The sequence below is a fragment of the Erigeron canadensis genome, chromosome 7 (assembly GCF_010389155.1).
Source record: "Erigeron canadensis isolate Cc75 chromosome 7, C_canadensis_v1, whole genome shotgun sequence".
NCBI lineage: Eukaryota > Viridiplantae > Streptophyta > Magnoliopsida > Asterales > Asteraceae > Erigeron > Erigeron canadensis.
In genome coordinates, this window is record NC_057767.1 from 3,170,978 (window position 1) to 3,241,892 (window position 70,915).

The 70,915-nt window shown below is 33.1% G+C and overlaps 10 protein-coding genes across 10 annotated transcripts; 5 read left to right on the forward strand and 5 right to left on the reverse strand.

Moving 5' to 3' along the window:
* The first annotated feature begins 1,879 nt into the window (after window positions 1-1,879).
* LOC122607628 (factor of DNA methylation 1-like) lies at window positions 1,880-7,438 on the forward strand. The gene is made up of 8 exons (XM_043780645.1): window positions 1,880-2,026; window positions 3,257-4,162; window positions 4,486-4,667; window positions 4,779-4,868; window positions 5,279-5,560; window positions 5,813-6,025; window positions 6,447-6,678; window positions 7,139-7,438. Exons 2-7 carry the CDS (start codon window positions 3,262-3,264, stop codon window positions 6,672-6,674), a joined length of 1,896 nt encoding a protein of 631 aa, XP_043636580.1. The 5' UTR covers window positions 1,880-2,026; window positions 3,257-3,261; the 3' UTR covers window positions 6,675-6,678; window positions 7,139-7,438.
* Window positions 7,439-11,115: 3,677 nt separating this feature from the next.
* Window positions 11,116-12,078, reverse strand: LOC122608597 (probable CCR4-associated factor 1 homolog 7). The gene has a single exon (XM_043781694.1). The coding sequence runs from the start codon at window positions 12,013-12,015 to the stop codon at window positions 11,203-11,205; it is 813 nt and encodes a 270-aa protein (XP_043637629.1). The 5' UTR covers window positions 12,016-12,078; the 3' UTR covers window positions 11,116-11,202.
* Window positions 12,079-17,736: 5,658 nt separating this feature from the next.
* Window positions 17,737-19,651, forward strand: LOC122607509 (40S ribosomal protein S12-like). Its single transcript, XM_043780497.1, has 5 exons — window positions 17,737-17,781; window positions 18,304-18,342; window positions 18,486-18,780; window positions 19,243-19,308; window positions 19,392-19,651. The coding sequence occupies exons 2-5, from the start codon at window positions 18,335-18,337 to the stop codon at window positions 19,449-19,451; spliced, it is 429 nt and encodes a 142-aa protein (XP_043636432.1). The 5' UTR covers window positions 17,737-17,781; window positions 18,304-18,334; the 3' UTR covers window positions 19,452-19,651.
* Window positions 19,652-20,108: 457 nt separating this feature from the next.
* On the reverse strand, window positions 20,109-23,451 carry LOC122607318 (stromal cell-derived factor 2-like protein). Its single transcript, XM_043780269.1, has 6 exons — window positions 22,967-23,451; window positions 22,183-22,323; window positions 21,926-22,066; window positions 21,232-21,281; window positions 20,975-21,104; window positions 20,109-20,438 (listed from the first exon to the last, which is right to left on the reverse strand). Exons 1-6 carry the CDS (start codon window positions 23,075-23,077, stop codon window positions 20,355-20,357), a joined length of 657 nt encoding a protein of 218 aa, XP_043636204.1. The 5' UTR covers window positions 23,078-23,451; the 3' UTR covers window positions 20,109-20,354.
* A 7,297-nt stretch (window positions 23,452-30,748) lies between these two features.
* On the forward strand, window positions 30,749-37,030 carry LOC122607242 (sister chromatid cohesion protein PDS5 homolog B-B-like). Its single transcript, XM_043780178.1, has 6 exons — window positions 30,749-31,032; window positions 33,209-33,412; window positions 33,518-33,705; window positions 34,972-35,095; window positions 35,180-35,347; window positions 36,791-37,030. Exons 1-6 carry the CDS (start codon window positions 30,922-30,924, stop codon window positions 37,028-37,030), a joined length of 1,035 nt encoding a protein of 344 aa, XP_043636113.1. The 5' UTR covers window positions 30,749-30,921.
* Window positions 37,031-38,122: 1,092 nt separating this feature from the next.
* LOC122608035 lies at window positions 38,123-40,206 on the forward strand. Its single transcript, XM_043781118.1, has 4 exons — window positions 38,123-38,189; window positions 38,262-38,313; window positions 38,396-38,485; window positions 39,513-40,206. Coding segments are annotated over exons 1-4 (627 nt in total). The 5' UTR covers window positions 38,123-38,187; the 3' UTR covers window positions 39,996-40,206.
* Window positions 40,207-40,691: 485 nt separating this feature from the next.
* Window positions 40,692-41,569, reverse strand: LOC122607243 (protein PHLOEM PROTEIN 2-LIKE A1-like). Its single transcript, XM_043780179.1, has 3 exons — window positions 41,402-41,569; window positions 41,167-41,285; window positions 40,692-41,058 (listed from the first exon to the last, which is right to left on the reverse strand). Exons 1-3 carry the CDS (start codon window positions 41,567-41,569, stop codon window positions 40,692-40,694), a joined length of 654 nt encoding a protein of 217 aa, XP_043636114.1.
* A 2,924-nt stretch (window positions 41,570-44,493) lies between these two features.
* Window positions 44,494-46,706, reverse strand: LOC122608461 (protein PHLOEM PROTEIN 2-LIKE A1-like). Its single transcript, XM_043781568.1, has 3 exons — window positions 46,561-46,706; window positions 46,344-46,450; window positions 44,494-44,973 (listed from the first exon to the last, which is right to left on the reverse strand). The coding sequence occupies exons 2-3, from the start codon at window positions 46,421-46,423 to the stop codon at window positions 44,598-44,600; spliced, it is 456 nt and encodes a 151-aa protein (XP_043637503.1). The 5' UTR covers window positions 46,424-46,450; window positions 46,561-46,706; the 3' UTR covers window positions 44,494-44,597.
* A 5,801-nt stretch (window positions 46,707-52,507) lies between these two features.
* LOC122607244 (protein PHLOEM PROTEIN 2-LIKE A1-like) lies at window positions 52,508-52,870 on the reverse strand. Its single transcript, XM_043780180.1, has one exon. The coding sequence runs from the start codon at window positions 52,868-52,870 to the stop codon at window positions 52,508-52,510; it is 363 nt and encodes a 120-aa protein (XP_043636115.1).
* Window positions 52,871-61,478: 8,608 nt separating this feature from the next.
* Window positions 61,479-67,248, forward strand: LOC122608333. Its single transcript, XM_043781428.1, has 10 exons — window positions 61,479-61,763; window positions 63,168-63,371; window positions 63,490-63,674; window positions 63,940-64,063; window positions 64,151-64,309; window positions 64,442-64,750; window positions 65,156-65,226; window positions 65,301-65,352; window positions 65,444-65,533; window positions 65,962-67,248. Exons 1-10 carry the CDS (start codon window positions 61,641-61,643, stop codon window positions 67,057-67,059), a joined length of 2,415 nt encoding a protein of 804 aa, XP_043637363.1. The 5' UTR covers window positions 61,479-61,640; the 3' UTR covers window positions 67,060-67,248.
* Window positions 67,249-70,915: the final 3,667 nt, after the last annotated feature.

Below are 70,915 nucleotides of genomic sequence, written 5' to 3' on the forward strand. Positions count from 1 at the left end.
ATCAGATTTAAAAATTCGTCGAAAGTATATCAAATAGATAGAAAACATTCGTGTATGCCTTGTTTCTAATACTATCTTTTACAAACATTACACACTGCCTTATTTTAGGTAAATATAGAATAGATAAGAGAGACATTTTAGAAAAATAAATGTTGAAACTTAAAATCAATATTCAAATTTAAGTTCAATGTTGAAAATTTAGAATAAATGTGTTTTTACCTTTTCAATTGTTTTCAAAGGCCTACATATGGATTGAATTAGAGAAATCTATTTAAAGCTTTATGAACTCATAGAAACTCTTTGATATGTGTGACTTGTTTGATTCCGTTCATGCTTCCATTTATATATCGTTAATTATACATCACAATGGTAATTTGACTAGTGAACATCCATTTGATTCGATACATCACTGATTAATATGCATGGATGCATTAAATGGATTAATATTGGATTTAAAGTGGATCTGAAGAAGATTTTTCATCCAAAATATTCAATGTTGTTGGACATGCCCTTCTTATATATTACGGGGTTTGCTAAATACGGTCCTTAGGGCTGTGTTTAAGGTACATAAATTGTTTGTATATTAAGGGGCAAACTTTTAATATAAAATGTATAAGTTTTTTTATGCACGTTAAATACAGCTTTTAAGTATTTCCCATATATTATACATCACTGATTAATATGCATGGATGCTTCTTTTTTATCTCATCAATGAATATCCAGTTTCTACAATTGTGTTTTTAATTAGTTTAACGTTAATCCTTCACTTTATAATATTTACTTATGTATAAAGTTCGAAATAATTGCACTAATAATTATACAAACTAGTGACTCATGATTATATAATCTACTAAGCACCACGAATTTTGATTGTCGAAAAGTTAGAAACAACGTATGTAAGGCCGGGAACTTATTATTCATTTCAAATGGGGCATTTTCTTTGATGAAATGATATGTAAGATATCCGATGGACATCCATCTACCTTTCTAATTTTAGTGGATATAGATAATGATTAAAATAAGTAATACAGATATGGATATGACAATACGAGATCAATATTAAATTACCATTCCATTTTCATCCCTATTAACGATTCGATATTTCGATATATACAACTTGATACACATAAAAACGAGCGAGCTTTTAAATTTAATTTAATTTTACTAACGTTACACATTTAAAAAATGTTACGTACTTTAGAAAAACTTATGGGTTTTGCTAAACAAAGCCTTAAGGGCTTTCTTTAAGGTACATTAAGGGTCTGTTTGGCAAGGAGTTTTTAGGGGCTTTTAAGGGCTTAAAAGCCCTTAGCTTTTAAAAATAAGCTCCTTTAAAAATTATAGCCCTGTTTGGTAAAACATAAGAAATCAAAATCCCCAGCTTCGAAAAACTCCTAAAAGCCCCAAAAGGTCTTTAAAATAAAAGCTCGTAGGAAGAGAGTTGAAAAAAAAGCTTCAGCCCCTAGCCCCAACCTCAAGCTCTAGTCCCAAGCCCTTAACTACAGCCCCAACTCTAAGTTTTTCTGCCAAACATACCCTAAATAGTTGTACACTTATCATAAAAATCAAGGGTAAACTTTTTGTATGGAAACGTAAGTAAAGCCCTAAGGGTTTTTTTTAGCATTTTTCAAAACTTATTTACTTGGTCAAATATTTAGAGAATTTTTTATTTTATTTTTTTCATAAGGAATTCATTAACTTCAATTATTATCAACATTTTAATTTTTTCCCAAAATCATTCCACATTTTAGCCCATCTTTCTATGGGCCTCATTTTAGCCCAAACTTTATAACAGACACATACACAGCAGGCAGCAGCAACTTTCCATTTTTTATTTCTCACTCCTACTCATTCACTCCACCAACAAACACACACACACACACACATATTATTTACCTGAATAAAAAAAAAGTACACATACACACATTCTTCTTTTCCGATCATTCTCCGGTGATTCTTCCTGTCCACGCGCCGCCTTTTCTCCGCCGTAATCAGCTATTTACTCTCACAGTAATTTTGATTCTAGGTACACTCTTTTACAACTGAATTTCATCTATTTTTGAAGTACTTTATGATACTTATATACATATATAGATAGATATAGATATATGTGTATATTTATATTGTATATACTGCAATCTGTTGATTCCAGGTCAAATTGTTGCTTATATTTTCTGCATTTTGCTGGCGCCTTGTAATTTAGGGTTTGTTATTTTTATGTTTATTTTACAACTGAATTTTCACCTATTTTTCAAATATTTTATGATACATTATAATACATTTATATATATATATATATATTAGACACACACATATGTATGTATATATGTTTATATATTTAGCAATTTGTTTATTTCAGGTCAATGTTCTATATATATATATGTATATATATATATCGTGCATTGTCATATAGGGATTTTATTTATTTACTTAGTTATTTTTGTGCACTTTGTGATAATTTGTGTGTACTAAAAAAATATGAAATCTGAACTTTTAAAAAATTTTGATTAGATTTATTTTTTGTATTCATAATGCATTTATTATAATTGTTACTGTTAATTAAATGTGTCTTGTTTTTTTTTGTGCATTTTAATATTTTATTATGAGGTTTAACTGGATGTTAATGTAGTGGGAAATGATAAAACATAATAATGGTAGGTGATATATACAATGCAACATTTAGTAATACATGGTAATTGTATATCTTAGGTACTGCGCGTTGTACATGTACGTGATTTGTATAGCTAAATATTTTGTGTGTGTGTGTATAAACAGCAGACGATAAAGTCCGAGAAAATATTTTTACGATTGTAAACTAATGTGCTATATCCATAGTTAGTCCCAGGAATGCATTGTCCTCTTGTAACTAAAGGAATACGCTGAATATACATTTTTTTATAGGGATTACTTTAGTTTGCAGAAAAAGTTAGTTAAGTGTGAATACATTGTAACAAACACAGGAGTTATATAGTATGCGTAAGGGTGGTAGTTAAGGTTAGACCGGGAAAAAAAATTGACTTAAAAATATGCAGCATTTAAACATGGTAGATATAGGAGTATAGGACAGTGAATTTGTATGCTAGTTTTGGTTTTATATGTTTATTGATTGAGAAATTCCTGATAAAAAATTTCGGGAAAGTGAAGATATCTGAATGCCATTAGATACAATGGTATATTTATAGGCATTAAGGTTGTGTTTAGGATTCACTATGTGGCAGTTCGTACATTAAAGTCTGAATTTTGTGTTTCTTTTCAGCGTGGATGGATATCAGCTCTAGTTCAGATTCTGACATCAGTGATTCGGACATTCTTGAGTACAAAAATAAGCCATATGAGCAGCTGAGGAGTGGGAAGCTCAAAGTTAAATATCCAAATGGCATTCTTCGGTGTCCGTTTTGCGCAGGGAAGAAGAAACAGAATTTCAAGTACAAAGATCTGCATCAACACGCGACTGGAGCGAGCAAAGGTTCTTCAAACCGAAAAGCTATACAAAAGGCGAATCATCTTGCTTTAAAGATGTATTTGGAAAATGAACTTGCAGATGAGGCTGAAAAGCCGTTGATAGTGGCTGCTCCAGTACCTGCAGCTCCAGTATCTGAAGATAATGATTTATATTGCTGGCCTTGGACTGGACTTGTGGTCAACATAGTCAAAGATGCCAATAATGGGCAAGATATTGAGAATAAAGAATATTGGGTGAAATTTTTTGCGAAGTATAAGCCCGAAACTATTGAGATCTTATGGGACAACCATAAACAGACGGCACAAGCTTTGGTGGGATTTAATAATGATTGGACTGGTTTTAGGAATGCAATGGAGTTTGAGAAATCATTTGAAGCTGCCCATCACAGTAAGAAAGAATGGAAGTTTTCTGAAAATCCTAATGATTCTAGAATTTATGCATGGATAGCTCGTGCGAGTGACTTTGAATCGCAAGGGCCGATAGGAGAATATCTCCGTGCTAATAAAGTTCTGAAAACGATAGCTGATCTTGTTCAAGAAGCTGTTGACAACAGAAACAAAGCCGTCGTGGAGTTAGCAACTGAAATTGACATGAGAAATGAAAATCTTGATGATTTGCAAGTCAAATACAATCAGAAAACCATGTCTTTGAGTAGGATGCTCGAGGAAAAAGACAACCTTCATCAAGCTTTTTATGAAGGTTTGTTACTCCCCCATTGCTTTCGTCTTGATTCCTCTATCTAACTTTTCGAATACAGTGATGTAACTTTTAATCTGTAAAACTATTTTGGAGGTTTTTATGTATTTGAAAATACACTTCAGCTGACTTTCAACCCATTTGAACTGCTAACGTTCCAGCCAGATGCTTTGGCTTAACGCGTTTGACTTATTAGATATAAAATCTCAGATCAGTTTTCCATTTATGGTTATTGGCTCAAAATTTCCACCTCAGGTTCTCGCACTTGCATGCCTTTTATAAAGCATGTGAGGTCATTCTAACTTTTATTTATTGTTCCTGTCCAGAGACAAGGAAAATGCAGCGGCTTGCCAGGGAGCATGTGAAAAGGGTGTTAGATGAACAGGAAATGCTAAATGCAGATTTGGAAGAGCGTAGGAAAAAGCTTGATGACTGGAGCAGGAAACTCAAAATGAGTGAGGCCAAAACGGAACGTGATAAACAGAAGCTAGAAGAAGATAAAAGAAAGGTAAGTGTATTCACTAGTTGATGTTCTTAGGTGGCAGAGTTTCTATACAAGCTAATCCTACTTATATTTACAATCAAGTTATATGATTCATTTCTATATGTTTCAATCCAGAATGATCTGCAAAACACTTCTCTGCAAATGGCTTCCGTGGAACAGAAAAAAGCTGACGAGAGTGTCTTGAGGCTGGTTGAAGAGCAGAAGGTAAACATGCTGAATGTACTCAGAGGTGGCAGTTTCAAACCATTTACTTATATATGGTCGATTTGGGTAATGCTGTCATCTAATGGGTTAAATGGGTAAATTAAAAATTAAAAAATAGCATAGAAGCAAACTGCTCCGGTGGGTTGAACGTTGCCTATGGTATGTTTTTTGTATAAAAGCAAACTGCTCCTAGACCATCTTAATTATAAAATAAAGTAACATTTGGTAAGCATAATTCCAAACACTATTCAAATTTCTTTTGTGGGATAGTGTTCAAGTTGACCAGAGCCGTCATGCAAAATCTTTCCCTGTTTATGTGACACAACTCCCTGTTTTGCTACTTCCGTGTATCGTTATTCATCTTTGTACATGATGGTTGGAATTTGCACTGTCTGGATTGTAAATCACAGAGAGAGAAGGAGGAGGCTTTGAAGAAAGTACTTGAGTTGGAGAGACAACTAGATGCTAAACAGAAATTGGAGATGGAAATCGAAGAACTGAAAGGGAAACTGCAGGTGATGAAGCATCTGGGAGATGATTCAGCAGTTCAGGAGCAAATTAAAAAGATGGACGATGAACTGAAATCGAAAATGGAGGAAATGGATGGGGTCGAGGAACTGAATCAAACTCTCATGGTTAAGGAGCGTCAAAGTAATGATGAGCTACAAGAAGCTCGCAAAGAGTTGATTAAGGTATTGCCTTCTACCACTTACTAAGTTTCTTGAATATTTACGGTGATAATATGGTTTTTCTAATATGGTTTTTCTAATCATAATCATAAATATTGATTATTAAAGTTTATTAAATATATATTGAAAAGAACTGCATTTTCCTTAACTTGTTTTGATCCATTACCAACCACCAGTCCACCCATGTTGTCGCCTCCATCTTGTATTGTCCTTTATGAAGAGGCGTCTAATTTATAAGTTTTTCTATTGTTCCAGGGTCTACAGGATATGTTGAGTGGACGTACGAATATCGGGGTGAAGAGGATGGGAGACCTTGATGCGAAATCCTTCGAAGAAGCCTGCAAGGAGAAGTTCGGCTACGAGGAAGCTGAGATTAAGGCCATGGAGTTGTGTTCCCTATGGCAGGACAAACTCAAAAACCCTGAGTGGCATCCAATGAAAGTCGTACTAGTAAATGGCGCGCACGAGGTATGATTCTTGAAATATTTATCATAGAGATGGCAATTTGAACCCTTTTACTTGGGAACGGGCAAGTTCTGGTTATGTTCTATCCATTCTGAGTTAAACGGGATTTTGATAGAGGTGGCAGTTGCAACTCACTTTAATTAGTTAATAATGGATAGGTTGATTCAGGTTATGTTTTATCCCAACCGGCTAAATGGGTAAATCTAAAAATGAAATGCGTTGACTAAAGTTCCCAAATCCCAAAGTGTATTTTTGATGCATATAATATGGTAAATCTTGCTATTCAGAGGATCATATTATTTTGTAATATATTTATTTTTGAATTGGTGCTTTAAAATGTGCCCAACCTGTGTGACCCTTGCATCTTGCTGCCATTACTTTGTTGTTAAACCTGCTATAAGAATTAACCTTGTGCATGATGCAGGAAGTGGTTAATGAAGATGATGAACTGCTGAGAGATCTCAAGGCCGAGTGGGGACCCCGTATCTTTGATGCAGTGGTTACTGCTTACAAAGAGATGAATGAATACAATGCTAGTGGAAGATATGTGGTCTCCGAGCTGTGGAACTTCAAAGATAATAGAAAAGCTACACTGAAGGAAGTTATCAGCTACATCTTGAAAAATTTGAAGAACCTTAAGCGAAAAAGATAAAAAGGTTTGTATTATGCCCTTTGCCATCGTACTATGTGCATTTCTTTTCTTTTATATGTAACAATTGTTCCGGTTGGAGCTACTACTAAGAAATGACTCAGTTCAATCCAAACTGGTCTTGACCCAACCCGCCTGATGTGCCATCCTGTCAACTCTAGTTAATTATATATTTATATAGAGTAATACTTAACTAAACATCATTTTTTCCGATGGGATGTAAAAGATCCAGGTTATATTTTACCTCAAAGGCTCAAACTTGTCAAGTGGGTAACTCAAAAAATTGGTTGAAAGTGACCTGGAGTGTATTTAAGTTTTTGCAATTTAGAATAATATATTCAGAATAAGGCAATTTTCTGTCTATATACCAGGCAAATTAATGTCAGCAAATTCTCTATTACAGAAGTATAACTTCTTACACAATGTGGTTGTGATAAATCTTATGTGATATAATGTTTAATTTTTAGATCTCTGCTCTTGGATACGCGCCACAACTAGCTCCTGGATACACTTAACTTTCAGATTTCTGCTCGTGTTTGGACCTGTCTTGGGATGGCATTTAGCAATGCTCTATCCCAGCTACTTATCTAATTTGTCTGATGTTGTAGCTCCTTCTGGTACTAGAGCCTACTGCTTGGATTTGCTTAAGTAATATTATGAACATATTAAGAATGCATTAAAAATTAGTCATCGAATACAGTAATGTTTTAAGCAGTTCCGAAGTGATGCTAGCAAAAAATAAAACAAGAAACAGGCTCTTTGCTTAATAACCTGTCAAATGGCTACAGATGAGACATTGTCATTTTCTGGTCAGAAATTTGACGTTTGCTCAAGTGTCTTTGCAACAACACATGTTTGATGTTTTGAATTTTATTATCTGGTCATGTTTCACTTATGGTATATTTTGATATCGAGATATCTGAATATGATTGTAGTATGCCTTGGGGATCGGGTTGGGTTTTTGTTAGGCTTTGATACATCATTTTGAGTAATGGGTATGCATTTTTTTTGGATGAATTTTGACATCAAGCACAATTCACAATGGATGCGAAGTCTTGAAAAAGGCCTCAATTCTGGTCTTTCATACCAACGTTGTGTATATCCTTTGGCAAGAATACCTATATATATTCAACTGCTTTTGTGAACTTTGTTTCCAGTGATCAAGCGATACTCATGTTTTTAGATTTACATATTCTTCCCCGTAGAAAAATGTAAAAAGAAAGGTGACGGAGTCCTAAGATAGTCAACTCAAATTAGGTTACAAAATCACGTGGTGGCTTACTCACCTTTGAAAATTAGGAGTTTCAAGCAATATTGTTATGACATACTATGGAACGGTAGATGTGATATTTGATTCTCCGATCTATCAATTGGGCAGAGCAAAGAAAACATTCATGTATGCCTTGTTCTATATCCTTTGAGTGAGTTGAGAAAAAACTAAGGCGGTTAATAGAATTCATCTACAATTTTAATCAAAAACTGTCACCATAGAATTAGTTTGTATTTGTATTGTCAAACATATTTTTAAGATATCGGTAGGACGCATGATTGATAAACGTTCGACCCGCATAGTAGCCGGACCCAACAGACAGGTATTTCTTCTTTTCAGATTCTCGGCAGACAGGTATGATTTTCTAAACATTTCTCATTTTCTGTCTTGCACTCCTTTGTGGCCGGAGGTCCCTATGGAAGCAGTCTCTCTACCTTTGTGTAGAGGTAAGACTGTCTACAGCTTACCTCCCTCATACCCCGCGCAGGGATTGGGTCCTGTTGTTGTTGTTGTTGTTGTTGTTGTGTCATTATAGAATTAGAATTGGAATATCCATTGTAGTCGTAAGTATATCTCAGAGGAGCATAAGAAATAATAAGAATTTATATGTTTATTTTCTAGAGGCACGTTCTGGCTTTTATGAAGGTCCACCTGTTATCATGCCCTCATAATCTGAGAAAATAGGCAAGAGTGATTCTTTCAAGTTTAATCCATGTCACTCAAAAACCAATTATAGAGATTACTATTTGATCAAACAAAATATTAGGTCCATGTGAATATCATGAAATCATACCTGGTGATGTGAAATGATGATAAGTAATGAATACTATCAGCTGCATATTTTCGGTGCAACTTGTCAAATGGCTTGCAGATCATATATTTCATATTTGCCACATTAGAAATTTGAAGCTTGACAATTGACACCTTCTGACCACGACTTTAGATTGTTTTGACTGGTGCATGTTTATTTAGTGGGATCATGACTTGTATACATGTCGTTATAATGGCTCATAGATTTGGCATTATGTCGGGTTCCTTTCAAGTCATGGACTGTAAATATTTAAGGGTGAACATTAACACCCATCACGGATTCGTGATGGATATGTAGCTTCATACAGTACCTCATATTCGTTCATTATACATCTATGCTATGTTTATATCCTTTTCACCGTTTCAGTGAGTTTTGTTTTCAAGGTTTAAGTAATACACATGGTTTATAATTTACATTTTATGCTAGAAATGACATATAAAGCGAATGATCTCTATGTGCCAATTAAATGAGATTATCTAGTTCTTTTTTTTTATATGATATTTCTTAGCAACATAAATAGAACCAAGAAAATGAAATTGAATTGTTTACTCAAAGTTGGTTACAAGACACTAGGTCACATAATCACCATGTAGAACGAGAGACCACTGGGGCTGGTGTTGTGACAGCTTATGAAACAGAAGATCGACTTTGTGTTTTGATTACACTCTGTATTATCGACAGTGTAGGCTTCCTTGATCTCTTACCCATCATGTTATGAATGATTCAGTGTGTTTTGTCCAATCCCAAAGTATTTTGCAATGGTCACTCACTCACTCACTTGTTACAACTTCTTGACATACGTATACATATATATATTATATAAGATATATACACATATAAGACTAAACCTACCAATAAATGACACTCAAAACGTTCGATTAAACAATTTCTCCCAATATCCCCGTAGTGCGGACACCAAAAATTCCCACAATTACTCCTTACAAAATGCATCCCATATGGATTTGGTGTGGCACGCTATGGTCACAGTGCCCTCATTATAGACTCATCGTCTGCTTATTATTGTCTTGATAATGAGTCAATATCATTGGGGCTGACTCATTATCAACTCATTATTGGGCCACTCATTAAAGAGTAAAAAAGCAAATGATTTTTTTGGTTGATTTTTTTTTTATTGGGTTAAATGGTGAATCTCGGACTAGTAATGTGTTAGTTATGTATTGGGAATGTTATAAGAGATTTTTATTGATTAGTGTTAGGGGATTTTCTAGATGTGAAGTTGATATGACACAGATTAATCATAGGCAATAATAAGTGGGGTATTGTAACCCCTAATTGCCTTTTGAAACCTTAAGTGCACTGCACACCTCCACTTGAGTCTTGAACCTATTCGACTATCATAGTAGTAAGAAGGAACATATTAAAGGTAAATACACAGTACCAAAGGTCCTCAAGTATTAGTATTTCATTTGACCTTTTAGACATGGATTTAAAACCTCTTATCTAACCATAATTTTATTAGGATGCTAACTATCATTCAACTAATGTTGTAACTCTTAACTTATTGATAAAAATGGACTCTGAGCTTACAGGTATCGATGCACAGAATGTCGATAAAATATGCAGCAATGTTACAACTAACAATGATCAAACATGAAACGAAACCATTTGTATGGGTTTATGTGCCTTTATATCATGGATACCATTCATTTCCCCATATTTCTCCAACATTTCATCCCTTTGTTTCACTTCATTTACCCAAATTTCTCTTTACCAAACACACCGTAATAGAATTGTGCAATTACAAAGAGCAGTAAAAAGACTGATCCAAGAAGGCCAATAGATTTTCATCAACTTGACAAGCAAACGGAAAGAAGTTGTCCAGATATACTATATGTAGATGCAACGTGTTGATGTAATAGAACACATGGAAACAGTAGCCAGACTATGATGCTAGTCCAATATTTTCTTAATGGGTGCACACAATTACAAGTTTCTCTACTTAAAAGAGGATGCACACTTTGGCTTCCATGTGCAGGTCAACTCAATTTCATCTCCTCAAAATCTCAGTAGAGACACAAATGAGATACTTGCAAGTTAAATCCATGCCAGGCAAAAGCATGTACAGTCAAGTAAGGAGATTTTAACTAAAGATTTTGAATCAACATTTAACTAAACGAAAATGTAGGTCCATATGAATATCATGAAAGCATACCTTGATATGGATAATAGCACACATTGAATATGACCCGCTTCATATTTTTCTTGCAGATTCATCAAGCATGCTACTTCAAGGGATCAAAATGATAACAAAAGCGGAAATGTTTATCTGATAGAAACCACAAAACTCAACATTAAGCTAGTAAACAAAAAAGCAACCTTTTTTTTACTCAAAATGTGTACAAAATATGGTGTCTGACATTTTGTTTTCTATTTTATTTCAGAAATCATTTATTACTTCCTATACTATATTCAACGACGAACTAACGTTGTCAGTTCTCAACACCTAAACCATACAAAACACCAGCATACTTCTCAAGTGAACCACTAAAGAAATTTTCCTTCAACTTCCTGAAGGTACACGCAGTAAGCAAACTATCGGAACCAGCTTGATGACAGACACCAATTCTTTCAACTTCCAACAATTCAGCTAACTTATTTAACCCACCATGAAGACTATTACAAAACTTCATCAAATGCTTAATATCAAAAACAGTGGGAAAATACATATTAATCAAAGTAAAGAACCCCGCCTGCGTATCAGGCATGTTCTTACATATCAAGACCTTTAACAAGTACCCAAAATCATATCCACTATGAAACGTAACCCAAAACACATCATCGTTCAAAACAACCCCAGAAGACATTAACAACTCTCCAAAACGCATTGCATCAATACCCTTTTCGTTATTCTTATGAAAATCAATTCCACTTTGTCTCAAAAGCTCAACTGAATCATTTGCAAAAACATCATTATTAACATCAAATTCGCGAAAATTAAACTGCCAAACACAATATCTTCCATCTTTTCCACATGTGGGTATATTCCCTTTTTCGTCAGAAAACGTTAGGCCTAATTGTATCAATTTAAGCATATCTACATTGTCTTTTAACGTTTGATAATGATATTCATTACTGTTTTTAAAATTACCAACGGGCCGAAGCACAATGCCCGGAAACTCTGTGTCCATAGCAATGTAAGGAAACTCATCAACAAGATTTCGGATTAATGCAAATTCTTGTTCAAGATTGTGATCCCACACGTCTCTTATTTGTATCGAATCCCCTTTCGATAACATTGACATTATACATAACGAAAAAAGATTGAATCTTTTAAAGAAACATTAATTAAGATCTGCAAAATGTGCCAAGAAATGAAGATTGTTAGCATTAATTGATACCAAAAAGGGAAAAAAAAATGTGAAATTTAAAGTGGGTATGATGAGTATTGAAAATGGTAATTAATGGAAATTTAAAAAACTTTTGGGATGTAAGATCTGAGAAACAACGGAGTTTAAAAATTACGGTTTGGAATTTCGAAAAGAAATTGAGGAAAGGGGGGAATTTGGGTTTGTCTTTCCATGTAAAAAAACAAAAATTTAATGTTAAAAACAGTGCTAATCATCCCTGCAATGGCAGAGATATTATCAGGGAGGATTTTGTATAATTTATAAACTAAAAGGTTTAAAATGTAAATTACTTTTAATTTTTCTTTTTTTTGGGTGTTGTTTCCCCACAGTCAACTGCAGGGATCATATGCCCTAAAAAAAATTATCACACAAATCATCTACAACTTTTTTTGCTCTTTTTTATAAAACGAATATCATAACAGTTAGTCTACATTATGTTGTTTTAACCGGATCATGGGTATTCTTAAATTCAAACTTTCATAAAGAGACTTCCTTACTATTAAGCTATTAACCAATGATAATAACTAAAAAGAATTTAAAGACCGAAGAATTTGAAAATTAACACCATATCCCAAAAATCGTCTCTTTCTAGAAATAATCGTCCTTCCGTAAACACATTGTTAGAGGCATTTATGAGATTTAATTTGTATAACTAAAAGTTTATTATTTAAAATGTCCCTAACAAAAAAATTTTTTATAAAGGCCATGATATTGACACTAAAGAATTTGACTATTAACATCTATCTCAGAATTCATCTCTTAAAACTAGAAAAAATCATCCTTTCCATAGACAGATCCTTAACGGCATTAATGAGATTTGATTGTTTGATTTTGGGGGCGAATTTCACCCATATTGGATTTTGACCCTTCTAATTTTAAATGTAGTCATTGAGTCCTTCATTATGGTCATGTGTTTCTTTGTTCCTTCTATATATTGGCTTTTTCTCTCCCGCCAAGATTCTTCATATTTTTTTCTATATCATTATCATCATTATATTGTGGCTGAGTGACAAGACCAGCCTTGCATATGTGTATGGAGAGTTGAATCGTAGGTGAAACACTATTGTTATTTGTTGGTACACACATGGTTACTTTATTAACGCACTCTACCAATATATAAAGGGTTGTACTATTCATACACCAACCAAAACAAAATAGGTGACATCCCTTATTACATCCAAATTAGTTTACACACATAAAACTAAAAGTTAGATGATATTCATTGTTTCTCTCTATTTAAATCATTTATGTCACTTGACTGGAAATAAAAAAAATTTACAAAACACAAAACCAATTACCAATTAAGCCTTCATTTTGAAGAAAAAAAGTTGTTCATGTTCTTATCAAGATTCAAGTGTTTAAAATCAAAGTTAAAACTTAAATAACTAATAAAACCACAAAGGATGACTAAAACTTGTTTGATGATAATGGAGTTTTTGTTGATGGGATTTATATAAGTGTTGGGTTTTAAGTTTAGATGATGAAGGTGGTGTTGTTGGTGAAAAGTGGTGCTTCGTTGGTGTCCTGGTGGTGGAGCGGCGGCTCCTGGTGGGACTGGGGTGGTGGTGGTGTGGTTGTGAAGTGGTAGTGGGATGGTGTCGAGTGGTTTTCGTGGTGAAAGAAGATGTTGGGTGGTTGTAGATGACTTTAAAGATGTGTAGTGATTTTCCGGTGACCGGACGACGGCGACAGTATGTGGCTGACCTGAATTTTAAAAGGGTGGGAGAGAGAGTGTTTTGTTTGTTTGTTAAGTTATTATGTTTAATATTTTTTTTTAAATAAAACCAAAATAAAGAAACTAAAAATTTGACAATGAAAGAGACCATTACAAATATTTACAAAGTTTTGTTTGCATTGGGGTGAGAATGGACTGACACTATATAAATTGTTTAAAATATATAAAACTAGTGTTCAGACCCGTCCATTGGACGAGTAATCTCAAGATATATAAATCTTCTTATAATAATTGTGAAACAAAAAGTGTATTACCAATATCACAACTTAATGAATACGAAAGTTAAAGAAGAAACATATGAAAATTAACTCCATATAAATATTGATTCCAGTTTACCTTTTTTGTTCAACTTTAGTTAAATAAAATGAGAAACAAAAAGCGTATGACCAATATTACAACTTAATTAATATGAAAGCTAAAAAAGAAACATATGAAAATTAACCATTCCAGATTACCCTTTTTTTTCAACTTTAGTTAAATAAAAAGAGAAACAAAAATTGTAAAGTATATAATTTGAAAAATACAAAACAATTCATCAACAAAGACAATCTCGAACGTTTTGATTTTCTTCGAGTTGTTCACAACACGGAGTCGTAGATGATGGTTATCATGTGTTGGCTTATAAAATTTTTATTATTAAAGGTCGGTCATTTTTATTAAATAAATAATATTAAAAAAATAAAAGATTAATAAAGAGGGAATCTTAATCTTAATCTTAATATATACTATAAGACAGTTGAACTAACGACTTATTAACCAATCACATTGCTCGATTTTATCAATTTGACTTTTGATGATGTTATCATCTAATTTACTTATAAATTAAAAATCATAATAGTCATTATTCAGATATATTATTATATTAATATATGTAGAAAAAATCTCATTAATTTACACTTTTTGGTTTTCCATCAATAATTTACACCTTTTAGCCCTGAAAACTTAATTTATATTTATTTTTAATCCGCGTAATCACATCTCTCGATTTTTTCAAATTTTCAGTTTTGACTTTTCTTGACTTTTGTTTATATATATATATATATATATATATATATATTTACGCATATAAATATGAATGTCGACTACATGATTAAAAATAAATATTAACGTATAAGAAAATATTATAAATTATTGTCTATAAAGTATAAATGTCATACATTGGTATCCCAATACAATATTGATAATGTTGTCTAATACAATAATATATTAAATTAGATTTTTTTTTAATTATAAATTTTAATATTTAGTTTAATATTTAATATAAACACAGTATGAACTCTAGATACCTATTCCAAACACAATAACAGATAATGATATACAACATCCTTGTCCTAATAGGATTCACAAAATATGAGACGATTACAAAACAAATTACGATTAACAAGAGGGTTACTTGAATACTAAATCCACATTAATATGAACTCTATTCAAGATTCATTATATCCTTTAAAAAAAAAAAATTTCTCTCTATATATATTAGTTTTGCGTATTAATATTTAAAGTTACAATTGTCATTCAAGTCAATAGTCCTAATTGTTATCAAAAAATATGACAACAACCTAATTGTTATCTAATTATCATAAGACATGTGATTGAGAATAAACTTGTGCGTGTTATAGGCCCGCATCATGATCAAAGACATATACTTGAATGTCAAGTACACTAGGATCAAAAATATGTTTATATTTTAATTCATAATTTTCTTTATAATCACATTATGAGTACAAACTGGTTTCAAACAAATCCGTAATAAAGAAATTATTGTATTATGTGCCTTGTAAAATGTTTAGGGCACATAATTTCATCAATATGTCTCAGCTCATAATGACAGTGATGACCTGTGATTATTGTATTACAACTTGCAAAATATATTACTTGGAACCGTATATCTTCAAAATTATAAGCTTTTATGACTTAAATGTATGAAAATCTAATATTGATAATATCATAAGTCCTGTGTCCAGTGTTGGACACGGGTCTAAAATCTATTATTATGCTAAAGGATGAGGATCGAGGATACCAAATGTATACCAACCTATTCTTTTAGTTATATTATTGATTGCATCTTAAATTCCACCAATGACAACATGATTAGCATGCGAGGGATAACAAGGTCAATCAACGAAGACTTCAATTGACAAAGTCATCAAAAGTCTACAAACAATCGCATGGCTAAAGAGTCAAGATCAGTAGATGTTGCATGGTTTGAAGTCATCATTTGGAACAACATCTGATATACATTTGGTTAACTATCCCAAATTATATTTCTAGGCACATGTTTTTTTTTTCCATACATAAAGCTTAAAATTTTAAGATTAACCTAAATTTTAAGATCGTAACATCTAATAATGTTACATTGTAAAATATTTAGTTCTATTAATTAATTTTTTTCAACACAATAAAGATATTAATAACCTTAAAATATCTCTCTCTTTATTCATTATTTTTACAGATCTCTACTTAAACTATTTATAATGTATAATCGAAACACCTATAATACTCTTAATGAACTTAATTTTACAGTATTTACCTGTAATCCTCAAATAACTACATTATCCATTTTTACATCAATTACATTTACATTAATAACCACACCGCTATTATTGTCGTTAATACACAGTCTGTAAAGATGTTAAATTATGAATTAAGGTTAAGTGTGTGAGAGAGAAAGTGAGGAAATATGAAAAATATATTATGAAGGCTACAAAGGTTTCAAAGGTTACATAATCCATGGAATGGGGGGTATTTATACCCAAAGTTAATTACACAAAGTTTCTCCCTTAATTAAATAATAACCCCTCCATACTTAATTACATTATAGTTGAACACCCATCTATACTTAACTAAATTACAATTTAACACCACAATTTTATATCTAACACTGTCGCATCACGTGAGTATATGACCAGCAGACTAGTATACATAAAATACATGCAAGCTTACAAAAGAATGGATTCGAAAGTATATCTTCAAAATTAGTCAGAGTAATAATTTTCCATTTAAGGTAAAGACTAAGCAAAATGGAACCGGCAATTCAAAAACTGCTCGGAACTAAAGAATTTAAAAATGAACCAAATCAATTAGTTTGGGTTTGGATTTTTGAAGTTCGAACTTTTAAGTTGAATACTTTAGTTTATAGGAATTCTAAATCGTACAGTCGAAGCATTGAATTAAATCTTTGAATTTTCTTTTAAGTATCTTTAAAATGGTTAGAAAAGAACAAGACTGCTAGACTAGCCATGAAAATGTCGTTTTTGCTATGAACTTCAATTTTTGAGAGTAGAAAAGATAGAAACCTAGAATATCTTCCAATATATAGGAGATATGAAATGTAAATATAACAACGTAATTATAAGAGTCTAATCATAGGGGTTATACCCAGGTCATGGGTTCGACTCTCTAGAGTGACATGTCCTGGGGGTTTTCCTTTGAATTATCTGTAACGGCTTATGGTCTACATCTCGTATTCTATAGTACGTGTAGGACTTCACCATTATACGGTTAGGTGTTCCCTGATGTCGAATATCGACTGACTGTTAAAAATAATAATAATAATAATGATAATAAAATAATAATAATAATAATAATAATAATAATAATAATAATAATAATAATAATAATAATAATAATATAATAATAATAATAATAATAATTGGCATATAACAGTCTTTTTTTGTTTTGAAAATGCCGATTTGAATCAAAACAATACCTATCTAAAACATTCTCGTTTTTGGATCAAAAACATTACTCCCTTTTGTAAAGTAAAAAAGTTCAAGGACTAAAAACGGAAAACTTATCGCTTTAACAAAGAAATAAAAATCACTAGGGTTTTAGGTTTCACAGCCTTTATAATCTCCTCAGCCGACCTGTTTCTTCCCCCCTCCCTCCTCCTCCTCCTCCTCCTCAGTATTCTGCTTTCTTTCAGGGTATCCATCTCTCTCTCTCTCTATATATATATATATATATGTATATATCTGTATCTATAGGTTGTATCTATAGGCTACTCAGATTGAGAAATCCATAGTATTGTAATTACAGTAATATCAATGGTAGTGATTTTTAGTTTAATTTAGAAATGAGAAATACAGTAATTATATTTGATTTTTGGCCTTTGAATTTATGATGAATTCTGTTTTTTTGAAGCTTTTAAATTTATATCTGATTTTGAACCCATATCAATTTATATACAAAAAAGGAATCTCAAATGTATTTTGAGCTCATCTTCGCGTGTTACGTCATTCTGGCGTCGACACGTGTTTGATGCCCCTATTTTTGGTGTAAATATAGGTGTTTAGACATAACCCGCCCAGGGATTGGGTCTTGTTGTTGTCTGGATTATAACCTAATCTTATGTTTGAGAATCAATTGAAGCGTTTTGTTATCGATCATGACTTAGCTTTTATCGTAATGTTTCTATACCTGACTTTGATTCTCTCATACTTGGACAGTTTTACTCGGCGATCATATCAACATAAAAGCATGGCAGCGTAAGTCTCTTTTCTACGCCGTTGTAATATTTGTGATAAGAGTCATAATCCGTCATTTAATTTTAGATGTCTATTCTCAATCGGGTCTGCTATGATTTATGCTGAACACGATCGTAAGTATAATCAACATTTTTGTATTGCAGTGAAGAGGGTGTTGTTCCGGTTGAAGTAGCTGCTCCAGCTCCGGCTCTCGGTGAGCCAATGGACATCATGACTGCATTGCAGCTTGTGCTTAGAAAATCACTTGCTCATGGTGGTCTTGTCCGTGGACTTCACGAGGCTGCAAAGGTTATTGAAAAGCATGCTGCTCAGCTTTGTGTATTGGCTGAAGATTGTAACCAGCCTGATTATCTTAAATTGGTCAAAGCACTTTGTGCTGACCATAACGTGAGCCTTGTAACTGTTCCTAGTGCCAAGACTCTTGGCGAGTGGGCTGGTGTAAGTCTCTTTTGCAAATCTTTTAACTTTGAACTAGAATTATAATCATTGTAATATATATTTTATCCGGTTATGTTCTAAGAGGTAATATGGAGCCATTAATTTCTGAATGGGTTTTTTTTGGCCGTGGTGTTAACTCAAACGGTTAAAATAAATATAGCTAAAAGAAACCTACTCAAATGGTTTGGAGGTTGCCCAAAGTTTATATAATGCGTTCTGTTTTGAATATTCAGATCGTTTTTTGTAACAGCATTGTTTTTCTAACACATTGCTTTATAGCATTCTTTTGGTAAAGGAACTAAGAATTGTTTGTGTCCAAGTTGACCTGTTTTGACTTGTTATCTGACCTGGCTATCCAGTTACCTTTCTGTACATGTCAGGAGACAATTTTCTTGATCATTAATTCATTATGTTTGATGCTAGTTCTATTGTTGACTGTTTAATTCGATTGTAACTTTACAGTTGTGCAAGATCGATTCCGAAGGCAAAGCAAGGAAGGTTGTTGGATGCTCATGCCTCGTTGTGAAGGTATACTTGAAACACATGTGAAACTCAATATACGATTATATATACTTTATCTTCATTCATTCTTATTTTTTAAAATATTGCAGGATTATGGAGAGGAGAGTGAAGGACTCCACATCGTCCAGGAGTATGTTAAATCTCACTAAATATGCTGCATTGGATCAAAATACTTTGACGTCATTGTCTGTTTTAAGTTTTGGTATGGGTGTGTTTCTTAGTAATCATTAGATTGTATGAGTAAAAACTTATGTCGAAGTCCTTTAGTTTCTAATGATTATGTTTTCTTGATTACTATCTTAAATTGAAACCTGGCTGAAGGTCAATACTAATACAGTTTCAGCATGAATATCTTTGTTGGTTTTAAATTTGCTAATTGAAATTCCCTAAAATGGTTGTAGCCTCTTGCAAATTGGTATTTGGTAGACAACAAGTGTATATCTTGTAATATGTGACAATGCTTCTGTTTGGAGCACAGTTTTAAGCTAATGTCAAGGTTTCAGGCACATATTTAAATCTAACTAGTGCTAGAAGAGCTGGCTTGGCTGGTTTTGAAGGTAGCAAATTATAATTGTGGCTTTTACAGCTATGTTTAATAGCTCAATAAATGCATTAAATTATTAAATAGTAGTTCAACACTCTAGTAAAATTTTATAATCAGTTCAATTTAGAGAGAGAGTAATATAGATAGTGGATATTGTAAAAATTAGTTATATAGATTGGTGATTCTAATTAATTACTCGTATTTATGAAGTACAGAAAACCAATGTAAGCGGTATTGGCTAGTCAACCCAGCGCGACCCATCTTGATCAAGATAGAAACAATACTTGTTATTCGAGCAACAATATCTATCTCAAACTCTCAAAGGCCTGAACAGTTGGTACAGTTTGTATATATGTATGGCCTAATAATACATAGCTTGTTCTAAGTGTTTCCTTTCACTTACAATTACATAACCTACACATGGGCTGTGGCATATGTCAACGTAAACCAAATACAGAGCAACATCTAGAACTCTAGAAGCTAAGGACTACATTTAATCACAATCCATTTATTTGGTTTCCGAGACTGGTAAATAGACGCCCTCGACTGCCAACCAAACATTGTCTGCACGTTTCTCAGTGACACCACAAACCTGCCATAACATAACATAAAGTGGTTGAATTGTGATCAACAAATTATCCATCCAAAACTGTTATAATCCATACAGTAATATAGTGGGTTTAAAAGTTTTCTTGAACTAGACACTGCTCGTTAGAGGTGCCAAAATGGGTGGGTCAAGAATGTTGGGTAAACATATTAAAACAAGTAAACTTCCCGTATTTGTTGAAACAGGGCCAGGTTGGATTGACCAAAATCCGTTTTGTCGAATTTATCCTTTTTAATGTATAATTACTGTCTTATATACGGACGGATACAAAGATAATTACAGCAATAATCAAATATTATTTAATGAGCAATTTATAAGTAGTATGGATTAAAAAAGAACATATTGGCTGTGTTTCAACTTGTTTAATCCATTTTGACCCGTCCCCTGCTTTACTACTTTATAAAATTAAGTCAATGACATCACATAACCCTGAAACTCTCCAAATGGGCCAAAATTGCCATCTTACTGCCATGTGACTAACAATCTAAACTTACAACTAGTAATATGAAGACGGTTCTTACCTCTTGCTGACCACCAGCAATGCGGCTGTATTTCTTATCATGGCTGTGTAGATATCCACTTGTGTCAACATGGCGAAGCCTTATTCTCTGATCTTGTCTCCAAGTTTTTCCTTTTCCCTCAATTTCAAGTCTAAGTGGGTAATAGTATAACCAGCCAACAATCAGAATATGGTTAATGTGGGGCTTTTTTTAATGTACAAAACAAAAGGTTAAGAGAAAACAATAGTAAATGTAAATTAAAGCATAGTAGTTCTCACCTCCAATAATCACCAGTATCTGAATTACCATCATCTCCAAAGCAACTGACCTAAAATAATCTCACTTGTTTACATATCGAACCATTCATAAACAGCTAACTTTGTTACATTAAAAAAAATGATCATTGTTGATAATGAATTTGACAAAATCATTTCAACAATTTTATTGGCGTTAAACATATGTAGGTATTCGGGAATAATAAACTTCACACATGGGACTTGGAAGTGCACAAGAGTGGTCTGAGTCATGGTAAGTACTTTTAGAAATGGAAAAATGGGTGGGTAGGGTAATTTTTTGTACTTGTCAGCACAGATCCGGTTGAGTTGACCCTAATTTTCCAAAATTTTTATTATTAGTATTCAGAATTCTTGTGCCAAGTGGCAGGTGCCGACTAAGATTTAAAAAAATAAGTTGCAATGTTATAGGTTTAAATAACACTTTCAACTACTTTCAAACGAAGGGACTCGTTTGACCCAATTCTTCTTTACTTTTTTAATTTTACTCTTCAAGTCTTCAACGCATTAGTGATAGAACATAACTCTATTTACTACTCTAATTCATAAGTAAATGGGTCGAAATCAACACCGCTAGGTAATTTAGCAGTGATGGTTTGTGTTACGAGTACTTACTTGATTAATGTAAAGTTGATACTTCTTCAATTTAAGGTAAAATAGTAAAAGAACATCCACAAACCTCTAAATTGCCTGATATTGGTGAAGCATGCAAGTGGCTATGAAGCCATCTCCTGGTTCTCATGTGTTGCAATCGGATAATACTTCCACTTTTTATACTGTCTCCTTGTTTTGCTGATGTCTCTGGCATAGGCCTCACAATCTGTTTTGTAAGAGTTCAATTTGAAGCATAAATCAGAATCACCACAATCCAATATGTTATGAAACTTATATTTGTCACTCAAACACACAAAACAAAGATAACTATCATGAGCATACCCAGTAGCTATTGGCATCATCTACATTAGGAAATCCTGTAACGGATTGCTGCCCACTGCCTGACCCATATGGAACATCGTGTGAGTGCAGTCGGAATCTTGTCTTTTCATGCATAAGCTTAAGTAACGACCCATAGGTAATCTAGCATATAAGAAGTTGCAATAAATTAGCATAAACAGAAATATATCACCTCCTGATAATTAAACTTAAAAGTAAACTTCTTACTCCCCAAATTATTATTTTACATGTTCTAAAACTAACATGCCTAAAGGGTCTTATGCATACATTTTCAATTACTCGTGCAAAAACTTTGTATACAAAGTTTTAAACCATAACTATAGCGAATAGTAAGAGAAAGACAAATTTAAGCTACCAAGGGTTTACTACATTTCGCTTGAAAAATACTACCTAACTTTGCGAATAACTTGAAAAGGCATTTTTTAATAAACCTAATTCTAGTTTCGCAACAAATCTACATTTCGAATAAAGGGGCAATTAATTTATTTTTTTTCTCAATAAAGGGGTGATCTAAATTCAACATTGCCCTAATTATTTTTAGCAAAGTTGCCCTACTCAATTTAACAACAATCCAAAGCAACAAACAACATCATGGGTAGTCTATTTGCCAAAATTCAATCATAAAGTCCAAAAAAAGTTAAACAAGTCAATCAATTCAAATTAAATCGATAAATAACTAGAACAGTACCCGGGCAAACGACATATACTTATAAAACACAAATAATTTAAACGACATATATAGTACATAGTATAATATAATATATACCTCAACACCTTCTTTAGAAGGAGCAGCATAAACCGGAGGCGGAGACGTCGAAAAATCGGAATCAAGGCTCAAAAACAAAAACAAAGCAAGTCCAAAAAACGAAAAAGCCATAACTAACAACAAAAATATAAACCAAGTTTGTTGCCAAAATGGTAACTCCTCTTCTTGTTGGTCTAACAAACCAAATGATGAATTGATGTTTTGTCGGTATATAATTCTTGTAGTGGGTGTTGATGGAGGTGCACGTGAGGGGTCACGTGACTGTGATGAATTTGAAGATGGTGGTGTTGATGATGTAGTTCGTCTTCTAGTGGTTGGTGGTTGTTGGTGGTGGGTTGATGATGACGGTGGAGCCACGGTTGGGTTTGGTTGTTTAGGGCGGGAGATCCGACCTCTTTAATTGTGGTTTTTTTTTTATTTGGTTTTTGATTGATGGATATAGATACAGGGAGTGTGTGTATGTATATATGTTTCTGTGTTTTTTGAGTTTTGGTTTTGTGAGAGTGTTTCTTGAGTTTGGGTTTTGAATGGAGGATGACACGTCGGTTTAAAGTTTTGAGCGAATGATTGTGTGACATGTGGATTGGTACTTAGCGTGGGAGTGATGATTAGGATTTGATTGTTTCAACTTTCTCAAAGTGGTGTTTTTGTTTTTTACCAACAACAAAACTTTAGTACACGTTTGATTCATGGAATATGTTTTTTTTTTAAATGAATGAAATCTATTAAATGAATTGGAATTTAGAGGAATGGAATTTGACAGAATATTTGATTTTTTGCAAATTTAAGTGTGTGAAGGAATGAGATTCCTTCCTCCATCCCTAAGGAATGGAGATTCCATCAAATGATGGAATGTTTACATTCTTACAGAATGTGATTTCTCATTCTTTAAACAATCAAACGCACTAAGGAATGAAATTCAATTCCAATTCCTTCAAATTCCATCAAATTCTGTGAACCAAACACGCTCTTATAGTATGAGTGAATTATTTGGAGTAGAAATATAATACTAAATAAAAATAAATAGAAAAAGAATCAATATTTGGAAAAAAAGTGAATTTTATTATTTGGTATCAACAAACAATGAACATAAAAAATACAAAATTTTAATTAACAATCAATATTAACACATACTAGACTTATGCCCGTGCAATGCGGCGACGGTGGTAGTAGTGATAGCGGACGAGGTGGTATTGTAGTTATTTTAAGTGTTGGGATCTATACCTTAAATTATTTCATTAAGAGTATTATAGGTATATTAGATGGAGATGTTTAAATTAGTGAATATAGAAGAAGAATATTTTTTGTTTTTAAATGGCAGAAAGTTTAAGGAAAAAAATGTCGTTTATTTTATTAGATAGTATAGATAACTAGGTTTAAGTAAAATAAAACAAGTATTAAAATAAAACAATAAGTTTTTATTCACTTAAAACTATCGTGCAACATTACAGTTGTCGTGCAACATTACAATTATCGTGCAACATTAAAATCATCGTGAATCAATGTTTAGTGAATTTTCGTGCATCAATCTTATCATGATCTAAGGGTCAAGATCTTATTTTATTTGTTTTACATTAATAATTGTTTTATAATAACCAACCCCTAAATAACTATATCAATACATGGTTGTTGAGCAGGTTAGAAAATGAATGCATACTTAAAAGCATGCAAAACATTTTTTAAACTAAACAAAAGTGCAACTATCCAACTTCTATTTATAAAGCATAGCATGAAACATTGTAAGCTCAACCATAAGATAGTTGAAAGATACAATAAAAAGATAAACTAATAAACCAACATGAGGCAAGTGGCAAAAAGTAGACTAATCTTCTGCTATATAATGTATTTGTTTTAAACCAACACTTTCTAAACAATATATCAAAATGAGTGCATGGTCTCCAAATACAAAGTACAAAGAACTTTAAAAAAAAAACATTAGTTATTTGACTAATGTTTATCCCAAAGGATGCAATATTCTTGTAAAACTCATCATTTAAAAACATGAATTTTCAAAAATTTTCACCTAGCGGTGTCAAAAAAAGCGGAATAAACATTTAAAAGTCCAAACCAATAATTTCAGTTTGGTTTATTCATCAAAATGGTGTTACTTGTCTTATCATTGAAACGAGTCTAAATGGAAATCCATCAGTTGTCCAACATAAAACAACTGATCACAAGTCATTACAATTCATCAACTTAACATAATTCAAAGTCTAAAGAAGCAACCACTATGGGTAAACTAAGATCATCCTCAAGCAATCTACCTATGCCTCGCTCTTTATTCATCAACATTCAAAGCTTGCTAAACCTGAGGGGACAACACATTTCAAGAAACAAGTGTTAGCTAACGAATTAGCTAAGTAAAATAACACAAGATTATGAAAACATTTGTACAATTAAATCATAATAAAAGTTGTATTTCATCATTAAGGCACACATCAATAAAAAGCATCACATATAGCCATAAACATCATTCATATAGAATCATTCGTCTTAGTTGTGCCTAATCATCTTTTCACCATTACATATAACATCATTCCAGGTGTGACATAAGTCACGCATATCATATAAGGTGTAAGTTTGTGTGTATTCGGTCATAAGACCTAACGGGAACCTCACACCCGACTGGATGGATAAGCCTTTCAGCGGTTCATCAGTGTCCTTAAGAAATGGCAAGCCAATCCAAGAGTAGTTCGTATGTTCAAAGACATTGGTGGGTAATCACTCCACCCGGAGATACTCAAACCACGTAATTATGTTGCAAGGAGCCACCCAAGCAACTACATATACGCACTCACCGGGCAAGGGCAAGCACGGGTTAAGCTTAACACTTTCATATCATATACGAGATCGATTTACATCACATATAGTTCAGGTATCCACATTACCTAAACATAACACATTCATCTTTTATGTTTGGGCCCTTAAACATGCACGTGACATGACAACTTAAAGAGTTAGTGAACTAGATGAACAAGCCATACATTCATGCACATTTCAATAATCATCAACATGTGTCATATTTCATTACATCACAAGAAATTACATATCATTATATCACATATCATTGGGACTGCATTTCAGGTCTTAATGGTCAATTACATAACCCATATAACCTCCCGTGTAACCCCGAAAACCAATAAACAACAAGATATCGTTAGGGAAGTTTATATATAAAAACCATGCTTTTGTTGAACCCTCAGCGTGTCAAAATAGTGTATCTTACCTTGATACAGCTTATCAACAAGTTAAAGTGTCTTACGGTGCTTGATACGTACTCCCGACAACCTATAATGAAGCACAAATGATCTAAGCATCGAATGACAAAACTCAACAAAAAATACGCTAGGTGCGCCGCACCTAGATGATGGGTGCGCCGCACCCCCCAATGACTACTACTAGGTGTGCCGCACCAGAACACAGCACCTCTCCTCGGAACAAGTCAGTGTGCCGCACCTCCCACATGGGTGCGTCGCACCTGCTGCTGGACGGGAAAAACCCATTGCTTATCAATTCTAAACGAATTCCAATCCAATCCACACCTCATGAACGACCAATAAACATAAAAATGGCCTATTTCAAGCCTATTTGTTGCTATGAAAACATCAATTGATTCAAGGCTTGATTTCAAACATTATGGTGATATTTAATCACCCGAAAAACACGTTTAATCATTAACAAAACACCATTAATCCAACCCAAACCCTAAAACTCAAAAGGAATTGGTATGAATGAATCCATGAGTCATAAATCAAAGGAAAAATACTCACTATACCTGAAGATGATAAAAGGGGATGCAAATCTTAATCAAAACACTCTCGAATCAACCAAACGACAATGAAATCGATCAAGGAATTGATTATGGTAAAGGGCGGCGGTTAGGGCTCAAAGAGAAAAGGATATTATGAATGATTAGAAGCTAAAGACCTGCTCTTTGACCCTAATCCCGTTTTTGACTTTCACCCTATGTCAAAACTTGTCCCTAAGCTTCCAAACGTCACATTATTAGCCCAAAATACCTATAGGAACTATATACAACTCAATAAACACTTTGAACACCTCTAAATGCATATAAGTACATCTTATACACATAACCACGTCAATCAATAAGACATTCAAGTCTCACACGCATAACACATTAACTACATATAAGCATTAAATCTAACATAGACTTAACGGACACATTACGTTGACTTAATAATTCAAGTCAACCGTTAAATAAAAAGTTTGGGATGTTACAATTCTTCATCTACGCGTATAGGTTATACCCAACCGCTAATAGCACAATAACAATTTCAGCAACAGTAGTGGCATAGTAATACATGTAGTTATTTGACTTCTGATATAAATCAAACTCAATTAACTAATCTTTTTTTGATGTAAAACGTTAATGAAACTCTTGTATTCCTACCATGAATAAATGATAATGATCATCTGCAACATCTCCATCTTTTTCGGCACAACCTGATACATAGTTAGCAATGTATCTTAATTAATTATTAGAATCAAACTCCAAGTCGCGATAAAAACAAAGATACATTATGAAAGTAATTGATACATTAATTTTTTTTTATAAAAAATTCTCTTAGAATAGTATTCTACGTCTACTCCTAAATATACTAACCATTTCTTACATATAATTCTCGTGGTACTTTTCATTTTTCACTCAGATACATGGCTTGTATTCCATGTCATTGTCATCTTGATATGGATTTTGATACATCAATATGGACAATGTTAGTCAGTATTAGAAAATACAGAAACTTATATGTAAAGCACATGAATTAGTAATGCAGCTAGTAAATTAATCAATATGGACAATGTGAGTTAATACAACTAGTAGTGCAACTACTAAGGCCTCTCGTAGTAATCCCTCGATGAGCTCGTCGAGGGGTAGTTCGTGGGTGTTCGCAAAATGATGTTAATGTTAGGAGGTTGTTCTTGCTTGTCGTTTTTCCCTATATTCTTAAATCAGAACAAGGTGGATGAGCTGTAGTGGGTCCGGAGGAGAGAGATTGGGAGAGGTGAGAAAGAGATTTAGGAAGAGGCCTTAGTGTGAGGGGTAGTTCTTGGAGAGGGAAAAGCTAACGTGACAATGAGGAAGAGGTGAGAAAGAGATTTAGGAAGAAGGCCTTATTAAGAGAGGCCTAATATACCTTTTTTTCTATGCTTGTGTGACCTAACTTGTCTCAACCTCATTTATCATGACCAAGATGTAACTAAGATATGTAAAACTGGTTTCAAAAGTAGCAGAAACTGAAAATTGTAAAACCATTAGAAATTGGTTCAAGTTAGCATGGAGAAAACTTAACTAACAAATAAAAAATGTATTACATGAGTCATATATGATCAACACAATGTGAAATCAATCAAGAACAAAGCTGAAATATAAGTGGCATAACAGGTTGATGAATCAAAGAGCAACAAAGAAAGATAGAAAATAAACCGATCATAAGCGAAAAGTGATTCTTGACCGAAACAAAAACACAAGTCAAAGAACCCACGCTAAGAATTTTGTTTCTATCCCACCAAAGGAGTGTTTTAATTAAGTAATATTGTCAAACATTATGATCATTATAGTTATGTACTATGACAGTCATTACAACTTATTTGTACGATTTAATCGATTTCAACCAAGGAGATTTAAAAATATTGGCATGTAAATAGTCTTTTAGAAAAGTAATTTAAAAATATATAATATTGTGTCAACGAAATATTTGAACTATATTTGGGTTAAAAATTTTAGCCAAACGAATCATTTTTTCGGAGAAACTGGAACTAGCCACGAGAGAATAAGGAGGGGATAAAAGTCTCCCACCACTCCTATCCTTCTCTTTTCTCTGTCTACTCTATCTTTTCTTTTTCTTATCCTTATGTCTAAGAATGGAGGAACACCATCCATCTATTTTATTCTTCAAATTTTTGAAAATCCCCAAGGGATTTAGGCGAGAAATAAACTAAAACTTTGTATTATAATAATCTTATGCTTCATCAAAGGCTTCCAATCATCTCAAATTAGGTCATAGTTAGTTACACTCTGGTGTTATTATCTCAAAATGTTTTTAGTCAACCCAACCCATACCATATCTTGACTTTTGTTTTTTGACATGAAACTGAACTCACACAACACATCTATTTTCCTAACTCTAACGGATTGGAACAATTGTGAATAGGAGGATTAACTGTGTCAACAGTATTCAACTTCTTGGAATTCAAAAAGCAGATATAAGCAATGAGCTATAGTATCTTGACCATTAACATGCATAGAATAAATGATCCGCACTTGATTCATAATTTCAGGAAGTATGTAGACCCATTCATGCAAAAATCTACTAATGTTGATGAAGTGAAGATGGTGAAAATAATATTGCTAGTCAAATGTGTCTTGTTTCATATTATAAGACTACATCATCATAGACATCGTGGATTCTGGTCATGATTGCAAGGTCTTGTTCACATAAAACCATTTTTAAGTTTTAGACTTTTCTTTTATCTTCGTGTGACCAACTTAATCGTAAAAAAAGGATATCACTGATACATACAATAAGTAACTAAAATACATTAATTTACATTCAAATGAGTTATAATTATACTTTAAATTGCATAATAACACTTAGTTATATATATATATATATATAATTTGAGCGTTATCAGCCGCTACCACCACTAAACATTGGGAGTTGGGACATGCTTCTCATTTTTGTCGATCAATTTTTCTGGTAAGTTAGACGGTGAGCATGTAACAAATAGATCAAAATCCAGATTATGTATGACGGTATGTAGAGAATATTATATACTATGTCCTTGATGTTAATCCTGTTTGTTAGCATCTTATATATAATAGCTTGCATAATTGAACATTATAACGAACTAGATACTTAAATTGGTTCTTTTACAAAAAGATTTTGGAAAGAAAAAGAAAAGTCATTGTATATTTGTACAAGTATAAAGTATAATATGTGGTGCTCATTAGTATAAACTTGTCATGTTTCAATTAGTTACTTTTAAGTTTTACTAACGCCCCGTTATTATTATTTTTTACTTAATAGACTTAATAATTAAGAAATTAATGTATTTAGTCAAATTTCATGTTATTTATTTGACTTAATAAACAAAAATAACAGTCAATTACCTATTTCTTACTTAATACAAACATACATTTTTTTATATATATTCAGACACTAAATATATTCAACATTTAATGACCAAAAAAGAACGGATGCTAAAAATGTTAGGTGGTAAGAAACTTTTGACCAAATGAGTAATATTTATTTATAGGTGTCTAGAATTGGACATAAACCCTTAAATATGTCTATCTAGGTAATTTACCCATAAAAGAAGGAGAAAATGTGTGTATTTGATAGTTTATTTGAAATATAATTAATCATACTCTTAAAAATCATCTTAAAACTTTCAAATCATAACAAGTTGATTCCATTAATTATTTTTTTTAATTTCAACTTCTGATTTTGTCACATATCATGATTCTATAATTAAAAAGACTTTTAAAAGTTTAATTGTTAAGATTTATCATTTCACATTTATTTTGAGTTAGATATATTTGATGTGGTTTAAGTTTTTATAAAGGGGAACAAATAAAAAAAGTACAAATAAGAAACGATACGATTGAATTTGACAGCCCCCAAGGCCCAAACAACACACTATTTCATTTCCTTTCCTTCCCTCTAAAAAATTTCTATAAAAGGCTACTATACACACTATTCCCCTTTCCATTCTTTTATTTCCCGACCAAACTGGGAAAAAAAAACCCACACCACTTTCTCATTAAATCACCAATAATTGCTCTCTCATAGTCTCACTTATCATTTTACAATTATATACATACATATATACATTATATATACATTTATTACAAGCTACATAACCGCTCAAAATCGTACAATTTTTTTACTAAAGTTTTCATAACAGCCAATTTTTGTAGTAAATTTACTGAAATGGCTGCTTCAGGGTCTCAATTAAGTAAATCCCAGATCCAGATTATGAAAACTTCAATTATGTTACTAAACCTACCTTCTTCAAATGCTCAAATTGTTGATGTTTTGGAGGTAACTCTTTTATTTTTTCAATTAAAATTTTATTTATTTTTATTAATACTTTGGTGTTTGAATTTTATGGTTTTGTATGGATTTCATGCACATTTGTTTATATATTTATTTTTTGTAGATTATTATATAGTGGTTTTTCGTGTTCGCGTTACCCGATGAGGGCGAGTCTTTGATGTATGCAAACCTAGGGTATCCATGTGACCGTTTCCGAAAAAACCTTTTTATTGGCTATCCCAAAATTTGTACGTGGGGAAGTTCGAACTTGCGACCTCTTGTGAGGTTGTCTTCTTACCACTAGGCCATATCGGAGATATCTATAGTGGGTTATAGTGTTGTGGTATTTTATGGCTACACTTTTGAAGGGTTTATGACTTACAATAGATTAGTTTTTCGTATTTTACTCATTAGAGAAACTACACGAGTAGGCGTACGGAAGTAGCATGAAATTTAGGTTCATCTTGTTTAGTAATAATTGCGCCAGAGCTTAAATGACTTTTATAATCGTGTCGTAGCTTGACATTGAATATTTCAAGCTTGAACTTTATGCTTGTCTTGGTTAAAAAAAAGCGTACCTAAGGTTAGTAAAGCCGAGGCTATCCCAAGAAGTGCAAGTTAGCATGTGCCTTAGCAAGCGCTAGTGGGGTGGCCTTTGGAGCCTTTTTTGCTATCGTACGAACTAAAGATACATAGAAGGTCTAAGGTGTTAACAAGCTAATCATGGCCGGGATGGTAGCAGGATATCTGGGGTCAATTTCTTTATTAGTTACTTTGGCCAGAGCTTGAAGAACTTTTGGTAATTATGTTAAATTTTGAACTCGAATAGTTCGTTATCATTCGAACTTGAACTCGAATATTTTTTTATCGTCCGAGCTTGACCTTGACCTTGACGCTTGTCTTGTTAAACAACATGTGCCAAAGGCCTACGTATTATGAGGCGATTAGTAAAATGTTTTTTCCCTTTCCTTAGTCAAGCTATATCCCAAGTAGCATAAGTATCCGTGAGCCTGCCCCTTTTGAGCCTATTATGCTCCCTAAGATAGGACAATAAGCGCACCTTTATGGTAGAATCTTCTCCCATAAGTATATTATATGGGGTTTTAATGGCTTTTTTAGATGGTATATTTACGCTTATTAGCTATTAGCTATTGATGTTGTGGTATTTATTATCTTTTTTAAGATAACAGCCTTTCAAGCTTAACTTTGTCATTTACGAACCGAGCCAGGGCTCAGTAAGTTCTCATCGCTGGAGCTCAGCCTTAACTTAAGTCTTAATAACTCTATTATAACCATAAATGAACTTGTTTAACAACTCAAAAGTTCATGAAAGTCACTTTAACTAGGCTCATCCAGATTGTTTTACTCATTTAGCTTGTTCAACTCAATAAAGTTGGAATCATTGTTTGAGCCCGAATTGGGCTCGTGAAACTTATCAACCAATAGCTTATTATTGTTAGAATAATTGTTTGAGCAACACAAATAATTGGTTTAGCCTTATGGGTGAACACGTTGACCTGTCAAGCTGACCTACCAACCTGAATTCTATATAGAATTCTTTAAACATAAAATAGTTTAATTTTGGGAAAAGAGTTTAGACTTACAGGGTTGACCTGAATCAACTATATGACCCAAAACAGCTGCAAACGTGTCTGTTCTGGCATTGTATGCTTGTTAACATGTCAAATGGGCCTCAACCTGTTTCAAGTTAGGGTTGAAAATCCCAATCCGATTATCAAATCTGGTCAGGTTCGGATTACGGTTTAAAAATCTCAATCCAATTATCTAATTGTCACCTTTACTCTTTTTTATTTTTGCTACACCCGAACCCAACCCAATTGGGACCCTTTCCCTTATAATTTTGCTACACCACAACAAGAAAAGCCATCCCCCTGGTGTGCTGGGTATGAGGGAGTTCTGATATAGACAATCATACCCCTACCCAAGGGTGGGGAGGATTCTCTAGAAAGACCTTTGGTATGTAGAATATCAAGTAAAGGTTGTTCATAAAGGTACGAGTTCTAAAAAGTGTCTTTAAGGTGCTAAAATATTACAATAATGTAGCATTTTTTGGTCACTACAGTTTATGGCATAGGTGATGCTTTTAATGAACAAGGTTTTCATTTGCTCAATTTTTAGCTACATATTCCCAAAATTTAACTCTGGTGTAATTTTGTAATAGCAAATGGAGCAAATTCTATCTGGGGTGAAGCAATCGCCTTCCAAATCCATGCTTCAAGTACTGGATCCAATATCCAAGGCACTGATTGCTCAAGAACTGGTGATACATCCTGACATGAATGTGAATATCTCAGTTGCATGTTGCATCTGTGAGATCATGAGGATTATGGCACCAGAATACCCATATAGCAATAAACAAATGAAGGTATGAAACATTTGAATGCGCCTTTAATTTAACTAGTGGGAAATCTTTAGAATATATTGTGCTAAGTTTCCAAACAACTTCTCTATTCTTGTTGTTTGTGCACAGCATTTCTTTGAAATGGTCGTAAGCACGTTCGAGAAACTATCTTCTGCATCTGGTGGATGCTATAAGAAGATGGCTAAAGTTCTCAAAATATTTCGCAAGTACAGATTGTGTGTGCTGATACTGGACATAGACTTGGATGGATGTGAACTAATAGTTCGACTATTCAAACATTTTTTAACCTTTGCCGAGTAAGAACTCTATTATAGCAGCGAGAATGGTTTATTTTCACTTCTATTTTTGCAAATTGTCATTAGTTTTGACACTAATTCTACCTGCAATTCACGTTTCTTATTATTTCTTTATCTGTTTGTTGTTATGGAAATTTATTTTTTAATTGAAATGGAAGAATAATAAGATAATGAATGTTTGTTAGACGAACTTAGAGCTTATTAAAGCTCGAGCTTATATTTTCTAAAATCTTAAACTAAAAGTTTTGTTTGGTCGACACAAGTTTTAAAAAACTTGTTGAAAAATAAGCTAACTTAAACTAGCTTTTAAATTTAGCTTGAGCTTAATACGTTGCATAGATACCCTTTATTTTAAGTTCTTTTGGTATGTCCTTTTATGTCATTTTGACATTCTTAAGCTCCAACTTTAGCTACTTTTTCAAACACCATTTTACAAATAAAATCTTAAGCTCCCATCTCTAGTTATAAGCTCCTGCTACCAACTAACTTTGAGGGTTTTCAACAAGCCTGCTGAGCTCGTACTAAACAGGATTCGCGCTCAAATCAAAGAGCTTATGCCTAGATTGAGCTTCACTTGATGCTTTGATAGCTCGACGAGATTTATGATGCAAGCTTGAGGTCGACTTAAGGAAGAGTAAAGTAGGCTTGAGGCCGACTCAAATAAAATTTTTAAAAAATAAAAAAATATGGTGAATTGTTGATCACGTTATATAATTCAAGATATTTAATTGTGAATAATTTGAAGCTGAACGAGGGAAATCAAGGAGAGAATAAAATGGAGGGAAAAGAGAAGTGATGGGGAGTTATCCACAGAGAATTCTGGAACAAGTAGTGGAGGAGTTGGCTTTAGTAACTGTCAGATAACTGCTTATTAGGATTAGTATTAGGTTTATTTTCTGTTTTGAGTCGGTGTGTGTTTTTATCTTAAATTAGGGTTTAATTACGTTGTAATTGGAGATCTTCCCTTCTCGAATTGGGACTTTATTTCCAGTAATTGAATCTTTTGTTTGAGTCTAATATTCAGATTCTATCACTGAGCCCTTATAAGCTTGAGCCTGCCTTGCTAAATATTTCACGTTTGGTTTCTGGGAATGAATTCGAACTCGAGCATGATAAAGTTCCACTTGAATGATTCAAACTTGAGATCTAGCTCGAATAGTTTGATAAAAGCTCGACTCCTTTGCAGCCCTACACATACTGGAACCATATGTCATTTAGTAGAAAGCCTGAAGTTTAACTGGGTTCTTTTTCCATTTGTATTTTCAGCTCGAATTCGTCTGCTATCGTATACGAGATGGAGAAAATTATGACCATGATCATAGAGGAAAGTAAGGAGCTCAAGCATGAGCTTCAATGTAATGTAGTTGCAAGTGTGAAAAGGAATAATCAGGTGATGTTTATGCTAGTGACCTTTACCAACAATGGTTTATTAATTACTAATTACATCCTATACTAAGTGTTGTACCTTATGCAGATTACTTCACATGTTTGTTGGCAACTAGGGGAAAAGGTTCTCATGAACTGTGCTGCTCAGCTAAAACCAGATCTGCCAGAAATGGGACGAGATATGAGCATTGCTCTTTATGATTATTCGAAGATGGTTGTACATATCTGCAAAACTGCATCAGAAAATTACAATACGGTGATTGTTACTCTGCTCATACTTATTAATTACATAGACATTTGAAGAAGAAAAGAGCTTGAGTTATATGTGAAAGGCTTAAGTTTATTATCACGTCTTACACCTCTATATGTACATGATATCTAAGCTAAAAATAAGGAAAAGAATGCCTACTTCCGTCAATTATAGTGATTCTAATTTCCTTTTTATATAGACAATGCACTAAATCTTTATTAAGGAATAAATTAGCCATAATATTCTCTAGGATATATATTGTTATGATCCTATACCAGCCAAGTATGGGATTGATTGGTGGTTAATAAGTCTAGTTTCCTCTCTTAATTTGAGCTATCTTTTTTAGATTGAGTTCTACACCTAGCTTATGGCTTGATACGGGCCTTATGAATTGATTATTGGGTTAGAGCCAGCCTTAACTTTCCAGGTTTTAATAATCAAAGTGGTGGCTTATGGAGGGGTGCTTGGACCCGAAAAAAGAAGGGTGTCAACCGTGACCAACTAACGAACTCGGAGTGGTGGCTTGGACCCAATAAAAAACCGTGACCAGAATAGCCGCGTCCAGCAAGGATGTTGGCTTTTCAAAGGGTGGGGTTTTGTTTTGATCTCTCAACGCCAAGTATGGGATTGGTCGGTGGTTGTCTAGGGGCATGTTTCGCAAGAGCGTTGGAGAAGCTTTTAAGGAGCTTTAGCTTTTAGTTTTAAATGAAAAGCTCCTCAGATATTAAAAGCTTTGTTTGGAAGGGATTAGCTTTAGTTTTTATTTTGTAACAAAAAGCTTGAAACTAAACGTAATATAAGAAGCGTTCAAAAATTTTAGGAGCTTTTCACATCCAAAATTACACCGATATCCCTATAATCAGAATACAACTTATCTTTTTATATTTTGACTCTTCATCCTCGTTAGTATAGGAAGCGAGAATCTCGATGTCCTTCTCTTAATTACGGTAAGTGGATAAATTGGACTATTGGAGTGTTTTACTAGTTTTGTTTCTTTTGTACTTATATGTGTTTACTATTTTATTTGTTTAAATTTTTGTCCTTTTTTTTGTCATTTTATATCTTTAAATCACAGTTACAGCTACGACACCAAACACCTCTAAAAATTAAAAGCTATTGTTAACAGCTTCAATGAAAAGCTATAGCTTACAACTCCAACTAAAAGTTACAGCTTACAACTCCAACTAAAAGTTACAGCTACAGCTGCTAGCTACAACTACTTTTGCCAAACATACCCTAGGTGTCCCCTCCTTCTTTGAGCTAGCTTTTTGGATTGACTTCTACACCTAGCTTATGGCTTGATGCGAGCCTATTATGCGATGGGTTCGTATGTTTGTTGCGATTTCACTACGGGATTCTAGTTACATTTAAAGAATGTTGGTTAAATCTTATATCACCCCTATCCCAAAATTATTGTCTGATGTGCAAAAATTCAAATTTGTCTTCTAGGTGGCTAACAAAATGATTCCATATACGACTGAGATACTCAATTTGGGGAAAGATACAACTAACAGGAGAAAACTTGAGTGCATCAAGACTGTAAGGCATTTTCAACAAGGCCCTGAAGATTCAAAGAAAGATGAGAAGATAACTCTTTCATTCGATGATCCATCAATGCCATCCAAATCTGGAACAGAACTAAAGGTACAAAATGCCAGAGAAATAATACTCCGTGGAAGAAAAATATAATAGCATTTGATTCTAGAAACTACTCTTGTTCAAATGGGGTGGGCGGGAGATCGGGTAAAGTGTCAAGATAGATAGTTTTATAGTACGTCAAAATGGATTGTGTATAGTATGTCAAAATGGATTGTGATGACCCACATACATTTCTTTATCTTTCCTTGAACTTTATAAATAGTTACCGGTGTATTTTACAGAAATGTTTTGTAGGTTTACAAAAGTTTTCCATGAAAGTTCTTATTTTTCAATAATGAAACAAGCCTTAAGGTTTTAAAAAAGATCAAAATCTTATTTTTTTTATATACTTATGTATTTTAGATGCACTTGACCCGTTCAACTTGTTTTCTATCAACTTTATATATTATTGGCAACTTTTGACCTATATGACCCACTTGACCCATTCAACTTGTTTCAATCTAATTTTAATAGGAGCAAAGGAACTTAATTTGACATGTTTACTGTAAATGGTTTCATAGTGCCACCTCTTACTCATTTAAAATAGAGTAAATGACATGGATTGTACTTGTGGTTTATTCAAAATGATTGGTTTCATACCTAACTTATAAAAATTCCGCCATTCATACCCATGGTTTACTTTTTTCACTCGGACCATATCCACGTGTACTGCTCGAGTAATTTTTATAAGTTACATTTTTCTACTCAGATGGTACATGTGGGTCTGGTCGGAGTGGAAAAATGTAAACCCCGGGTTTGATTAGCGTAATTTGGAAAATTTAGTACTCCCTCCGTCCCAATTTAAATGTCTTAATTTGACTTTTGAAGTCTTTCTGTCGCAACGTAAATTGTTTCATGTGTGTTATACAATAATTGATGTAAAATATATGTATAGATTGAGCTTTAGATGTATTTTTCATTGATATAACTTTCATTAGGTATCATATTATACAAACAAAAATATTTACGGTCAAAGTTTAAGAATAAAGACTTAGCAAGTCAAATTTGGACATTTAAATTGGGACGGAGGGAGTATGAAAATAGTCATTTCGAACAAACCATAGGTACTATCTGTGTAAATTGCTCTTTTAAATATTATGCTAATCAACTTCTGGATTCTAAAAATCCGTGGTGATTAGGTTCAAATTGTTGAGCATGGTGAACATTTGGTAGGAAGAAGGATAAGAGTTTGGTGGCCTGGTGATAAAATGTAAGTGTCATAGTTCTTGATTACGATTAATGGATCTTTGAGGATCTTTAAGGTTTACATCTTTTGCTGCAGGTATTACCCGGGAGTTGTTCAATTCTTTGACAATATAAACAAGAGGCACAAGGTATGATGTCTGATAAGTTTTCTCCAACGTGTTGATTTTCAATTACTTTATATGTTGACTGATGTTTGTTGGTATATCTTAGGTGTTGTATGATGATGGAGATGAAGAACTCTTAGATCTCAAGTGGGAAAATTGGGAGTTAGTTGAAAATGCATGTCCTATGTTGGATTATGTATGTATCTTCTTACTGCTCTATATTCAGCTTTTACTCAGATTTATTATATGGGATAAGTATCTTGTAATGTAACAAACTTTGAACGAATGTTTATAGTAGGAAATAACTAAAGTTGTGTGTATTGTATGTAAACAACTCGAAAATAATGTTTATTATATGTAAGAAAATGTATTCAACCAATTAAAATTAGACAAGTGACACCTCTATAGGGTTGCCACATATGTTTTCTTACATACAATAAACATTTTTTAAAGTTGTTTACATACAATATACAAAACTTTACTTATTTCTTACTATAGACATTCGTCCAAAGTTTGTTACATTCCAGGATACTTATCCCTTATTATATTATTAAACTTAATAGGATTTATTTCCTAAAACTCCTATTTACTTTTTTAGTTTGTCCATTCTACACTATCGAACTCTTTTGTGTCTTCCAGACGATCATAATTATCAAATGTTGCTACTAGGACATTTTGTCACCAAAACGATGTCGTTTTGGTAAGAAACATAATGTACTCTTAAGGCTCATAACGGCTTGGTTTTGGTAACAAAATGACCATGACATAGACACACTTTTAAGTGTTAATGAATTGGAAGGACTCTTGAAAAGGTATGATGGCCTGGAATGGACAAAAGAAAGTTTGATGATCTGGAAGAAATAAATCAAAATGGCCATAGGAATTATAGACAGATATTATATATATTCAAGGGGAACCTTTTGCTCAAAATGAACATTTGTGTTGATTTAGCTCTTTTTGTTTTTCTGGGCGGAACATATCCAAACGGGCGGAACTAAAAGAAGTGCTTAAGCATTTGCAGTCAAAACTGGTCAGGTTGTGTTTACTCGTTACCACTTTTTGTTGCTTGATGAAAATTATCTTACAAATTTAGTCAATATTGGCCATTATGGGGTCTATTAGGAAATAAGAAAACTAATGAGTCAACCTGGTGACCTATTACCCTACTGACTCGATTCAACCTGACCAATATTCCACCACTTACTGATATTTATTTCATATAGGGTGAACAGACACCGCGTGGACGAGTAAAAAGAGGAAGCCATGGAGAAGCCCACTTTGCTTGTGAAAATGGAAGGCGTAAAAAGGTTTCATCTTCTAAATTTAGCGAGATTTGTGTCATGGGCCTCGAGGCATTTAGCTCACCTCATCAAAGTCATTCAGAAAAGCAAAGAAGCCATGGCCATATCAACCTGGCTTGTGGAAATGGAAGGCGTAGAAAGATTTCGTCTTCCCAATCTCCTGAAAGCCGTGTCATGGGCCTCAAGTCTCCGTGCTCACTTCATGAAAGTCATTCACAAAATCGTAGAAGCCTCAAACCAATCCACCTCACTTTGGGAAATGGAAGGCGTAGAAAGGTATCGTCTTCTCAATCTCCTGAAATCTGCATCCTGGGCCTCAAGGCTTCGAGCCCACTTCATGAAAGCACAAAAGCAAGGGAGCCATTCAAATATTCACTTCAGAAAAGGAAAGCAAATACCGTTTAGGTTAATGGCTTCCCGAATAGATATGCGGAACTTGTGGTTGCACCTCTAGTTGAAAGGTACTTTCTAGCTGAAAAAAATATAAAGGTAGATACTAACATTATGGAATCTAAAGGTGAAAAAAGATTCATGGGTAAATAAACCAGCTTCATAGGCTAATTATCAAATCATGCTATTACATGTAAGTAAAAGAAACTCACCAGGATCATATCCGCACCTCTATTATATATATCATATAGTGTATGATATATATTATATATGATCATTACTTCTGGAACTCCTTATATTTTTTGAATAAATTGAACCGTATTCTATTTGAGGATGTGGCTGGTAAATTGGTAATGGAACGTCATTGGGCCAAATCATTGTATCATACTATCATAGAGCCCATGTATCATGAAAAAGGCTCTGCCATACAGTCATACAGTAATCAACTCAAAGTCTGAAAGTACTTGTCCTAAATCTATAGAAACATTAAAAGAAAAATCTCTAATTGCGTCGAACTATTTTGCAGCAATGTTATGCCGTTGCCAAAAACACCGCAAAACGAAAAAGAAAACTTTGCCTTTCGAGTTTCCCAATTATTATTGGTAATAACTTTTACACGGCTATTGTTTTGTGTGTGTGTGTGTCATACTATCTCATCAGTCCGAACAGAAAGTTATTTCAATTTTGGTTACATGTGATTCAGGAATCGTTTTAAAATTTTGGTCGAATGGAAACACCTTTAACGACTAAACCTCTCTTCCAGTGCCCACCATGTTCATACATGGTAAACTCAACACATCCTCCCTTTTTTGCGTCAACTATAAACTCCCCGACTCGGATCTCAAACCACTTAGATCTCGGTTTTTTGTTGAAGTCTTCTGTGTGCTTTTGTGTACTTCCGTCTGGTAGAGTGAGTTTGATATTGATCGGTTGGTACCACCCGTAATTATAAGCTTTTATCATCACCACAAATACAACCTCATACTTGATTCCTGGAGTTAGCCTGCCCATCTCAAATTTCCCAACCAATTGTAACCAACAAACATCTCTCAATTCCGCAACTTCCACCATCGTGTCACTATATAGATAGATAAAATAGATACAAAGAAAGTTTAGTAACTTCATTTCATAATTCGCTCCTAACCATATACATATAATGTTTATGAATCTAACTATTTAGTCACACCTTGTTTCATTAACACGAGGCCATTGCCAATAGCGAGGCACGTCTCCAAAGGAGATAGTGATATCCCTTGCAAACACCATGAAGCAGTTGCCAGACGATGCTTTTTCAGCCTGATTCTTCTGTTTCAACCAAAATTGAAATCAGTTTTTCTTTGGATCGAGATTGAATGTAAAATATGATGGACAACACAAGAACTAATTAAAACTACAGAAACTAAAATAGAACTCGGACCTACCTTTTCGTTTTTGTTTAATATCACATCAGCATGACCCGAACTTGTAGTTGTAGCTGTGGTGTTGGTATCAAGACGGTTTTCATGATTTTGTGACGCGGTTTCTGTTGGTGATATTGCACTCTGTTGTTGTGTATGTGCGGCTTCTTGTGATAAATATTTGGATCTCATGTTGAATTTTTTTCTTTGGTAAGGATTTGCCATGTTGATGATATCAAATAATTACTGGGGTGAATGCTAAATTATTCTCTATGAAAACTAATCTAATAGAGCATAAATTAAGTTGCTTTTTGTCACAATCATTTTGACAAATAGTTTTGTTCCAATGTTCAAGGAATGGGATTCCAATCCACTAATTAAGGAATTGGAACATCATGCCTTAGTGATGCATGGAAGATGATGTCACCACGTGTCGTTCTACGAGCTCTTTAATTATGTTAAATTATATTAGAGTATTACACTTTTCGTCCCTAAAGTTGACACGTTTTTCACTTTTGATGCCTAAACTTTAAAAATTACAATTTTGACTCTAAAGTTGGCCAATTTTTTCAATAATCGTCCTTTGGCCTTACAGCGTTAAAAAATAGCGGTTAACGTACGCACGTGCTAGACACGTGAGGGTACTAATGTCATTTCACCTTACACCGAGGGACGAAAAGTGAAAAAATAGTCACTTGAAGGACGAAAAGTGAAAAAATAGCTACTTGAAGGACAAAAAGTGAAAAAATAGCTACTTGAGGGACGAAAAATGAAAATCATACATATAAATTTATTCTTCCATTCTTTCTTTTCCGATCATCTTTTCCGATGAAATTTTCCGACTAGACATTTATTTTCTCTTTACCCCCAAGCCTCTCCAATCACCACCACCTAATAACCACCAACAACAGCATCACTACCAGCCACCGCCGTCTGTAACCAGTACCAGCCACCGCCGTCTATAACTATCACGAACAACTGCCACCCATAGCCACCGCCACCTATAATTACCACTAGCCACCGCCACTACAATCAACACCAGCCACCACCGCCTATAATCATCACCAGTCACCACCGCCTACAATCACCACCAGCCACCACCGCTTACAATTACCACAAAACACCGCAATCTACAGTCACCTCCAACCACCGCCGTCTACATTCACCACCAACCAACCGCCGCCACCTAGAATCACCACCATCCACCGTCTTCCTTTCAATTAAAATCAAAATTTAGAAAAGAAAAAAAAAAGGATGACTGACATGTTTGAACTATAACTTTTTTGATTGGTTATGTTTTGAATGTCATGAATTTGAGTAAATGATTTTGTTTGTGGTATAGATTTGGATTCAAAGTTGGAAAATTTCATCGGTAAAAATGATCGGAGAAGATGATCAGAAAAGAAAGAATGGAAAAATAAGTTTATTTGTATGATTTTCACTTTTCGTCCCTCGGTGTAAGGTGAAATGACATTAGTGCCCTCATGTGTCTAGCACGTACGTACATTAACGACTATTTTTTAACGCCGTAAGGCCAAAGGACGGTTATTTAAAAAATTGGCTAACTTTAGGGTCAAAATTGTAATTTTTAAAGTTTAGTGATCAAAAGTGAAAAACGTGTCCACTTTAGGTACAGAAAGTGTAATTTACTCATTATATTATGGGTAGATATAGATCTAAGAATTTTTCGACCTGATTAAAAGTTTGAATGCAAAGTTGCCATTCTTTCCTTTGTTCGTTGTGGTACACCCCTCCCACAAGCACCCCCGACTTAGGAGGACCAAGAAAGGAGATATATTATGTGTTGATTAAAATGATGAAGTTTGTTATGGGTTGTTATCTATACTACTGTATAAAAACTAGCATTGTACTCGCGCAATGCGGCGGTGGTGATGGCGACAGTGGTTTAGTGGTGTCGATGACGGGTGGTGATCGATGACATCGATAATTGGTGTCGAGTGGTCTAACCGTGTAAGTTAATACAATGGTGATAGTGATATTTTAAAGATAAGGGTTTAAAGTGTAAATTAATTCATTAAGAGTAATTTTGGTAATATCTAATAACCCTTACCTTAAGGGTTATTTATTAAAGGCAATCTAGTAATTTCCCATCTGACTATTTTCTAACTCTTTCTTAAAATAAGGGGGTGAATAATCATTATAAAGGAGTACTAGATTATACCTCTATGTTGAAAAGTGTACAATTTTGGGACATGCAAAATTGCCATTTTACCCTTAAATAATTAACTTACACAATCATTTCATTATCTTTCAAAAGATATTCACTATCCTTAAAAATCAAATATCTTTGTCTCAATTACTTACACCACTTGACACCGACGCCACCATATCGCAACTAATGTCATCGCCGCTGTATTGCGCGGGTACCATGCTCTATGTAATTACTAATTGGAAAACTTACATTTGAACATGGCCGGTTATGGGGATGGACATGGTGGACGACGGTTCAAGGCCCGATTTTTTAACGGGCACAATTTGTTTTATTTTTTTGTGTATATATGAAATATATATATATATATATATATATATGTAATTAACTTAGCACATTACAAATCCTAACAATTAACCAAAATTTAAACTATATAATTTAACTAACATAAAAAAAACACACTTACATATCTTTTACGGATAAATAAAGTTATATTTTTCAATCATGAAATGTAGGCCGTAACCCGCAAGCTACTCTAATATCCTTGTAGACCTAGAGTACTCTTCAATAAAGTAACAATATTGAATAAGAGTATTATATTATTCTATTTTTTAATATGATGTCTACAATGTATAAGGTTAAATATAATTTGTAAAATGATATATATTTTTGTAATTTATCTTAACAATTCTCTTAAAACTATAAAATAATAGCATATGGTATTTGTTAAATTTCCTTTTTCATCTTAATTCTTGAATTTTTTTTCACATGTCATATAATTTGAAGATTAACGTTTGTTATGTTTTTTAATATATTATAAATTTTTTCGTCATTATATACAATGGTTTTTATAATATAAATCGTTTGCGTATAACTTCGTCCAACTTGGAAGTCTTTTTTCTGACTCGTCCTACGTTTATAAATTCTCAGAGCCGGCCTGCATTTGAATATGGATTCGGGAATTTACATAGTATAAAGTTCTAAAATTATGGTAATTAATGACAACACCTTTTATATATTTTACGAGTAATTAAACCTGATCAAGAAGTTTTAGAATTTTGGTCGAATGGCAGCACCTTTAAGAACTAAACCACTCTTCCACCACTGACTGTCATGTTCATACATGGTAAACTCGACGGGTCCTCCTTTTTTTGCGTCTACTATAAACTCCCCGACTGGGATCTCAAACCACTCGGATCTTGGTTTCTTCGCAAAGTCTTCTGTGTGCTCTTGTGTACTTCCGTCTGGTAGCGTGAGTTTGATACTGATTGGAACCCCCCACCATCCGTAACTATAATAACGTTTTATCATCACCACAAACACGACCTCATACTTGATCCCCGGTGTTAGCCTGCCCATCTCAAATTTCCCAACCATATGTAACCAGCACACACCTCTCAACTTCGCAACTTCCACCATCATGTCACTTCATAAATAATACAGTACATAGATATAGAAAGTTTGGGTTAGTCAAATAAATAAAGGAAAGTAGGTGAAAAATAATGAATGTTACTCAGAGTATCTTAATGCGTACACCCTCGTAAATCTATTTATTCAAAAACTTTGTTTCTTTTAAAGCGTAAATTATTCGAACTCCATCCAAGGCTTAGGCAGTATGCTAGAAGTTGGAACCCGCACAGTGATAACACGTATGTCACATGTTTTTATTAACTCTCATTCTCAATCACAATATCTATAATCAACAAGCTATATATGTATATCTATACTATATTATAAAGCAAATAAGGTTTTAATTTTTAATTTTAACAATGTACAAATGATAATACATAATGTACCATACATCAATGCCTACAACTTTCTCTCTTCTCTATAAATCATTTTATTCTTCTAATTCTTTCAAAATCTTTTATCTCAAAAACCGTACATCGATAAATTATAAAAATTATATGGGTGTTCTTAAAATTTCATGCTCTTTCATTAGGGATGTCATTCGATATACTTTCGACGAATTTTTAAATCCGAGGTCGGAGCCCGTACAGATAAGACATTTGGCTATGACACTCTATGACGTATCACCTCCTATGACCTATCATACTTTATGACTTATCACCCTCACCATCTTACCGCCGCAACACACGTGTACTTGCTCTCGTTGTTCATAACGGGGTATGGTAAGATGCATTCTGTTACGTGGAACCTATTTAATTAACATTTTTCTGTTTCACCATTGGAATTTTAGGCTTTTCTTCCCCTGTTCATCAAATTTATTTAGTAATTTTTTCTTAACCGTGTTTACCCCATGAGGATCACCGCGCTACCATACAACAATCTATAATACATTTTTTTTTCTTTTTATCGTAAATTTACACTATAACTCAATGTAAAAATAGCTAATACTTTGTTACATAACGTATGTTAAGTAACAAAGTATACCTAAAAATTAAAGATTTAAATTAATAAGAATTAATATCCATATCAATGATTTATTTCATTTCATATTATTTTATGGACCAAAACTTTTCCTTTTTTCAAATTAATTAAATTAATACATGTTATTAATATAAATTATTTATTAAACTTTTTTTGAAAAAATCATAATTGCAGAAATAGAGTAAACCAAAACCATTATATAAATGAAACATTCAAAATATTCATATTTTACCAAATTTATTATTGTTGCAATTTTATTGGCAAGTTATCCTTTTCACACCCGCTGCGGGTCTTATATTTTCTCATTAATTAATTAGTTACAATTTGTATTAGGATGAAAAAAAGGTGATCTATTTTGGACCCCAATTAAGCTCTTTTGAGAAGTTTATGAATCTAGCTAATCACCTTGTTTCTTTAGCGTGAGACCATTTCCAATACCGACGATCGTCTCCAAAGCTGATGGAGAAGTCCCTTGCAGGCACCATGAAACAGTTGCCAGCTGGAGCTGATGCCTATTCAGCCATAAGTATTGAAATTAGTTTTTGTTCGTTTTGACAATTAATGACACAAACAAAGTATAATACGTAGAATACATAAAATAAGAGAACGCAATAATGCTCACATGTAGAGGTACGTACCAATTTCGACACAGTCTGTTGTTGTGTATCCGCGTTGGATGTCATCATGTTGATATTGAATTACTGGTACCTCTAGTACTAATTATCATGTTGATATAACCGTATCATGAAACCTTATTTTTATAGAGCATAATAAAATTGCTTTCTTTCACAGTCATTTTGGCAAAAAAAAGTTGTGGTTTCTAATCCTTATATAAGGAATGGGATTCCAGTCCACTAAGGAATGGCAATTTTATAATCTATACAGCTAGATAATTAAAAAGATAGATAGAGTAACGTATATGTCGTTAATTGGAGATATGTATATCGATATAGGGGCTAATCAAATAAGAACAACTTTAAAATAAGAACACGGTAATAACACTCAAAAACTACATTTTGATATATTAAAAGTCTATAAAACTAACATAGTGTAAAACTAATTATCATTGTTTAAGTGCTTAATAAGACATTGCTTTATCAAAATCGAGAAAGTCATCTTTAACAAGACATTGCTTTATCAAAATGGACGCATCCAATAAAAATGTGATTTTTTTCAATTTTGACGAATTAATATGTTGTTAAACACTTAAATAATGATATTTTAGTTATACACTTTGTTAGTTTTATCCGTCCAACAAATAACATGATTTTAAGGTGGCATATGATTTTAAGGTGGCATATGGAGGCAATTGATTATGGCCCCTTTTTACCACACAAAAAAACCGTATCACATAGACATGGAATTCAATTGCAAAACTCGAGAATCATGAAGCAAATTTGGGCCGGATTAATAAAGAGAGTTATGGGTAAGTTGGAGTATATGGAAATCCAAGAAAGTATATGCAAATCCGGGAAAGAAAGAAACCGCTCACTGACTTCTCCATGTTTGTGAGCCTAAATATCTTGACGGTGTATAAGGGAGGTTAAAATGTAGGCAGATTTTACATCTACTTAGATAGAGAGCTGAGACTGCTTTCAGGTTCCACTTAAATGGTAAAAAAAAGACCTTCTGCTTTTGCATGGGATGAGGATTGAACCCTTAACCTCTGTTTTCAAAGGCCAGGGTATTTACCATTAGTCCAAACTAAATCTAGGGACAACCTTAATTTCGAGAACAAACAGATGGCCATTGATAGATCAAAAAGAGCTTAAATCACTCGTCTTTCTTTGGATTAAGAACTAGACAAAACTCTCATCTTTATCATGGATAAACTAGTGTAACTTTTTATTAAAAGTGAGGATAGCTCGATAATATCTCAGATTTTGGTTTGCCCACCTCAAATTCGATTTCAGAAAACACATGCTCTATAAAGTTTGCTCTTCTAGTCTAATTAAATAGATATAGCGTTGAATACTCATTTTGAATTGTAGCACATCATCCGTTTGTATTGTGCCAGCTTCTCGCTAACTAAGTTTGCTTCTTTTTTTTTTGTGAAAGGTGCAAATTACTTACGGATATCGGGATATCTAGTTCACGTTGTCTTAAACTGGATCACGCTAGAGAACCCCTCGCCAAATAGATATCCAATTTAAAATATTCGATGAGAAATCCCTATTACCCAAAGATATGAAGGTGAAAACTCACCCTGGACCACTATATGTGGAAACATCGTCTATTTTATATATATATATATATAGTAATAATAATAAATTTTCTCGAAATTCCCGCTTAAATAATGTGTAGGGGATATTATAGCAAAACGAACAAAAGATTGGATATAAGTTCAATCTCTAAAGGCAGTAACACTTTCAGATTGAATCAATTCGACTGTTCACCTCAAAATATTCAATTAGATACAATCAGAGATTTCATATACATACAAACTAAATACAAACAAATTTTACAAAATGATTTGGCAAATTAGGTGGACCAATTTAATGTTAACTTATTTTCTTTTTCTCTATTATCTCCTTTGATTTGATTGGCTAGACATGAGTTTGTAAAAGTTTGTTTGTAATTGGTTTGTAACTTTAGCATTGCTCTTCATTCAGATTGAATCAATTTGATGGTTCGATTGAATCAATTTGATGGTTCGCCTCAAGATTTTGCTTTTAAATAAAAGTGTATACGTACATATGTGCATTATCCAACTTTAAATAAACGTACATATAAATACGTTTCTACCAAACATATAGATTTGATGCTTTATTTTATCTTGGAAATGACATTTATTTTTTTGCAATTAATTAAGATGCCGATTATTACAAAGTTAACGAACAAAAACTTATAGTTATGTCATGAAATTTCCCCATGATTTCCAGACGCATTTTTTACTGCTCCGCAATAGATACCATGGAATGCAATGATGCCTCTTCTGTTTGATTAACCACTTCTCTGCAGCAACTTTGATACATGAAGATTTTTCTTATAAAGTAACTTTATTTCCTCGCTAAAGTTACATGTAACTATAGTTACAAATAATATAACTATTATCATATACCCAATCCAGTTAAAGCCATGAGGGATAAGCAACACTAGCACGAGCGAGAGAGGCGCGAGAACGCTAGTGAAGAAGTATATACTTTTAAGGATCATGTAAATGTAGTATAAGAGCGATGAAGGTTGTTGTTTCTTCATATAGGTTTCTACGTACGGTTTTAAACAGAACAAAGGCCCGGAAGTTGTTATAGCGATAATATAAGCAATGATAGCCGTGTTTATGAAGATGGTATGTGTTTCAAAAGGGGTGTGTTTGCTGTTTTGATATTTGAGTTGAACGAAATTTATCAACAAAGGAAACATGACAACAAGAGCCCCTGTATATATAAGGTACGATAACCCTGAGCAACTACAAAACCTGGAAGAAAAGACAATTATAAGAAACAAACATTAATATATGTCACCACAATTGAGATATATTTATATTACTATCTATATCCATATTATATTATATCCACTTTTCAACTTTTAACTTTTTAACTTTCTAACTTTTTAACATTCAACAATGTACACATGATAATGCATGATATATTATACATCAATCTTTCTTCGGCATAAAAGTAAGTGACCAACTATTTAATAAAGGCTTTAGCTAAAACTAAAGGTTGAGGCTGAAACTAAAACTAAAACTTTCAATTGTATAAAAGTGTTTGAAAAACGAAGCCGTAAGATGTAACAAAAAAAAATGTAAAATTACATAAATGGACATAAAATTGAATGTGGTGAAGAGCTCCAGCTCATTAGACTTTGAAATATTAATACAGTAAAGTAATAACTACATGACATTAAAAATCTAGAATTTAACGTAAATGGAACATGTAATTTTTCTGACTGTATATCATATAATAATAACTATACGAGTATATGGATATGAATAGATGACAAAAACAATCAATTAGGCAATAAGAAAAACCAATTCATGTGGCATACGAAGATTATTACTGAGAGTGATGATGAGAAGCCACCAAAAGAAAAGATTTAAATAGATCAAAAACTTGGGGTTATTGATTACGAGTATTATGTAAGAAAAAAAAAGTGGTATGGAGAACTATACGAGTATACGGGTGATTTGTGTTGTGTTCGGGTAGATTGGAGCTGAGATGCGTTTTTATTTCAAAATAGAATCCTCAAGCTCCTTTATCCAAACAAGACTAACAAAACCTTTTTCTAAAAACCCCTGGCATGAAGCAGCATTTTGGCACGGGGAAATTAAAGAAATTAACTTACTGCAGTTTGAGGGGAGAATTAGGAGTCGTAGAAAATGGTGATAGATGTGGTTGATCACCATCTCTAATGGTAATGGCAATGATCATCTCTGTACCGTTTGTGGCGACAATACATGAATCATTATAATTATGCGAGTTAACTATGCATGTGGTCGTAGTGGATTCAAATGCATTTTGGTGATTAGGAACAGTTGTTGGAAGAACCGTTAAATCGTAGTGTAACTCTGGACTACTCGCCATGGATGACTAGCTAATTAATTGGAGCTAAGCTAGCTGATCGATGATCGATCAGGTGAATTACAAGAGTAGTAGCTGCTAGTATATATAGTTGTTGTAAAGAAATTATGTTGAGGAGAACTTGTATATATATATATATATATAGGCTTCTATACTTACTTGGCGGTACGTAATAATTGCCACATTGGATTCCCGGTTTTACTTTGTTTTCAACGTAATTGACTTGTAAATTATGAAAAAGTTTTTGCTTTTTAATTGATTTTAAGGTTTTGTACGTACGTAGATGAAGTTCTCTAAGTTTGCACTCGTAGAATTATCAGAGGTTTTTTGTTTTTTTATTTGGCCTGCATTTCTACTTGTGCGCGCGTACGTGTGCATTAAGTTCTCTAAATTATTTTATTTAATAACAAAGGAATAAAAGGGATATGATAGTTAGTTGTCTTTCATCCCATTTTTCACAAATATTTGGTATCTATTCCAAGAAAAACACTATCTGACACAACCTATTCGAGATGGTCAATCAGAAAAAAAAAAAAAAAAAAAAAAAAAAAAAAAAAAATGAAGAAAGTAGCCTTCCCTTCCTCATTCATATAATTAAGGATGGAAAATGATGGATACATCTACAACATGAATCTAAATATTTGTCTAATGCGCGCCTTAGATTAATATGTATAATTGATAGGCTTAAAGATAATTGATAGGCTTAAAGATAGACATAATAATAAAATGATGATACTTTGTAAGATGATTAATGATAAAGATTAGAAAAGAAAAAACTCATATAAAATTTGTCAAACATTTAAAACATTAAAACAAATGTTTAGGTTCATGTTTTAGATGTATCAATCATTTTCCACATGCTTGTGTACTTACATGGAGGTATAATTGACAAGGGCTGTCAATTTCGACCAAACTCGAAAAAAATCAGGTTAGGGTTGAGTATTTTCGACCCATCAACCTGATTTTTTCTGGGTTGGGTCCGGGTTGGGTTGTTGGGTTGTCAGGTCGACCCGCCAACCCAATATCTTTAAAATAATTGAATTATATATAATAGTTCATACTCCACATTACACTAATTCATACGTCCTATTCTCATTTTTTATATTTCTAACCTAAAGTAACTTCAAATATGAAATAAAAGGAGGATCTAAAATTCTGTGAGATGATAAGTGATGTAGGGTGAGGCGTTAGGTTTGTTAACTTTGTGCCAAGTATTAACAATACCCTCGTATTTCTTTCTTTTTTGTACCATTCGTTTTCGGCTTACACCATCAATAATAAAACTTTATATTGGTTGATTTATTCTATTTTATATTTATATATATTTGCTTCTCGGGTCACATGGGTTGGGTCATGGATTGACGGGTTGTGGGTCAGGGTTGAAATTTCTGACCTGAAACTTTTAGTGGGTTGGGTTAGGGTCGGAGTTTTTCAACCCGCCAACCCGAACCCATTGACAGCCCTATAATTGCCACATATATGTATTGTGTAGGTAATTAAGTGGTTTTTATTCAAACATAAGTAATTAGAAAACCTACATTTGAATATGGATTCTGAAATTATATGGTGTAATGAAGTTTTAAAATCTTGGTAACGGCCGGGCACACTTTTTATTACATACAATGAATATAATTTTAGTTTTTTGACACTATAAATATTTGTCTATAACTAGCATTGTACCCGCGCGATGCGACGGTGGTCGTGACGACAACGGTGTGGTGGTGGAGGCGAGTGTTGGTGGTGGATGCGACGTCGAGTGCCGTAGATAATTCATATAAAAGTAATTGATTTAAAATGTTAATGGAGATATTTTAGAAAAATAAAGGATTGATAGTGTAATTTAATTATTAATGTTAAGAGAATAGTGTATGTGAAAATATTTTAAAGGGTTGTAGCCTTGTAGGAGTAAATATTACATAGGAGGACATTTTAGACATTTCCCCATGTAACTTTCAACATGGGGGTATTTTCTTTAATATAGAGTATACATTAGTTACCTTCACATATACTGCACCTTTTATTTAACGACTAAATTAACCTCAAGTTTTAGAATTTTGGTCGAATGATAGCACCTTTAATGACTAAACCACTCTTCCGCACCCCACTGTATCCAAACATGGAAAACTCGAAGGGTCCTCCTTTTTTTGCGTCTACTATAAACTCCCCGACCGGAATCTCAAACCACTTGGATGTTGGTTTCTTCGAGAAGTCTTCCTTGTGGATTTGTTTACTTCCGTCCGGTAGAGTGAGTATTCTACTGATTGGAACCTCATCCCATCCGTAATTATCAGTTTTTATCTTCACCACAAATACAACCTCATAGTTGATTCCCGGTGTTAGCCTGCCCATCTCAAATTTCCCACGAATCTCTAACCAGCAAACACCTCTCACTTCCGCAACTTCCACCATCATGTCACTAGAAATTTAAGTATTTTTAAATTAATTTAATTAGTTATTCAAAAAGTTAATATGTATTTTGATCAATTTATATAATTAAGTTTATGAATGATCCAAGGATGGATGGATAGATAATCACACCTTGTTTCTTTAGCGCGAAGCCATTTCCAATACCGAGGATCTTCTCCATAAATGATGTGGAAGTCCTTTGCAGACACCATAAAAATGTTGCCCGGCGGAACTGATAATGATGCCTTTTCAACCGAATTCTTGTGCTCCAACAAAACACCAAAATTAATTAGTGAATGAAATTATTAGTTTTTGTTCGGATTAAATGTAGTAGGTAAAATATATATATATATATATATATATATATATATATATTGCGCGCTCACCTGTAGAGGTGCCGATTTCGACCCACTCTGTTGTTGTGTATCCGCTTTGGATGTCATCATGTTGATATTGAATTAATGCAAGCTTGCTTGATTACTACGCGTCGTATTGTATGAAAATCTTAAATTTATATATAGAGCATAAAATTGGTTTCTGTCACAATCATTTTTGATTGGCAAAAATATATAGATAGTTGTGTTCTGATCCTCAAGGAATGGGATTCCTGTCCACTAAAGAATTGGAATTCTATACTATACAGGTAAATGAAGAACATAACAGCTTAAGTATAGGACTGATTAATTTACGCATATGTCATTAATTGGAGCATATATATGGTTGGTCGTTCTTGCTTGAAACGAGATGTGTATCTAATAATTAAGAGAAGCATCTTCTATCAATATCATATATACATAGTTCTGTTTGCGAAAAATATGTTCAAAATGATGGTGTCCTAAGAGTGAGACTATGTGGTCATAGCTTAACGCACTCTTTAATTTTTATTTGATAAGGACGGGTTAAAAACTAATTTGACCCAAAACGAATTGGGGGCTGTAAATTGGGCTAGTTAGTTTCCCTTTTACTGTGGCCCATTCTTTTTTAAATATATGGTGGTGAAGTTATAAAATGGATGATTAAAGTTTATGGAGGCCGCAAATTGATTTTTTCGATACACATTTACCAATCGGTAACAAACAAGAGATCAAATCACTCACCTTTCTTTGGAGAAAGAATCGGTCAAAACTCTCATCTATGTCACGCACTTAACACATAAAAAAAATTATAGTATTTCATATCAAAAGCTCACCATGTGAACTTTATGTTAGATATACAACTAATGCTCCTTAACAGTATGCTTTAAAAGTTTGTTTAACAAAACTCATAAAAGTATATAAATTATCCATCTTTAAATAAAAGTATACCATAACTAAATTATTTTTTTAAAGGCAGAAAAACTGACAACACTTTCTGAAAATTGGTGCGCCTACACCGAATTTGAATCTTGTTAATGCCTAAAGAGTTTGTTTTCTCATGTATCGAATGAGTATAGCAATTACAAAAAGATCTCATCTCCAAATGTCTTTGAAAGATATAAATCCATGATCCCAAAATGAGAAAAACACTCTGACCATTGGACTAAGACCTCAATGACACACTATAACTAAATCCCTTAAGTAAAAGTACTTTCTACCAAATATAGATTTTACACTTGATTTTATTTTGGAAATGACATGTATTTTGCTGCAATTAAGATGCCGATTATTACAAAGTTAAACCAAAAGATGAATGAACAAAAAGGAATAAACTTATAATTATCAAAGAGCAAAATTATTATTATGTCAATGACATTTCCCCTTGATTTCAAGACGATTTTTTACTGATCCACAATAGGCACCATGACTGATGCCTCTTCTGTTTGCACACTTCTCTGCAGCAAGTTTGATACCTGATAATCTTTCTTACATAGAAACTTTATATAATCGCCAAAGTTACATGTAACTATAGTTACAAACAATATAAGTATTATTAAATACCCAATCCAGTTTAAGCCAAGAGGGATAAGCAATACTAGCATAAGCGAGAGAGGTGCCAGAACGCTCGCAAAGAAAAAACAACTTTTAAGGGTCATGTAAATGTACTCATTCTTCTCAGAGGTTTTTAAGTATGGTTTGAAACAGAACAAAGGTCTGGAAGTTGTTATAGCGATCGTGTAGGCAATGATAGCCGTGTTTACAAAGATGGTATGTGTTTCGAAAGGGGACTGTTTGTTGTTTTCATATTTGAGTTGAAGGAAATTTGTTAATTAGGGAAACATGACTACAAGAGCCCCTCTATATATAAGATACGATAATCCCGAACATATACGAACCCTGGAAGAAAAGACAATTATAAGAAACAAACATTAAATATGTCACCACTCACCACAATTGAGATATACATATCTATATTTATACTCTATTGACTAGATTTTAGACTCGTATAAATACACAGGTTTATATAAAAGTTCTATAGGGTAAATAAAACTTAAATAACTTCATGACATAAGTATAGATAGATACATGAATGAATGTAAAATATCTAAAAGATAATATATGAGAGTAATATATCAAAATGTACCTAACCCTAAAAAGTTTTTGAATTTCTTTTTCTATATAAATTCTATATACATAAAGCTATAATTTTCGGCTAAATTGCAACTTAACTAAACAGAGTTGAAGAAAGAAAACTTTTATATAATTATAATTCAATTGTTAACGATTTTTTATCAAGTTAAAGGTACAACAAACAAAAACAGTTAAAAAGCTTCTATATAATTATAATTTAACAGTTCACTAATTGTTTTAAAGTTAAAAATACAACAAACAAAAACAATTAAAAAAAGTTGTTCTTATTGCATAGAATTGAAGAAAGAAAACTTTTATATAATTATAATTCAACTGTTAACGATTTTTTAATCAAGTTAAAGGTACAACAAACAAAAACAGTTAAAAAACTTCTATATAATTATAATTTAACAGTTCACTAATTTTTTTAAAGTTAAAAAAGTTGTTCCTATTGCATGTTATGAATGTCAAAACTCATTAAAGTCAACTGCCTACGAACGTACCTATAAAATTAACTAATATTCATATATCGATGATACCTTTGTTTTAACAGAAAAGTTAAAGTCTGTTTCTAAAAGCCCTCTTATGATTTATAAACAACAAATTAAAATTTACTACGTATAAGAAACCAAAATAAATTTTAGCGTGCATTATTGACCGAATGAACATTGATTATCGTTTAAAATTCTGAACTTCAAACATGTAAAAGGTAACAAATAATAATAAGGAAAAGAAGACAAAAAAACAAACGAATAACCAAATTATTAACGTACTGCTAGCTAGAAGAAGTATAATTTGACATTGAAAATTCGCATTAAAGGACCGACGCTCCAAGCCTCTAAGTGAAAGGTTTATATAGTTTTTTAGTTTAATTTGATTGGTAATTTAATATAATAATTACTCATAATATTTTTTGGATATTAGCATGAGTGGATATATAATAATTCTTTTATATTTAAGTAGTTATCTATAATTAAAATTGTAAAAATAATGATGACATAAGCATGATTTAATTTGAAAAAATTGATAGATCTTGGTTAATAAGCTATTAGGTCACTTTTCTTTTAGTATATATAAAGATAAACAAACTACCTCTTTCAACTCTCTACCTTTAAAATACCCAAAATACCCTTGATTTTCAACACATTCCTAACTCTCACACTAAATCTACCCAATATATCCCTAAAATGTTTTACACCCATATTTATCCAAACCGTATATTTTCTTTATTAATTAATTTAAAAGTTTCCACCTAATATCTCGATAATATTTTTAATAAAGTTATTTACAAAAGATACGTACATCCCTTAACCCTAAAATAACTACACTACCATTTACGTCAATTACGTTTAGATTAATAACTACATCGTTACCACCACCGCCACTAGTACCACCCGTTGCCGTCACCGTCGCCGCATTGCGCGGGTACCCATCTCGTCTATCTATATTTATATCTATATTACCTTATAAAGCATTTATCCCCTATCATTTTTACCAAAAAAAAACTTGATCTACCCAAATTACCCCTCTCTTTTATCTATTAGTTTGAATATCATCACTTAATAACCTAACCAACCCTTAAATCTCAACCACTCATTTTCCACTCTCTCCTTAAATCTCAATCACTCATTATTTATCTCGCTCATGCATAAATCATTTTATTCATCTAATTCTCATTCAAAGTCTTTTATTTAAAATATCGTACATCGATAAATTGTAAAAATTATATGGGTGTTCTTAAAATTTCATGCTCTTTCATTAGAAGTGTCATTCGATATACTTTCAACGAATTTTTAAATCTGAGAGCAGAGCCCATCAGATAGATCTTTCCATCACCTATCACCTCTATGATCTATCACCCCCTATGATTGATCACTCTTTATGACCTATCTCACCATCTCACCGCCGTACCGTGCGGGACTTTGGCTAGTATTCGTAAAAAATATTCTCTGACCAAACAAAACTCAGTCTGTGACTGCTCCCACTTTAATTAGAGATAAAAGTTTTCCAAACTGAGTTGGCATATGATGAATCATACCGTTGAGCTTGAAATTATGGTTTTTTTTTTAAAAAAAATATCCTAAGGGACTGTCATAAAATGAAGTTCTAAATTGTATTAGCACACAAACCTAATATGAAACTTTCAAACAAAGATTGTAAAGTCGGAAAAGGCGGTAAAAAAAAAAAAGGAACAACTTGGAACAATGGTGAGGCTTAGTTGGGGCCAACGGGAGTCCCTCTCCCAGTTTTTTCCGCTAAGTAGTGTAGTTTGATCTCTAATTCGTTGTAAAAATTTATACGTATTAAGACAACGACTAATGTGATATTTTTTCTTAATGACTTTCGACCCCAACTAAAATCCCCAAACTTCGCACTGATTGGGCATGAAGCATTTGGGGATGGGAAAGAAACTTACACTTTGTGGGGAGGATTAGGAGTAGTAAAAAATGGTGGTAGTTGTACATCTCTAATGGTAATGGCAACCTCAGTGTTTGTGGCAAAACATCATAATTATGTGAGTTGACAATGCCTGTGGTTGTGGGTTCAATTGCATTTTGGTCATTAGGAACAATTGTTGGAACAACGGTTAAATCGTAGTGTAACTGTGGACTCTCCATGGATGACTTGGAGCTACTTAGGTGGATTTAGAGGACTACTGTTGATGAAAAGAAATTATGTTGAAATTATATGTTGAGGACTTGTATATATAGGCTTTTGTACTTACATGGCAGTATAATTGCCTCATAAGTAGGATCGACGGCCGACTTTACTTTTGTATTCTTGTACGACTTTATAGAAAGAGTCTTTTGTTTAACAAGACAAAAAGTTTATATTATAGTATTCTTTTCTTTTGTTAAAGGCAAACGAATTATAGTGTAATAGTCTTTTCGGGTTGTTTAATAAACAAACGGATTATGTATAGACGTATCCTAGATTTTTCATTTGTTTAAGACAAACGGATTATGTATAGTAGATATCTCTTTTGTATAACATGACAAACAAGTTATGTATAGACCGACGTATAGTAGCATTTTGATTTGTGTATAGACAACAAAACGAGGCAACAACTGGTTCAAATGAACTTCTCTAAGTATAGTTAATAGCAAAGATACACTAATTCTGAATTTCTGATTTTACCTTTCTTTTCTTGATAAGCCAAGATTATTGTGTGTTACCGTTTATTTATAACTAGTCGTATAACTCATGTGTAAACCCGGATTGACGATATAAAAATTGTTAAATAAGTCTTGTTAAATGATGATTAAACCAAACCAGAAGCCATAAAAATCCAAATATCAAAACTGAAACCCGCCCCAATATAAGAAACCGATCTTATGGTTGTTGTACTTGAATAAACCATATTAGTCGTTCGGTTTTTGGTTCTAAATAAAAAACCAAAAAATAAAAATAAAAAACAAACCTAACCATATTATATATTTATATATTACACAATAAAGTAAGATATTAGTATTTAATATATATTAGGTTTTTAATGTAAGTATTTAAATTTGTTGGTATTAATTATGGAAGTAGTATTTGAACTCAAAATGCATGATCCATTATATCCACAACATGTAGCCATTTCATTTCCACCTTTTCGAACCCATTCGGCCATTCCTACAAAAAAAAATAAATAAATAAATAAAAAAAAATCCTTTCACATTTTTAAAAATCCATTCCTCACAAACAAAACCAAAAGAGTAAACGACCTAAATCGTCCTTGTGGTTTACCCTAATAATCAAGTTTCATCCTTAGCTATTTGAAATGACACTGGTAGTCCTTTTGGGAAGATAAAGATCATATCCAGTCCTTTATACAAACAGACGTTTTCTCTTCTCCGTTATCTCCCTCACGTGCCGTGCATGTGAGGGTCCTATGGTCATGTCAAACCTGTAAAGGACCATTAGTGACAATTTTTTCTCATTTTTTTGTCCTCTTCTTCCCATCTTTTCTTCTTTATCTTCTTTCAATAATTCAACCATTACCACAATCTCTAACCATCACCAAACAATTTACAAACAAAAATTTTTCGCTTGTTTCACAATCTTAATCCACGTTCATATATAAAATCAAAACAACTCCTTTGTCTCAAAAGTCAAAACCCACCATGATCTCCGATCAATAATCATCGATATCTATATATCTTCAGTAAAAAACCTTTTAAAACGAAAATCAAAATCGAAACCCCTTTATGCACAAGTTTTGGGAAGAAAAATATGAGAAGATCCTCACTTGTTTTGAACTAATGAGCGAAAGATGTACAAGTTGAAATAGTACAAGATCGGAAATCAAACGAGTCTACACAACCAACCCAAAACCACCACCATCGGAGCTTAGGAAACCACCACCACCACAAGCTGTTAAAAAAGGCATGGCCGGAGTGACCTCATATTCCGGCCAGCCTAAATCCGCCGCAGCCTCAACATCTCCGCCTCTCTCTTTATCTATCTATATATATATACATATATATATAGTCTTTTGTTTGCACTATGTTTCAACAATCTTCAAGATATTTGTTTTTAATTCAAAACAAGAAGGATTTTTGTTTTGATCTATGGTGGTTGCAATGGGAAGGAAACTTCTACGAACCTTTATATATCATAAATATTGATGATATTGATATTGATTGGTGTAAGTGTAGAATTGGATGTTCAAAATGAGTGTAAAACATATATTTAGATTTATTTGTGTAGTTATTATAATTTGGGTGTGATTATTTTTAGAGGAATTTAAATTAAACTGGGTATTTGAAAATCAAAAACTTAATATATGCTAGGTATAATTTTGGGCCTGTGTGGGTGTTTGGTGGTGGTTGGAGATTTTAGTGGTGGTTAGATATTTTGGTAGTGGTTAAATTATGGAAGGAAGAAGAGAAAAAAAAGTGAAAAAAAAATTGTCGCTAACGGTCCTTTATAGGTTTGAAATGACCATTGTACCCTCACATGCACGACACGTGAGGGAGATTACAGAGAAAAGAAAACATCCATTTGCATAAAGGACTGGATATGATCCTTATCTTCCCCAAAAGGACTACCAGTGTCATATCAGATAGTTAAGGATGAAACTTGATTACTAGGGTAAACCACAAGGACGATTTAGGCCGTTTACTCAAACCAAAAATATGACCTTTTATTCTTTAGAACCAATTAGAAAACCCATCCGTCATTACTTTGACCAATAAAGTCAGCACTAAATAATACTTCGTAAAAAACTTCATACGCAAACCATTTTTATCAAAGTGCTTCTCCGTCCCTCATTAATGATTGAAACTTTATAATACCTTTCGAGAAATCAAAAACGAATCCAATAGCGTTCGACCTTAGAAACTCATTGCAGTCGCATTCATCGATCACCAATCTTGGATAGAAGATAGTGGATTTAGCTATGTAAGCAAATGGAGTTATAAAACACATTTGTATGGATTTAGAAGGTCTGTTTTAACTAAGTCGGTAAATGAATAATTGGTGTTTGTGTATGTAAAAATTGTTTCATCTAGGTTTTTATATATTTATACTTTTTAATTAAGGTAACAATTATTAATTAAGTCTGTATATATTACTTAAATTTTTACATTAAGTTGCTGTTAAAAAAATAAAATTTTTTACAGTAAGTTAACCCTACCAAGTTTATATAGTTTGGGTTTACTTCCTTGAGTATTGACTTAATGGTTGAAGAACCATCTTTCAATTCAAGAGGTTTTGTGTAGTTTTGGGGATGACATAAGAAGTCCCTTTATGAGGATTTGATTTGAGTATACCCATGTTTAAGTTTGAGGGATAGAGTTTACCCCTATTAATCGTCATGCTTTCGAACGGATTAATAGAAATTTTCCTTCATCGGGTATTTGAAATATGCATTTTTAATTAAGAGAGCTTTCTAACACAGACACAGTTAAGATAACATGTGTTAAACTTCTAATTGTTGAATCGTGAGACAAAGTTTACATAGAAATTCTCTTTGATAAAATAAGATACTTTGAGTTTAAAAGGAGTAATATAGTGGCGTTTTGGAGAGCAAGACATAAATACAACACATTTTGCCATATTTATGGCAGGTTCACTCCTTTCACTCACAAACAAACAAACAAAAAGTGTTGTGTTGTGCCTTCATCTTGCATTTCTTAATTTGGGTTTTGTTTTCCGAATACATCTATCAAAATGTCTTAGCTACTAGTAGCTGATAATCTGATACAATTTTCACTAAAAAGGTTTCAAATTTCTAGGTATTTCTGTATTTAATTTCATTAAAAAGAAAAATCTTGGATTTTTTGTACTGTTAATGAAAAATGGAAGGTGGGTCAAGATTATGTCGGTCTTCATGTAATCAGCTTCTAATTGATCTTATGGATTCTGGCAAGAATCTTTCTCATCTCCCACCTGCCATTCCTGACCTTCTTACCCTTCTTCAAGTTAGTTTCTTTCTTCTTCTTTCCTTTCTCTCTCTCTATATATGTATATATGTATATATAATGATAATGATGAGTTGATAGTTACTAATTGTATACATTTTTGTATGAAATATTTGGGAATTTTTATTTTTTTGTTTATATGTTTCCTGTCTTGGTTTTTTATGCTCATTTGCTTAATTTTATTAGAAATAAGCAATAAATATTAAGCGCTTAGCAATCCCAAACACCCATGTTAAGCTATAATTAGTACTATTTAAGTTTTGTTTAAAATTAGTAGTCTTGTTTGAATGTTAAAGGCCAAACCCTGGAACCCATTAGTTACTTTTGTATATGCCCCATAAAGAGGATATCTATAGGATTTTGTATCTTTGTTGTTGTGGTTGTTGTCATTAGTTATATACGAATGGCTCGTCAACAAAGAGTTTATGAGTTTATGTCTGAATAGTTATGGACTTGTGAAACTATGCTTTTTTCAAATAAAGTAATAATACATGGTTAAATGGAGGAAAAAAACCAGTATTTTTTGAAATCTTTTCATCTGAGGTACTCAAATCTATTTTTTGTTGCTTTTAATCTAAGGTATTTGGCTTCTTTTTTGGTACCCAAAAGAAAACAAAGGATTTTTGGTTTGTTTAGTATGCCATCATGTGACCACATGTGCCCGCGCTAGAGGTCACCGGTTCAAAACTTGTCAAAGCCAAGTGGAGAAACTATATGTTGTGATCCATGTGTGAGAATGGTTGGTGACTTAACGGGCATGAGTTCTATACGGGGTGTGCTTTGGGTACCAAAACAGTACATGAGACCAGAGGGTTCCCACCCATTTACCCTCTAGTAGGTGGCCAGTCATGAATGTACACAACAATAATGTTGAACCAGTTACGGGTGGTTTGGGGTGATTTCTACCCACTGCAGGTTATTCTTGAATATAAATTCGTTTAATTTGGGTCAAATGTGGTTAACAGGTTATGGGATGGGGATATTAGCGTTAACTTAATGACTAGGTTTGGTGACCTGCCCAATAAGTCAAAAATATTTATAATTTGAGTGCGAAAAACTTGCTTGGCACCCAAGAAGAATAAGAATTGTATGATTTTCTTGGGGGTTTTCGCTTCAATAGCAGAAGCAAGGAAGTCAATTACGGCACTTTTATTGTGTAACTTAAAGCAAAAATAGTACCTTAAATTAACCAAAAGTTTAAAATTGATAAGTATCTTTAGTGCAATTATTTTAGAGAGTGTACCTTTTTCTGCTGTTTGTTCCAGGTTAAAAGAAAATATGTATAATCGTGTTCTACATGTTTAGTTGTTACCAGTTTATAGCATTTGTGATGCTTTATTGCTTAATACTCGTATAGTGTTGCTACAATTGACAGTTTTTGACTCTGGTTTATTCTTGTTATAGCGAACAGAAAAAGTTTTATCTAGGGTGGAACAATCGCCATCCAAATCAATACAATATGCAATGAATCCAATAGTTAACCCACTGATAGATACAGATTTGGTTAGACATCCTGATATGGATGTGAATATCTCGGTTGCATGTTGCATATGTCAAATCTTGAGAATTATGGCTCCGAACGTCCCTTACGACGAAAAACAGATGAAGGTATGAAACATGTGAATGGACTTATATTTGTGTAGAATCTTATTAGGAGATTGCAATAAACAACTGCCAAGTAATTGCCTTGTTTTGTTAATTGGTTGATTGGTGGCTTGTTGTGCAGGAGTTTTTTGAAATGGTAGTGATGCTATTTGAGAGACCATCTTCTGCATCTGGTGGCTGCTGTAATAAGATGACTAAAGTTCTTGAAGTTTTTGGGAGTGCCAGATTGCCGGTGCTGATGTTGCACGACAAGCAGCTACACAGACTAGTAGTTCGACTATATAATCAGTTTCTAACTGTTGCTGAGTAAGAACTCTATATCTTTACTGGCAGCTAGACTTTTTCTATTAATTTGCAAAGTTTAACTAAATTTATGAAAGTTTGTGCTATAACACTCCATGGTTCCATTTCAATCTCTTTGACACTAAAATTGTTTAATGGTTTGTGATGTTATGAAAGTTCTGTTGTTACAAGTTTACAACCGAAATGGAACAGTAAAACAGAAAAAAAGCATACTATCTCATTTAGTAGAAGACCTTTAACTTCAACTGATTTACTTCTGCTGATTTAGCTCCAACTCTTCTGCTGTTATACTTGAGATGGAGAAAATTATGACCATGATCATAGAGGAAAGCGAGGAGCTTGCGCCTGAGCTTGTAGGTCTTATAGTTACCAACGTGAAAAAGGATAATCAGGTGATCATTATATTGATGACCTTTACAAAAGAAGGTTCTTCATTTACCAATTACAGTATCATATGATAGGTATCGTTCCTACTGCAGATTGCTTCACCAGTTTGTTGGCAACTAGGCTTAAAAGTACTCATGAACGGTGCTGCTCAACTTAAACCAGATATGGGAGAAAGTATGAGCATTGCTCTTTATGATTATTTCAAAATGGTTGAACATATTTGTAAAACAGCATCAGGAAATGACATTGAGGTATTCGTTGCTCTTGTTCAATGCCTTTTCATATATAGGACATATTTTTCTAGTATATAGATACACATATTGATTTCACTGCCGAATTCTTCTGACATTTAAGTAACGTTGGTAGTTACATGTCTTTGCCAGGAGGTCGACAAAGTTTATTGTTCATTGGAAGAAACTAATCCATCTACAACTGATTCAAGCAACTTGAAGAAGGATGCAACTCGCAAGATAAAACTCGAGTGTCTAGAGGGAATCCGAAATATGGTGCAGACTCTAAGACATTGTCAACATGGAACCAGGGATACGGTTAAACTTCAAGATATCCACTCTGAAGATGACAACAAAGATGAAAAGCAAACCCAATCATTTAATATTCAACCGATGCCTTCTGAATCTGCAACAGAGATGAAGGGTAAACGCAAGAGAAATGATGATCCATGTACGAAACAGGTAAAAATTATAACAACCCTAACTAAAAGTTGTAAAATGGGGTGTTCATGGGAATCATGCCCTCCTAGATATGCTTCGTTTTCTTTATTGAATTTCACATATAGTACTTAAACATTTTAGTACAATTAAAAGCGTACACAGAGTATTGTTTTATTGACTATTAAATAAGAATCTGATGGTTTTGTAGATTTTATGCATTTTGAGTATATTTTGGTGACTTTCAAAGCTGTTGGATCTAACTCGTCCCGTTAGAAGAGTATAACTTAAATCGACCTCTTCACTCATAAATGGTTCCAATATGCCAACCCTAATTCTTGCAATTCTCTATGAAACAAATATGCACAACTCTTTATTCCATTTATACTAATCCTATTCTGGATTATACTAATCTATATACCGATTCAGGCTCAACCCGATGAGCATGGTGAAAATTTGGTGGGGAGCAAGATTAAAGTTTTGTGGCCCAAAGTTGAAATGTAAGTAACATAATTTGAGTGAGATTAATGATTTATTTTTGTGGCTATTGTAGCCTGAACATTTTTTACTGCAGTTATGATGAAGAAGCTGTGCAATCCATTGACTGTCATAATAAGCGACACAAGGTATGATGTCAACAAACATTCGCGTTAAGGTGTAGACTATCATTTTCTGTACTCTGCACATTGACTAACGGGTGTTGCTATTTCTTTTTAGGTACTTAATGATAATGATGATGAGGAAACCGTATACCTCAATGGAAAACAGTTGGTGTTGGCTGAAAATGTGTCTGCCACTTCAGATTCTGTATGTATTATTTTATCTCCCCCTCTCTTTGTTCTACTGAACTTTTACTCCATGTAATTATACCAAACTCTATGGTAAACTGCTGTATATCTGACGTATATAATAAATTTGGCCAATGTGACAGCAGTTGGCTGTGGGTTTGTTTGGGTCAAACCGTGTATCAAATCGGCGCTAACCGATTTCGCAGTTATTCTAAAAAGCTATACTGTTAAAAATATTAATTTGATTTGTTTAGAATAAGAGGGCATAAGAGAGGTTGTAAGAATAAGAGGTTGTAAGAATGCAGTATTTTAACCCATAACATTGCCATCATAGTTATAGTTTTTGATGCTACAATAGTTCAATAAACCATACAGCTGCATTTAATGTATTGGCTGTTATGATATTTACTAGTAAATGAAAAACTAATGATGTCATAACTGGGACAGGCACTTCTCAGAAAAGTATCATCTCCATGTGATAACGTGAAACATAGTGTTGCACCAATACTAGAAGCCCTTTTCGAGAAACATGGTGACATTGCATCCAAATGTATATTCAAAACAGTTTCCGTGAGAGCATCTTTGCTAGAGGTTGTTTGTGAAGTTGTTAGGCGAATTCAAACCAATGATGCTACTACAATCATTTCTGAGATGAAAGAAATAGAGAGCCACATATCAGATGCAGAGGCAGGAAAAATTAATGTCTCATGGCTTCGAGCTCACTTAGAAGCTATTTGTGAAAGGGAGGAGGCCAGGACAAGGTCAAGTTTCCTTGTGGAAATGAAAGCAAACATCATTTTGGTTAAAAGGGTGGCTCGGATGGACCTGAGGGAGAGATGTGAAGAGCTCCTGACTGCACAAGAACAGTTTGAAAAGGCTGAAAGATGTGTGAAAGTGCTCGATCTTGTTAATAAAAAGCTAGATAACGATATACTAGAATTTCAAGCCGAAAAACTCTTGTGGGCTAGAGAACCAATTTTACAGCCACTCCCTAGAAATGATTTGTCTCCTCAGTGTGGGCTAGTTTATGTGCAAGGTTACAAAGTGAAGCAAAATGTTGGACCAATACTTGAAGCCATTTTCATGAAGCATGGCGACATCGCAGATAAATGTGTATTCAAAACTCTTTCTGTGAGAGCATCTATCCTGGAGGTTGTATGTGAAGTTGTCAGGCAAATTCTAACCAGTGATGTTAAAACTGTCATTTCTGAGATGGAAAAACTAGAGAGCCGAGTTTCAGATGCAGAGTCGGCCAAAATGAATGTCTCGTGGCTTCGAGCTCACTTGGAAGCCATTCACAAAAGGAATGAGGCCTTGAAAATGTCAGGACCGCTTATGGAAACGAAAGTAACCACCATTTTGGTTGAAAGAGCTGCCCAAATGGATCTGAACGAGAAATTTGCCGACCTCCTGGCGGCGCAAGAACGATTCGGAAATGCTGAAAGGTGTGTGAGAGTTCTCAATCTTGTTGAGAAGAAGCTAAATAACAATATCATGGAATTTAAACTAGAAAAAGACTCGTGGGAAAAACAATCTATTTTATAGAAGATCGCCTGAGGCATGCCTGCACCCCTATTTGTCGCCATTGCTTCAGAAACGCTGATATGTTGTCTGTGTGTAACCCCTTTTCAGAGACAGGTTAAGTGTTATCCATAGCCATTTCTAGAGATTAGCTTGTAAATGATTAGTAACGCTTACATTTATTTTTTTAACTGGTTGAAAGGTATTATGGTATGTTTTCGACTGTGTTTTTTGGGCATATGGTTCTGTTATAACCAAACTGAATTAAATGAACTCTCGCACAAATTGTCACACAGATTACTTGAACCAATAAAATTAAGTAAACATGAAATGATCAGGTGGAAATGATGGGGTCGTCTTTTTCGTTTATAATGAATTAAAATTGTAAGCAAGTAGTATGTACACATTGTATTACATTTTACGCTTTACTTTTTGCAAGTATTAATATATACAGTGTATACAAATTTATGGGGCTTAAAAGCTTTATCAAAATTTGGGGCATCCCTGTTCTGTTTAAAGTTAAAAGCTAACGGACTCAAAGTTTAAACACAATACAATGGAAGATATGGAAACTTATGTTGGTTACTTGATTAGTCTATGTTAAAACATGTGAAACTTGTAAGCAAATACATATGTGGAATACTTTCACAACGACATTGCTTGTATCATTTTGTTTTTATAAAAACTGTTCTCTATTAGAAAAAAAGAAAATGTATATAATTACTTTTATAGAATATATTTTTTTTCTTATTATCTGTATTTGCAAATACAATAATCAAATAATACATTCAAAAAGCAATTTGGAAAATAAATATGCATTGAACAGTAAACTTGAAGTATGAAATAAACTCGAGATTAAATTCCATATTTATTTGTGGATTGGACATTCATTGGAATTTTGTAATTTGGAAGGCAATAATAAAAGAATTTAGAACCCACTGGGCTATTATGTGGACTAAACCTCATACATATATACCTGTTATAGATGGGCCAAGTTCATTGGGCTAATTTCATAACAATATGTTATGAAATTAGATAAATATTTAAAAGTTAATCTAAAAATGTTTCAAAAACAATATGAATATTGAATACTAAGATTAGGTTAAGAAACTTTCTCATAAAGTATAGAAATTGCAAAATACTTTCATCATCATCCCACTTTAGATTTAATATAAGCCCAAGATTTAAATATAGGCTCTTGCTTCTTAAATATAAGCCCAAGATTTAATTTATAACATTGATGGATTTAGTAATATATATTGAGGTAAGTTGTGAGTAGAAGTAAAAGTGATTTAATATATATCGTTAAAAGCAATTGAAGTTTATATTTTATTCTACTTGAGTTTTTGCAAAAAGTAGTTATGAATATAAATGTTATGAACACATATGTTATCTATCGAAGTTTTGTTATAGGAAATGAGGGGAAAAAAAATAGAGAAAAAAAAAAAAAAAGGTCGTTCCTTTCTAATCGTCTATTTAGAGGAAGAAATAATGAAGGAAGAAAAAAAATTAGATGTTTCTTCATTTTCTTATTAAGAAACTTAAAAATACAAGCATCTCTATTTTTCTTTCTTAGAAAATACCTCTATACATATCGTACACAAAGACAAAAATAGTTAAAATACAAATCTTTCATAAAACCATCACAACAACAACGGTATCCAATCCCTGAGCGGGGTATGTGAAAGATGAACTGTAGACAGTCTTATCTTTATCCAAAGGTAGAGAGACTGCTTCCATAAGGACCTCCGGCCACCAATATGTAAAAGCCGTAAAGAGTAAAGTGTTTAGAATTATCACACTTGTCGGCCGAGAACATGATAAGAAGATATACCAGTCTGCTAGGTACGCTGGGTACGGCTACCTTGAGAGTAAAGAAGAGTAGCAAATATACGACCAATTTGTGTTTTTGTTTTTCTTTGCATAAAAAAGAAAATCTTGTGGTTAAAATATTTAATATGTATCTTGAAGTATAAAATGTAATTAATACATCAAATATATTTAATTTCAAAAACTAAAAATAATATATATATTTATACTTCTATATCTATAATATAATATAAAAAGAATAGTCCATGTTGAAAGTTACATAAGGAAATGTCTAAAATACCATTAATGGTATATTACACCATTAGTCTTTTATCTTTTAAAATATCTCAATTAATCCTTTAATTCAATTATTTTTACATCAATTATTTACATCACTTGCCACTGCTACTACCACAAATAATCACCACTCCGTCATCACCACAAACACCATCGTATTGCGCAGATAGAGTGCTAATTTTTCAAAAAAAATGTTGATGGTCTTTTCATTTAACAAGATATCAGCCCCAAAATGTTAGTATTAGTATTATTTTTTCCATTTTACGAATTACATTAATTGACGTACATCTTAAAAACATCCCCAAAAACTTGAAATAACCCCACCAGCTGGCCACAGTCTTGACGTACATTTCTCACATTTCAGGCCTTTTTTCTGGTTTTTTGTAACTCACTGATTTGGGTTTTTTTACAGTTAAAAATGGTTAACAGTCTTGCAGTAAAAAAGTTTGAGATACACCTGTACAATGCAGGGAAAAAGCTTTTACTTTTACCATCTTCTTCTTCTTCACCAACTTCTCAGCTTTACAATGATCTTCAGGTTTCCTATATCTATTTTCTGTATTTTGTATATATTTTTATTGTTTCTCATAAAGGACATTGCTTTTCATTTTGGTTTTTTGCCATAAATAGACCATGTATATATTTTGTTAAAGATTATTGATTATAGGGTTATTTAATTATCTCAAATAACTGCTAATTACTGTTTGTTTTGTCACCTTTTTCCTAACGGTCCAATGGGGCCGTCTTTGACGTTGGCGTATTCCATCTGGGTTCGAGTCTTATTTAACTATGTACGTTTAAACGTGGATTTTTTGTTAACCATCTTGATAATTGGAAATCAGAAAAGTAAGGAAAATCTTGTCGACCGAGATATGATAGTTTATGTGTTGCGGGTTTTGTGATGACTTATCTTTGGATGCTCTAAAATATGTCACGTCGTATCCAAACAAGGTTTTACGTACTCTCCCTGATTTCAGGTTACACGGTGGTTCAAAAATTTGAAAGTGTGATAGTTTTAATAAGACATAAAATGGTAAGTTGTCACATAAAGAGGACAAACGAAAAATAAGTTGCTATTTACTGTAGTATTTTAGATGAATAACCTTAGTATATTATTTGGTACCATATTTATGGACTAGGGAAGTAGGGACTGTTTGAGCTTGCTTGTTTATTAAGGGGATTAGTGTGTTTAAATGTAGCACTTTAACTGAAAAGCGATGGTTTTGTATCAAATTTTTAAGATTGTTGTTATATTCATCAGACATTTGATTAAAGGCATTGTATGTATTAGATGATTTTTCATTCTGTAACTGGTATTTTCTTGTTGACGTGGCTACCGTATAAAGTTGCCCGTTGCCACATCATCAATACCGGTGCTATGTCATTGGTTACAAGTCATATGAGGCCTTATACATACAATAGTAATAATTGAAAGTTAAATATGTATGCAAGCTTCAGGTAAAATAAGATACATTTATAAAGACTTGATGCCCCATTCTCATACAGTTTAAACACATTGCAGGATGTAGTGTTTGGATTTGCTTAGACACAAAAAGCTTTTTCTGAATGTTTGCAAGTTTTGACGATACGCGTAAGATGACCAATTCAAATAAATTGATAAGCAGTTTCACATTAATTAGCACAAATCAAAAGCTTCTTGAAAATATATAATTCAATAACTGATGAGTATAAGCTGATTGTCTCAATTAAAACACTCAAAAGTACTTATTAGGTGATGATTGTTTTACTGACATATAAACCTATTAAGTCACTA

Bases quoted from the DNA above. Each gene is read 5' to 3' on its own strand.
- LOC122607628 (XM_043780645.1), top strand. From the start codon at position 3,262: ATGGATATCAGCTCTAGTTCAGATTCTGACATCAGTGATTCGGACATT. The intron at 4,869-5,278 runs GTAAACATGCTG...TGTAAATCACAG, and splicing joins GGCTGGTTGAAGAGCAGAAG to AGAGAGAAGGAGGAGGCTTT. The intron at 6,026-6,446 runs GTATGATTCTTG...TGCATGATGCAG, and splicing joins TAGTAAATGGCGCGCACGAG to GAAGTGGTTAATGAAGATGA.
- LOC122608597 (XM_043781694.1), bottom strand. From the start codon at position 12,015: ATGTCAATGTTATCGAAAGGGGATTCGATACAAATAAGAGACGTGTGG.
- LOC122607509 (XM_043780497.1), top strand. The intron at 18,781-19,242 runs GTAAGTCTCTTT...GTAACTTTACAG, and splicing joins CTCTTGGCGAGTGGGCTGGT to TTGTGCAAGATCGATTCCGA. The intron at 19,309-19,391 runs GTATACTTGAAA...AAAATATTGCAG, and splicing joins GCTCATGCCTCGTTGTGAAG to GATTATGGAGAGGAGAGTGA.
- LOC122607318 (XM_043780269.1), bottom strand. From the start codon at position 23,077: ATGGCTTTTTCGTTTTTTGGACTTGCTTTGTTTTTGTTTTTGAGCCTT. The intron at 22,324-22,966 runs GTATATATTATA...CTTATATGCTAG, and splicing joins CTTCTAAAGAAGGTGTTGAG to ATTACCTATGGGTCGTTACT. The intron at 21,105-21,231 runs GTGAGAACTACT...TTACCCACTTAG, and splicing joins GATACTGGTGATTATTGGAG to ACTTGAAATTGAGGGAAAAG.
- LOC122607242 (XM_043780178.1), top strand. From the start codon at position 30,922: ATGGCTGCTTCAGGGTCTCAATTAAGTAAATCCCAGATCCAGATTATG. The intron at 33,413-33,517 runs GTATGAAACATT...GTTTGTGCACAG, and splicing joins ATAGCAATAAACAAATGAAG to CATTTCTTTGAAATGGTCGT. The intron at 33,706-34,971 runs GTAAGAACTCTA...TTGTATTTTCAG, and splicing joins CATTTTTTAACCTTTGCCGA to CTCGAATTCGTCTGCTATCG.
- LOC122608035 (XM_043781118.1), top strand. The intron at 38,314-38,395 runs GTATGATGTCTG...GGTATATCTTAG, and splicing joins ATATAAACAAGAGGCACAAG to GTGTTGTATGATGATGGAGA. The intron at 38,486-39,512 runs GTATGTATCTTC...TATTTCATATAG, and splicing joins CATGTCCTATGTTGGATTAT to GGTGAACAGACACCGCGTGG.
- LOC122607243 (XM_043780179.1), bottom strand. From the start codon at position 41,569: ATGAGATCCAAATATTTATCACAAGAAGCCGCACATACACAACAACAG. The intron at 41,286-41,401 runs GTAGGTCCGAGT...TGGTTGAAACAG, and splicing joins TATTAAACAAAAACGAAAAG to AAGAATCAGGCTGAAAAAGC. The intron at 41,059-41,166 runs GTGTGACTAAAT...CTATCTATATAG, and splicing joins CCTCGTGTTAATGAAACAAG to TGACACGATGGTGGAAGTTG.
- LOC122608461 (XM_043781568.1), bottom strand. From the start codon at position 46,423: ATGGTGCCTGCAAGGGACTTCTCCATCAGCTTTGGAGACGATCGTCGG. The intron at 44,974-46,343 runs GTGATTAGCTAG...TTATTTATGAAG, and splicing joins TCTCACGCTAAAGAAACAAG to TGACATGATGGTGGAAGTTG.
- LOC122607244 (XM_043780180.1), bottom strand. From the start codon at position 52,870: ATGGTGGAAGTTGCGGAAGTGAGAGGTGTTTGCTGGTTAGAGATTCGT.
- LOC122608333 (XM_043781428.1), top strand. From the start codon at position 61,641: ATGGAAGGTGGGTCAAGATTATGTCGGTCTTCATGTAATCAGCTTCTA. The intron at 64,310-64,441 runs GTATTCGTTGCT...TGTCTTTGCCAG, and splicing joins CATCAGGAAATGACATTGAG to GAGGTCGACAAAGTTTATTG. The intron at 65,353-65,443 runs GTATGATGTCAA...ATTTCTTTTTAG, and splicing joins GTCATAATAAGCGACACAAG to GTACTTAATGATAATGATGA.